The 70,436-nt window shown below is 38.9% G+C and overlaps 2 protein-coding genes across 4 annotated transcripts in view; both read left to right on the forward strand.

The window, feature by feature from the left end:
- The window catches only part of LOC143867504 (germin-like protein 8-2), a 2,833-nt gene extending 1,272 nt beyond the window's left edge, over positions 1–1,561 (forward strand). Inside the window, exons 2-3 of one of the 3 annotated variants that reach the window (XR_013243528.1) lie at positions 188–298; positions 919–1,036. Coding sequence is in view for 1 of the 3 variants with exons in the window: in XM_077376107.1 (XP_077232222.1) it covers positions 576–693; positions 919–1,475 (675 nt within the window). In the remaining 2 variants the exon portion in view is untranslated. Of the gene's footprint in view, positions 1–187; positions 694–918 lie in introns of all 3 variants that reach the window. The other 2 variants (XM_077376107.1, XR_013243529.1) reach the window with 2 other exon arrangements.
- A 43,087-nt stretch (positions 1,562–44,648) lies between these two features.
- LOC143867492 (germin-like protein 8-2) lies at positions 44,649–45,584 on the forward strand. Its single transcript, XM_077376095.1, has 2 exons — positions 44,649–44,766; positions 44,992–45,584. Exons 1-2 carry the CDS (start codon positions 44,649–44,651, stop codon positions 45,546–45,548), a joined length of 675 nt encoding a protein of 224 aa, XP_077232210.1. The 3' UTR covers positions 45,549–45,584.
- The last annotated feature ends 24,852 nt before the right edge of the window (positions 45,585–70,436 follow it).

Below are 70,436 nucleotides of genomic sequence, written 5' to 3' on the forward strand. Positions count from 1 at the left end.
TGTATTTTTCTTATGTAGCTAATGTAGAAATGATTTTCCCGCTTCTTATCAATTTCTGCATAGACTAAAGTTTTATGGCATGTTACTTCTTTTCCGCACCATCATGTTTTCATTTTTCCTATTAGCTGGCTTGGATTTGGAAAACCGGCTGGGCTGTTAGCTCATTATGTGGTTTAACAATTTTCAGATACCGAGGAGCGGCAGTAGACTTGCTGAGTTCAGGCACTTGGATTGGAGCTTAGGAAATTTCTTGCTTTCTTTCATTATTCGAGTTAGAGACTTTTGTTACTTTATTAAGGTGATTGTCGTCTAATAAGAATTGTTTGGATTTAGACTTATGGACCTAATCTATATTTGTATTTCATTTGAGCTTTAATTGAGACTAAAATTTCCGCTTTTATTAGTCGCTCTAAATATTGAGAATAGTTGGTTGTGAAGAAGCCTTGCATGCTTGTGGGGGTGACCCTATGGGCGTGCGGCGGCTGTCACGTGCGCCTTACCTCGAATTCTGGGTTCGGGGCGTGACACACACCGTCAAAACACTTGCACCCAATACTCTTCTTTAGATTGATAAAATGGAGAAGGCTACTCCCCTCCTTGTACTTGTACTCCTTTCCTTGGCATCTTCTCTTACCTTTGCCGCTGATCCCAGTCCTCTACAGGACTTTTGTGTTGCTGACAATATGTCTCCAGGTACAAATGCTTTTTTTTTATTTCTCAATTTAACTTCCATTAGTATCATGATAATCACGTGTTTGTGCAAACTCAATTCCATTTTTGGTAGGTATTGTGGGGTTTGGCTAGATGACTTGAGAAATATTGTTATTGCATTTACTCTGCGTGTGGACACCGGCCCTACGTGCATGGGTTATGTTTTTTTTTATTGGCTGATCTTTTTTTGATGTTTTTCCTTCTCAGTGTTAGTCAATGGCGTGGTTTGCAAGGACCCAATGCTCGCTCAAGCAAGCGATTTCTTCTTCCCAGGGCTTGACATGCCACGCAACACAAATAACCGAGTTGGGTCCAATGTGACCGCAGTGAACGTGGTCCAAATACCAGGACTCAACACTCTTGGCATCTCCATGGCTCGCATAGACTTTGCACCCTATGGACTAAACCCTCCCCACACACACCCAAGGGGCACTGAGATGATTGTAGTTCAAGAGGGCACCCTCCTCGTTGGTTTCGTCACCTCTAACCTTGCAAATGGCGAAAATCGGCTCATATCAAAGGTCCTCAATAAGGGTGATGTGTTTGTGTTTCCAATAGGTCTCATTCACTTCCAATTCAATGTTGGACAGACCAATGCGGTGGCCATTGCCGCTCTGGCAAGTCAGAACCCAGGTGTGATCACCATAGCTAATGCCGTCTTCGGATCAAACCTGCCCATCTCCGATGATGTTCTCGCCAAGGCCTTCCAACTTGACAAGAAAGTAGTTGATTTTCTTCAGGCACAGTTCGGGCCCAAAAACTAGATAACTACCGACAAGGATCCCATGCATTAACTACAATAGTGTATTTGAATAAGCAAACTTGGTGTTTGCATTTCTTAAAATCGTAATAATAATACAGTTTGAGCATGTCAATGGGACAATCAAGCGATTGATTGAATATGCAGTCTTGTTTTTCATGAATTCTCTCTCTCTCTCTCTCTCTCTCTCTCTCTCTCTCTCTCACACACACACACACACACACCCCCAAATCCGAGATCCAGGCCGGGCAAACGACGGTGCCTCATACCTACAACGCGACCCTCACAATCTGGTAAGGTAATTAGAATCATATATCGGAAATAAATCCAGGCATATATCAGAGTAGTAAAGCCAATGTAAAACTAAAACATCGATATCCATCAATACTATTAAAAGATGTATACACGCTCAAGTGCAAATTACTAGTCCTTTGACCAAATAAAACGAGGGTACGCTCCCACTCCAGATCTTTGCACAAGTCCAATTTCAATATCTGAAAATTTTAAACTACGAGTGAGCTAACGCTCAGATAGTAAACAAGCATTACTCTAGCTGGGTCTAGCATGGTAGGGAAACAGAAGGCTGCAACAGAAAGTCAAAGTGAAGCCGAAACTTAGAGTGAGGGATACACTACACATTCTGATGGTTCAACACAAGTAATTTTGAGCCACACAAAATATGCTTAACACAAGGTAAATAATCAGGGATTCATATTACCACAAATGGATAAGAGCCAAAATAGAACATACAAAATTTGCATGTAGAAACCGAAACTGAAATGAGAAGCATGGCCACAATTATAAAAGCCGAAATAGGAGGCAAGGAGCAATGTGAAGTAAAATAGGCATAGAATGAGTAATCAGAGAATCATTTTCCCAAGATACGAACCAAACAAGATCAAATCACATACCTAGACTAAAAATGAAGCTGGAACTGAAATATGCAACAAGAAGCATGGTCGCGTATTTCAAAAGTTCACAGTGGAGATTTTACAAGCAGCATGATCAAACACAAGTAACTGAGATCAAAATATACCAATAGACATAGTCAGGATATTCAAAAGGATTCACTTATCACAAGACATAAACAAGGTCTTCATCATAATATTTTCAAGAAGATCAAAAGTTTGAACCTTCTTCCAAAAATGATTTTAGTAAAGAACTTGAATATTTGAAGAAAGAAAATGAAACCCTCAAGGAAGAAAATGAGGGATTAATTCTTGAATTTTCTTATCAAATTGTTGAATTAAAAAGTGATCATGAAAATTAATAAATACTCAAACAGGGAAAATCAAGAAGAAATTAATGATTTTTTAAACCAAATTCAAGATCTTAAAAGAGAAAATGAAAAGTTGAGAATATGTCTAAATAGGTTTATTAATGGGGATAGAATTGTAGACATTATTCTTAAAAGATCTAGATGCACAACTTACTATAGAACATATTTTGCATCTAGAAGGCATGCTAACCCATCCATAAGATGTCACTATTGTGGATCTTATGGACATTATAAATTTCAATGTGATCATAGAAATCAATATTCTAAATGGGTTAGAAGGAATGGACCCAATAAAACTTGGGTTCTAAAAGCTCCAACATGAATCATTGTTTGAGTTTTTACTCAGATTTAGGGGCTGGAGCTAAAAATTGAAAAATCTTTACAATTTGAAAATGAATGTTGAAAATCATTTTGAGATGATGAGTTAAGCCGAAGGTTGAACTTAAAATGAAAATTCTTGAGTCCTTGGCAATTTCTTTTTGAAAACCCCCTCTTATATTGAATTTCTAAATAAAAAAAGAGGGAGTTGTAGTTTTAAATTCTATTTGACTAAGGCGAACCTAAAACTTATGTATTAATATTTCAAAACCCCTTGATATTTTGATATGCTCTCATCTCTTCTTTATGTGGATGACAAAGGAGGAAAGAAATTTGGTGTTATGTTTTAAAGTTCTAAGTTGGAATATGTGGACCCCGATCCGAGATAGGTAGTGAGGTGAGGGAAACTAGTCCCTACACCATCCTCTGGATCATCCACGTGAATGGAGAGCTCTACCAAGGAACTCTCGAAACGGATGCCACCCTCATAGCATAGCACGAGTGGCGATATAAAAGAAAGAGATATGTCTCGATCCGGAACCGAGATTCGAAACCGAGACATACCTGAAATAAACTCAGAGTCGCCATCCATGGATATGCCATGGAACCCTAAAATCAAATCCTCTGTGCAATGGATAACCAGAAATATATATGGGTTCGTGCCTGGTTACGAATGGGGAAGGTCTGAGAGCACCCCCGATTCGTCCGAGTGCAAGCACTTGGTCTCTTATGCCATTTATTATTAACTCCAAAGAAGTTTGGGTAAAAATCATCTGAAATGGGAACAATCCTCAAGAATCGTCTACCTAAGCATGCATTTCCTGAGGATAAAGATAATAAACACATAAAATAAAATGAAAAATGTGCCACCTAAGCACAGCTAGGTTATGAGTGACAAACCTAAAGGGTGTCTAAGTTCTGATGTACAAACACATGCAAGCCACAGCAAAAGGTATAGGATCAGTACGAGAAAGTAAGAAAACACATCAAAACATATAATAACAACATAATAAATCCTAAGACTCTAAATTATTAGCCCGAGTCCTCGGATGGTCTGGTATTCATCCAAAGAAGCCTACGTATCCCCGCCTCCACGAGAATCAAGGCAACGTAGTTCTTCGCGCCTATTCTAAGCTATGATGCCTAAGACACCTAGCCCTCTATCCTAAACTCGATCTAAAAGACCAGACCAATTATTAAAGTTTATTGTACGATTATTTAAATTCCAGTGAATTGTAGATTTTAGGACACCCTATATGCCCTAACTAAATGCAAGTTAGCCTTAAGCTAATGCAGGTGGTTCCTACGACCTACGTGTAACTAGGCTGTATGCCCTAAGGAAAACAATAGGACTGCTAACGTATCCAAGACCTAGTCATCAGTCGGCGATGTGAATCGCCAACTAACCGGACAGAGGCACTCCTAGCTAGGACAAACCCCTAACTCTAAAACAAACACACAACAAGCACACAACAAATCAAAGACGAACTCCTAACTCTAAAACCCTCTATCTAGGACAAACTCCTAACTCTAGAGGAAGATTTTTGTTAAAAACAAGGTTTTAAAGTTGAAGGGTTAAAGCATTTTTTATTTACAAAGTTTGGCTGGACTTGGGATAAAGATCCCAAGCTGCACTACGTACCTCGTAGAAGAGGATCAAGCCAACGTAGTTCGAAACGAACTCTCAAACTATGCTTCTAAAAGAAACACTCAACACTTTAGATTTTTAAAGGTTTTTTATGTTTTTCAAATGTTTTTGATATTTTCTAATATTTTTGAGTTTTAAATTTCTAATGTTTTTTGAATTTTTAAAATATTCAATGTTTTTGGATTTTAAAACTTTTTCCAATGCTTTTGAAGTTTTAAAGTGTTTTTTCACCCTTTTGGTCAAAGACCTAAGGGAAAATACAAAGAAAAACCCTAGGGCCAAACCCTAGAGCTAACAGGGGAAACCCCTAAACCAAGTAAACTAACGCCAAAGGCGAAGGAATGATCTAAGATCACAAGCGAGCACAGCTCTCCGAAGAAGACAAATGAGTTAAAGACTCCCTAACAAGAACAAATGAGTCAAAGACTCCTTAACAAGAACAAACGAGTTAAAGACTCCCTAATAACACCAACTAAGAGATGAAAGCGTCAAAGACGAATGAGTCAACGACTCACTAAAAGAGAATGAAACACGAGTCAAAGACTCCACTAATAACAACACAAAGGAAGCAATCGAGTCAAAGACTCTCTAATAAAAACAACTAGAGGATAAAAGAGTCAAAGACTCTCTAAAAGAAATGGAAACACAATTCAAAGACTCTCTAAGAGAGACGAAAACACGAGTCAAAGACTCCACTGACAACAACTAAAGGATATACGAGTCAAAGACTCTCTAAGAGATAGAAACACGAGTCAAAAGACTCCAAAAACACCGACTAAAGGATGAAAGCGTCAAAGACGAATGAGTCAACGACTCACTAAAAGAGAATGAAACACGAGTCAAAGACTCCACTAATAACAACACAAAGGAAGCAATCGAGTCAAAGACTCTCTAATAAAGGCTGACTCCTATGCGAATGGACTATCGACTAAGGAGAAGCTTACAAGCAAAAGGAATAAGAGACCTTGTGCATATTTGGCAAAGGTAAAACATCCAACCGGGCCGGACAGCTACCTAGCCCTCAGGGTGCAACAAATGTGCAACCCAATACCCATAAGGGTAGGGGTATGAAGCCAAGCCGAGTAGGGTGTTCTTCCAAAACCAAACGGCGCACTCTAATAACACCATCTAAAGGATGAATGAATCAAAGACTCCCTAACAGCGCTACCTAAAGGACGAGTGAGCCAAAGGCTCTCTAATACTACACTTAAAGGAAGAATGAGTCAAAGACTCTCTAATACCGCCACTAAAAAAAAATAAACGATTCAGAGACTTTCTCATACTCTAAAAAAAGGGACAAATAAGACATAACATGTCTTTTAGCTCAAAAGAGAGACAAACCATGGATGCTCCCTAAATGAGGCATTATATGCCTCCAATGGGAAAAGGCGGGCTCTAAGCAACGAGGCTTGCTCCTCGATGGGAGCTGCCTAACGAGACGAAGCGCGTCTCCTTATGAAGGACCTTACTAATGAGACCACAATGGTCCTCTAAACGAAGGAAAGGATCTATCTAAAGGTGTCTAAAAGACTTGGAAAGTCCACCAAGAGAGCAGAAAAGAGCTACTAGGCAATCTCAAATTTCCATTCAATTCTTATATAAACAAATCAAGTACTAAGCAAAGAAAGATTTACAACTAAAGAGTACACAACCTGTAATAATAGCAATCATAGCATGTAGCCTAATGAAGTAAAAACAATATCAAACACTCAAACACTTCAAAGCCAACCACAAACCCCAATACGGGGACTCAGCGAAATCAGATGATGCCAAAGTAATCATCTGATTTCAATACACATATAATATTCCTACAAACCGCCTTGAAATCAGACAGTACTCATGTCGATAATATCGAATAGAGTAGTCATCTGATTTCCTCCTTCCTATTAAACAATTTATTTAAAATAAAATTAATTAGCCCAGACCAGCCGCTGGGTAGCCTAAAAACTTAACTAAATTACAATTACAAAGACTATAAACTTGCAGGACAGTAATTGTGCATTGATGGATAGTAGATATGCATTTTAGCTTAACTAAAATCACGATTATAAAACACAAAGTTGTAGGACAGCAGCTATGCATTATTGGGCAGTAGAGATATGCTTTCTAACTCACCTAAAATAACAATTATATAAAGCATTAGAGACTATAGAACAGCAGCTATGGATTGATGGTATCAGATATGTGCTTTTAGTTCAACTAAAATTACAATTGTAGAGTAATGAAATGATGGGACAACAATTATACTATAGCTGTGAAATGAATAGTCACATTGGGGCAGCACAGTGTATATGTGTCTGTCAAACATGGTTTATCATGTTCTCTAAAACTGATGTTAATTATTGGAATCCAGTGAGAAAATGAATCATTTTAAGCTTAAATCTTGTATATCCTTAACTAGATTACCATGTAAACACCTTGAAACAAATTGTGTCTCAACCTTCATGACATCACCATACATCTGACAGTTAAGATCTGTCCCATCCATTTTGATAAACACCCATTTGAAAATATCCATTCATTCATGCCAAGGTAAATTCTAGTTCAATGTCTCAAGTGTATTGATCTGAAATTTACAATATCCGTACTCTTCACATGTCTTTCATCACATATAAAGTAGATATATGATAAGGAAATTGACCTACAAATCCTAGTAAGAATTGATGTACAAAACTGAGTAAACATGTCCTTAAGAAACTAATTTTTTAAACAATCTCAGATTTCAATTCTTAGAGAAATAACCCAAACAGGAAGAAGTATTCATATCTAGCCTTTTCCAACCTTAAAAAAAAAACTTGTCATTATCATTCAACCTTTAATTTCCTATAAAAATAGCTCAGTTTTCCCTAACCCACGCTCATCACATTGGAGTCAGGAAATAAAATCTGGATTGCTATCAAGAGCTCTTTTAATCCCAAAAAGAATTTTTACAATCCATCCAAAGTTATTTTCAATATAGCATGCCATTGATATCAACAAGACTATCATGAGCTAATAAGATGATGTGAATGCCAAAGTGATGAAAGAATTGTACATATAAATGCAAAATGACAGATTTCAAATCATAGATTGGATCTTATGCCAAAACATAACTGATCTATGGGCTCACATTGTCAAAACAGGGAGCTATATTGGTTGCCACTCTCAAAAATAAGGTGGGAATGGGGGTTGGACTTGTGTAAAAACAAGGTGGGAATGGGGGCTGGACTTGTGTAAAAACAAGGTGGGGCTGTACATGTTAAAACAGAGTGGGGCTGCCATGCCAAAACAGGGTGGTATGTTGGCTGCCACTCTCAAAGTTGTGCGGGTTGAAATTGTTCAAAACAGGGGGCTTACATTGCTAACTGATAAAAGTAGACATACAAGGCTTACATTGCTAAGAAAGTGTTGAAATGTGTTTAGGAATGTGCATAAAACAGGGGGTGAACTGTGCTCAGACATGTGCATAAAGCAGGAGTGCATAACCAATCACAGAACTGCCAAAACAGGGGCTGAAATTATCGACCAAACTTCACCTAAAACAGGGACCAAGTTATTGTTGTAAAAAATTGAGTAACATTTGTACTTAAAACTGGGTAGTTTTGAAGATCAAATATGTAATGAAAATGAACAAGATTTATACAAGAACTGAGCAGATTTGAGGACAGATTTGTGGCCTAAAAACTGTGCAAAGAATGAGCTGATCTTGTACAAAAACTGGACAGATTTGTGGCCTAAAAACTGTGCAAAGAATGAGCTGGCAAATGGTTTTTCTTAAAAAAGACTTACAAATCCTTAAAACTATGCAAGAGAACAAATGGGAAAATCTGGATCATAGTACATTTATTCCACACAAATCCGTATTTGCAGTCCTAACACAAATGGACAGAACCAAAACTAATGTAAATCTGCGGCATGGGCAGCTGCAATTTTACAAGTGAATGGTGGGCTAAATTGTGTTTACCAAACTGAGGTTGAACTGTGCTACAATCGTGAAAAATCATGACAGTAAGATGCATGAGCATATAGGGCAGAAACTGTGCTATAATTGTGACAAAATTGAGAAGATTCATGTGAGAATATACACACTGAAGCACAACCTGATTAACAAACAAGCTGAATGAAGACTATAACAAGTTTTTTAAACTAATCCATCCACAATCACAGGCTTCAAGGTTTTCCATTTAGCCTAATATAGATGAGCCACAGCAGTTTTTATTTCAGAAAAATAAAGAAAAAGCCATATATGTTCAATATTCATTTGTTCATCTAATTGGTTTGAAATACACGAGCAGATGACAACTTTTCTTTTTCCAATAATGATAAAATCACCATTTTAATACCAACTGTCAAATGACCAATGAAATGCGCTACGAAATAATTTCAAGCATATACTGCAGATTCCAAATTGAAATTTCAGCTATATATATATATATATATTTCCAGGATTCATCAATTTACTTCTTCACTTTTATCACATATAACCACCCATAGTATAATAGATTTCAAAAGATAAATTCTGTTCAATCATTCCAATAAAGGAAACAACTTTAACTCAACTGGCAAGGTCATTGCCCCATTCCAATATTTCCACCTTGACTATAAGAAATTAACCTTGAATTGAATAAGCATGCCATCACACATATTCACAAATACATGTGCCCTCACAAGTACATACATTCATATATCCACACACCGACACTCGTACATTCATATATATATTCGACATGTTATGGACAATTGAGCTGAGATGAACACAAAGAGAGTATTGACGAGTGAATATCAACAATGGGATCTTATAAGGGCCAAATTAGAACTGGATATTCAGATATGCTTACCTACTTTCTATACTTTGGAAAAAAACTGAATGAGAAACCACACAATGAGCCATTGACATTCTCAAGCCATATAAAGAATTACAAAGATGATCCGCATGATAAAAAAAAAATATTAATAATAATAATAATAGTACCATCAAGGGGCTAAGGTAGGACAGACGTCTGTCCTCTACAGCAAGCTTAGATAAAATGACAGAATACAATGATTTAAAAGCTTTTCCATATGAAATTGCTACTGGATCCTGGCTATGAAACAATCTAAATTCGGCTGTAAACCAGAAAATATTCTGCATGAAATCATATGCCTAGTGTAGATGCACAGGCTGCTTTCCTCAAAGACACATTGCATGCATTATTTGACCCAACCCATGGCAACAATTACAGAACACATAGCCTATGAGACAACCATTATGCATTGTAATCTAAATCATTCAAAATTAAAGGAATTATTATAGATTTGAGCATATTTGTGAATGAACCATTTAAAGTTAAAAAGGGAAATTAAGATGCACAACTGATGATCTTCCAATTTCATGGATATATTTCAACCGAGCCTCAGATACACTTATCACTTAATATATATTCACTACATAATAAAATAACATATCCTTAGATTCAGATTAAACTAAGAGAAATAACAAATACTCCAAACCACAAGAAAATTCAATTTCAATTTAGAAGATTGCTCAAGAGACTAATTAAAATATCATAAGCATCATGAAAGCCTTTGAAATTTCAGATCATTCCTTAAGTAGAGAAGATTAAGAACCTGTTAATTGAAGATGAAAATGCAAAACTCTGGTTGCCTTGACGGAGAATAAGATCAGATCTTCTTCTTCTTCCTCTATTTCAGATCTGAGATTTAGAAGGAAGCCGAGAGAGATCCTTTCTTTTACACTTCTATTTCTTCTATTTCCTTCAAGAACTACCGAAATTCACTGATTTTATTGATCCATCCAGATGCTAACTTTGATTTCAAGAACACATCCGATCCTCGATCTTGCTATAGAACAATGATCTAGTGGCTACAAACAGATCTGAGAACTATTTGAAAGATAATAACAGATCTAGGGTTTTGGATAAACAGACAAAACTAGGCCAGATTTAGGATCGCAATGGTCAGATCTAGGGTTTCACCACTCAGATCTGGAATTTCGAAGGTAGAAAATAGGGGTTAGGTGAGATGGATGATGACAGATCTTGAAGTGAAACCAGATCTACGAGGTAAATCATCTGATCTAAGCTTGGATGCGGCAACTAATCGGCCAGAGCTTGACTGGAGCTCGGTCGGAGAAGAAAATTAGAAATTACCTGCAACTTTCTCTCGAGCTTCAAGAAGAGAAATCTTCAGATCTGAGATCCATAATACGATCAGAATACAACCTAAGAATGACCAGAGAAGAGAAAAAAAAAATCGACAGAAAAGGGTTATAGCTTGAGATTTAGGGATTTTTAGTGTTTGCAAGGCTTGATCTAGATTCTAAAGAAAATTGAGGGAAATAGATTTAGAAAGGGAGAAATAACGGAGGGGAAGGACGGCCGATCGGAAATTGGCCAGAGCTCCGGTCAAACGAATCGGAGAAGAGAACCAGCAATCTCTCTCTCTCTCTCTCTCTCTCTCTCTCTCTCTCTCTCTCTCTCTCTCTCTCTCTCTGCTTCTGTTTTTCGACGAGAATTTCTCCCCTTCTCAGATCTCAGATCTAAGATCTCAAATCTGAGATCTCTCAGCGTGATCGGAGCTTTGGAGGTGAGGGAAATAGGAAGAAGAAGAAGAAGAAGAAGAAGAAGAAGAAGAAGAAGAAAAAGAAGAAGAAGAAGAAGAAGAAGAAGAAATCGGAGCTTGGCCGGAGGACTGCCGGAGTTGGATCGGAGAAGACAACCGGCCGAAAGGGAAAAACCCAAATCTCTCCTCTCTCGGATTTTCACGAAAATGAACAGTATCCTTCGTTTCTAAATTTTTTTTATATATATATTAAAATATCTGTGTTGATATTCGCACCCCCTTTTGATGAGGCGCGCGAATTAATAATCGTACCCTTCCCGCTTTGTCTTATTAGCCCAAAAGACAATATTCGGCTATTTTTCAAGAAGACACCCCCCTGCGCGGATAATTTGCCCCCCTTCTGCATTTATACAATGACACTGACTCGGTCCACTCGCAGGGCAAACCAACTCGGATTTCGACGAAAATTTACAGGGACCTATGGGGGACCCTAACCTAGCTTAGGGTGCAATTTGAGGCCCTAACTCACTGGTTTGGCGAGGTTTCGCACCAGCAACACAAACTTGGGTCCGGTCAAAATGGGGTGTCTACAGATGCCCCTCTTTGGCAGAGCGTGTGTAACACGCGAATGGCAAAGCTGAACAGACGACACATTTTGACTGACCCGAAAGCAAAGCAAATTTTTGGGTTTTCAGTTTTAAAACGATATTCACAAGGGTAAAACTCTACCAACAATAGGGAGATAGCCTCTCACCGACTCTTAACTCGGCAACTAAAACATCTCAAAGAGATAGTCTCTCCCTAATACTCATGACTCAACTATCTAAACTAGTTAACAAAAAAATGAACGAACGATTGCAAAACACAAACACTTTTTTTTTTTTATCAGGCTAAGCCAAAGTAAACATAACAGTTGCTCAAAGAGCACCAACCAAACAAACAAACAAATCATTTCAATCACTCAAAGAGTTTTCATTTTTTTAGAAACCACAATGCAACTCGTCTAAGACAAGCATAAATCCAAACACTCAAAGAGTTTTTCCTTTTTAGAAACATGCAAAATAAGCTAAAGACCACTGTATTGAAATTCGTCCAAAACAAATTCAAAACTAAACACTCAAAGAGTTTTTTTTTTTTTTTTTTTTTTTTTTTTTATGCGGATCAGTCTAAGACTTGACCAATTATTAGGGTATTCGAATATTTGAGCTAAACTCAAACATCTAATACCGAGGCGAAACTAAGTCTCAAGCCCGGCGGTAGAAATACAGATCATTGCTGAAAATAAATCTGTTTAACTACCCGAGTAACTCTGACTCCTTTCTTTCAAGGTAGCGAATCACTCCGGATCACGCGGTTCTGTTAAACCGTTCCACATAAATCCAAATTCGTATGTCCTGCTAAACAGTCCCATACAAACCTCTTCGCAGATACACATGACTCCTAACACATTAGGAAGCTGCACATTGCGGAACAATGATCAGGCAAGTCACTACGTGACATTGCAATACTAATCATCGGGGTACTAAATACCCGGGAGAAAGAAGAAAAGACCAATCCGTGCAACACAGGATCGGAAATATTTCCTTATTAAAATTTTTCAAAAAGACCAAACCGTGTAACACAGGTTCAGTGATTTCAAACTCTGTTAAAATCTTTCAAAAAGACCAAACCGCGTAACGCAAGTTCGGTAATTTCCATTTCTGTTAAAAATCTCTTTCAAAAAGACCAAACCGTGTAACACAGGTTCAGTAACCTCCCTTATCTAAAACCTCTCAAAAATGACCAAACCGTGTAACACAAGTTCGGTAATAATTTTTTTTTCTTTGTAAATTTTTTTTTTCAAAAACAGATTGAAGGAACAATCAGATAGTGCAACACTAAATCCGATAATTTCTTATTCTATTAAAACACTCTTCAAAACACTTGAAGAAAAGACCAGATCGTGTAACACATATTCTGGTAATTTCTATCTTTATTAAGAAAAACTTCAAGACAGCAGGAAGTTGAGAGACTCACAATGACTGAAAGAAAAGATCAACTCTTAATGATTTCATTGATGAACCAGTCATCTCTTCGCAAAGAGTAACTAGGATGCATGATTTTTATCAAAGACCGGACTCAAGTAACTTGAAACAATTTTTGAAGGTCAAACCTTTTTCAAAGACGCAAAGCATTCTATTGAAGTTTAAAAATCGCTGGAGTAAATTCTAAACTCCTCTGAGACAAAGATTTTTCCAGGAATTTTAACTCCAAAGGAGAATAACTTGACTAAAAAGCTCAATACAAAGAGTGTTCGAACTTCTCTAGTCTCTATTTTATAAAGATATTTATCTCAAGTATCAATGATTACTCGATATCTTTTATGACATAAGTCATAAAAGATGCCCCTAGTATGATTACTTCCATGACAAAATTCATTAGAGAGCAACAAAAAGGGAATGGGCCAAAGGCTTTTATTACTGAAAATTTGAGATTACAACAAATTTTTCTGATAAACACCTGGGTTTACAAGGTTTTTCATAGGTACAAGAAACTTGCTGCGCTCAAAATTTTCTCATCTCTGCCATCTGCTGATATCGAAACTGAGCTGAAAGCTTGTTGACATCTGAACACTGCTCAACTCTACATTATCCACAGGAACCACAAATTCTCTGCCTCTCTGAGCCTCTGAGTCTTTATCACCCCGGCTTTGGGAAGAATACTGACTAAACAGGACTCTGGAAATTGACTTTGACTTGACAACAGACTAACTTTGACAGATAATGACCAAAGACTCTGACGAGTTTTAAACAAGACTCCAAAAGAGACTGAATCTGCTTCTTAAACTGATAAACATTTTTAAAAGAGTCAAAGGTCCATCACTATTAGAGTCTTTTGAATACCATGTTTTAAGATGTTTCAACCTCTTTTCAAGATCTTCGTCATGGTTATATCCCTTCAGATTGTTTAGTTTCAATTTCCTAACTCAAAGAGTAGCAAAAGAAGCTCTGATGGTACTTACTCAGACATTAAAGAAGATCCAAAGAGAAAAATAGAAGCTCAACTGGCTTCCAAAAAGCTCTATCCTTCGTGAAGTCTTGCCATGACCAAATCGCCCTTTTGGGTTTTCGATTTAGCGGACCGCGTGCCTTAATTTTTGCCTGGACTGTCTGCCCTTGCAGATTTTCCATCCAGCAGGCCCAATGCCCTGATTTTTGCCTAAACTGCCCTTTCGGGTTTTCAGCTTAGCGGGTCTAAGACTCCATCATTTTTTTTTCTTTTTCTATTTCTCTACAAACCTGGGCCTAAATACACCAGAAGGACCTTCAGGTAGGCTTAGGTTCGAAAAGGCTAAACCCTAATGTATTTGCATGTTACTGGACCGAATCTGGACCCTCCAGACTTCCTACGTATCCCTGAAGAAATGGGAATCAGATCCGCGTAGTTCGCCCCATTTGGCTTTGCAAAAGAAGTGACCGAACCCGAATTAATCAGGCTACCTACGTACCCTTAAAAAGGGATCAGGTCATAACGTAGTTCAAACTACTTTCTTTTCTTTTTTTTTTTTTTTATATATATAAAAAAAAATGCCCCTAGTTTGGGTTCATCAAAGAAACAAATTGTTTTATAGGCCCAAAGGGTTTGCAAAACGGTTTAAAACATTTAGGCTGCTGACTCAAAGCTCAGGTCGATCAAAGACGGCCTCCTGGTGTATTTAAGCATAATACTTTTTTAACTGATCCAGGTTTGTAGGTTCATTTAATTTTTCTCCATTTTCATTGAAGAGTCTTACGGCTTTTCCAGGCAAGACTTCATCAACGATGTAAGGACCAGACCAGTTTGGCCTGAACTTACCTCTCGGGTCAAACACCGGTGCTCTGTAGGACTTTAAAACAAGATCTCCAGGCTTCAGATCTCGAACACGAACTTTCTTGTTGAAAGCTCTCTCGATTCGCCTCTGATATCCCTGGATATGGTACAAAGCTCTCAACCTCTTCTCGTCTATCATATGCAGCTCATCATGTCTGGCTCTAGCCCAATCAGACTCTGGTAATTCAGCTTCCATCATCACTCTCAAAGAGGGAATCCTTACCTCAACGGGGAGGACTGCTTCCATTCCGTACACCAAAGAATATGGAGTTACACCTGTTGAAGATCTGATCGATGTCCGATAAGCCCATAAGGCATATGGAAGCTTATTCGACCAGTCCTTATAAGTCTCAGTCATCTTGCTAATAATGACTTTAACATTCTTATTTGCCGCCTCTACAGCTCCGTTTGTTTGAGGTCTGTAAGGAGATGACTTGTGATGTCTTATTTTAAATTCTTCACACAGGTGCAACACCTCTTTCTTGAAATGTGACCCATTATCTGAAATCAGCTCGTGAGGCACTCCATATCTGCAAATAATGTTGGCACGGATGAACTTCGCAACTGTATTCGACGTTATGGAAGCATACGAAGCGGCTTCAATCCATTTCGTAAAATAATCAATGGCGACCAGAATGTATTCATGTCCGCTCGAAGACTTCGGATAAACCTTTCCAATTATATCAATTCCCCACACTGAAAACGGCCATGGAGAAGTCATAGAGTGCAACTCCGAAGGAGGAACATGAATAAGATTTGCATAGACTTGACACTTATGGCATTTCTTCACAAATGCGAAGCAGTCTGCTTCCATTGTGGGCCAATAGAATCCAAGTCTCAAAATCTTTCTTGACAACATTTTTCCATTCATATGAGGACCACAAACTCCCTCATGGGTCTGCTCAATAAGCTCTGCGGCTTTGTCTTCATCAACACAGAGAAGCTGTATGCCATCAAATGACCTTCTGTACAGCTCTTCACCACAAATAACGAAGTTGGCAGCCAACTTCTGAAGAGTCTTCCTCTCTTTGCTTGAAGCTTCTGGAGGATGCCCTTTACCAGCAATAAAATTCTTGATATCTATATACCATGGCTTCCCATCTGGACACCTGGCTAAAATCTCTATTGCATTCACATGCGAAGGGGCCCACTGAAGTCTGACAACTAGCGGCTGAACCTCCATTGATATAGAAATGTCTAACATCGAGGCCAAAGTAGCCAAAGCATCAGCAAAATGATTTCTGGTCCTTGACAAGTGAGTGAACGTAATGTTCTTGAATTTTCTGACCAAAGATTCCAAATAAGTGTTATAAGGGATTAATTTATCTTCTCGAGTTTTCCATTGCCCATTAATCTGGCAAATGATCAAGATAGAATCCCCAAACACATCAATATCTTGAATCTCCAAAGCTAAAGCTGCCTCTAATCCGGCGATGCAATCTTCATACTCGGCCATATTGTTCGTACATTCAAACTGTAGCTTGATAGAAACAGGAATATACTCCTTTCGAGGGGATATAAGCACAGCTCCTACTCCTTGTCCTCGACTGTTTACAGCTCCATCAAAATACATAAGCCATTTAGTACCCGAAGCTTCTTCTTCAGTATCCATGATCTCTTCGTCCGGAAATTCTGCCTTCAGAAAAGCATTCTCTTCAACGGGTGCATCGGCCAATTGTTCAGCAACGACACGTCCTTTAATTGATTTCTGAGTGACATAGGTGATGTCAAACTCAGACAGTAACAACAACCATCTTGCGGTTCTTCCTGTAAGGGCCGGCTTTTCAAACAAATATTTTAACGGATCCATCCGCGAAAGCAAAAAGATCTTGCTCGAAAGCAAATAATGTCTAAGCCTCTGGGTAGCCCACACTAATGCTAGACATGTCTTTTCTAACACCGTGTACTTTAACTCGTACTCCAGCATCTTCTTACTGATATAGTAAATGGGCTTCTCCCTTTTAGACTCTGAATCTTGCTGAGCAAGCATGCAACCCATTGCTGTATCTGTGATAGACAAGTACAACAACAACGGCTGGCCCGGAATGACAGGTGATAGAACAGGGGGCAAGGATAGACACTGCTTAACTTTTTCAAAAGCCTCCTGACACTCTTCATTCCATTTCTTCGAGGAATTCTTCTTCAGAAGCTTGAAAATGGGTTCACACGTCATCGTCAGATGTGATATGAACCGTCTCAGATATTGAACTTTGCCAAGGAAACCTCGGATCTGCCTCTCTGTCTTCGGCGGTTGCATTTCTTGAATCGCCTTAATCTTTTGCGGGTCTACTTCGATCCCTCTTTCACTGACCATAAACCCTAAGAGCTTTCCTGATGTAACACCAAAGACGCACTTATTCGGATTTAGGCGAAGCTGATATTTCCTGATTCGCTCAAAGAACTTTCTCAGGGCGACAGTGTGCTCAGGTCGAGTCTTGCCTTTCACAATCATGTCATCGACATATACTTCGACCTCTTTATGGATCATATCATGTAAAAGAGTTGTAGCAGCCCTCTGATATGTAGCACCAGCATTTTTCAGACCAAATGGCATCACCCTGTAGCAATAGGTACCCCACTGAGTAATGAACGCTGTCTTCATCATGTCCTCGGGCGCCATCTTAATCTGATTGTAGCCTGAGAATCCATCCATAAAGGATAGAAGAGCATGACCAGCTGTATTATCAACCAGGAGATCAATGTTTGGAAGAGGGAAGTCATCTTTAGGACTTGCCTTGTTCAAGTCTCGAAAATCGACACACATTCGAACTTTTCCGTCCTTTTTGGGCACCGGTACGATGTTTGCAAGCCATTCTGGGTATTCAACCACTTGAATGAATTTTACTTCTAACAGTTTCTTTACTTCTTCATAAACCTTCAACTCCCATTCAGTTTTGAGTTTTCGGAGTTTTTGCTTCTTTGGCTTAATACCAGGGATTAAGGGTAAGCGATGCTGAACAATTTCTTCACTTAATCCTGGCATGTCATCATATGACCAAGCAAAAACTTCCTTAAACTCTTTGAGCAAGGTGATTAATTCTTCACGTTCTTCAGGAGATAAAATTTTGCCAATTCGAATCTCCCGAATCAAGGTTTCATCACCTATATTCACAGTTTCAATTTCCTCTTCGAGTGGTTTTGCTCGGCGACTCTCATCCTGTTGAATCATGTATTTGATTTCAGGGGGAGTGTCGTCGGCATCCTCATCAGAGGGGGAGTCTTGATTATTATTATTAAGATTATCAGATTCTGAAGCAGAAACATTAGAAATAAAAGTAGAGACAGGAATGTACACAGAAGAATCTTTTATTTCATTGAATGTTGAATCAAGTACATCAAATGATGAATTACCCACATCGGGCTTTACAATAGATTCTTGAAACAAATTTACAGACTCAACGTATAGATTGACATTTGTGTCAATTGACTCTGAACTATGTACTGAAAGAATATCTGATTCAGCATCTGACTCAATTCCATTGGAAGAAGGGGAATCACCATCGACCTCGGAAGACTCGACCTTTATAGTACCTGCATCAAAAGAATTGTTAGAATAAACAGACTCTGAATCAGACTCAAAGACTGACATGGACTTACGGACAACAGACTTTTTTGAAGGGACACGACTGTTTAGGTAAGTAACCTGAGGTATGACCTGAAAGGTCCAGTTAGTCAATGGTTCCTCTGCCAGGGTGATTAAGTGAGTAGGATTCAGAATTACGGCCCTCTGATCAATCACAGCAATAATCTGCGAATCTTCAAGGAACATTGAATTCAGCAGGCTCGGCTCTATATGCTCTGCCCAATCAGCTTCTGACTCAGCTTCTGTCTGCACACCGATCTGCTTGTCCTCTAACTGCAAATCGAAGAAAATTTCAAAACCTGGCAACCTCTGTCCTGAATTCTCATCCAACCAAGTTTCGGCAAAACCACAGAAAGGGACATCAGCACCTTCTTGTCTAAACCGGCCATTCATTGTCAAATTAATTGGCGCCATTGGTAATTCTAACCCTCTTCGGCGACATTCAGCCCATTTTCGCATCAACTGCTTCATTTCTTTAACTTCCTTCTTTGAGGGCTTGTATCCTAGCCCAAATAGACCGTTGAAGGATTCGAACTCAGGAAACTCAGTCAAACCCTGATGGTATTTACCCAGCCCTGCACCTGGCATGTATCCCTGTCGGCGAACCATCCGAACAACATTCGAGTTTGTGCTGGTTAGGAAACAAATTTCCTCATTCATAGCTTCCTTGAAGGTGATGACACTCACCTCTAGTGAGAACCCAGTCAAACTAAGATCCTCAGTCTTCTCCATAGACAGGTCCTGAGTGATCAGCCCTACTTCAAGGTCCGGGTCTCCCTTTACTGTTACTACTCCGTTTTTACGAAGAAATTTCAGTTTTTGGTGAAGAGAGGATGGAACAACCCCGAACTTGTGCAACCAAGGGCGCCCAAGTAACAGCAAAAATGAGGCTTTGATGTCCAAGACCTGGAATTCTATTTCGAAGTCTTCTCCTCCGATTTGTATCTCTGTTACCAGGGTTCCGATCACATCTCGGCGAGTACCATCGTACGCCAGAATACCCTGTTCAGATGGGATGAAGTCTGCGGGACCAAATCCAAGAGTCGTTGCAGTACTCAACGGGCAAACATTCAAAGCAGAGCCGTTGTCAACCAACACCTCCGGTACTCTCTTCTTGTTGCAAACTACTGTGATTTTCAAAGATTTGGTGTGGTCTCGGCCCTCAGAAGGCAGATCATCATCAGTAAAAGACAAGGTCTTAGATACCCTTGTCATGGCAACCAAGCTCACCAATTCATCAGGAGTAGTGTCAACTGAAATCTGTGCTGAATTAAGCTCTTGAAGGACTAATTTTCTGTGCTTAGACGAGGCCATGAGTAAACCCCATACTGAGATATTAGCCTGAGTCTTTTTCAACTGCTTTAACAAGCTCTCTTCTTCTTCATCGGCGCTAACCTTACTGACCTTATTCTGTCTCTGGTTCTCAGCGTTTCGCGCAACCTCTGCAGGATTTTCTACACTCAGCTCTGGAGGTTTGAATACACGCCCACCTCGGGTCATATGACGCATTTCGTCACAAAAGTCATCTAGTAACAACAGTTCATCTTCTTCAAAATCCTCAGCCCGTAGGACATATGGAGCTCTTCTCATATTTCTGACATTGTCAGTCTGAAATACACAAGACTGAGATGATGATGACTCAGCAACTTCGTCATCATCAAAGGAAATCACGTAACGCTCTCTCCTTTCTGCCCCTTCCAGCTCTTTATCATCAAACTTCATGACATAGGTTTTTTCTGTGGTAATGGCACAAATAAGGGTTGATGGATCAAGCAGAGGCTCACTAGCAAAAATTGCATTGATAGTAGGAGGAGGCATGGCATGATGGTTGGGAAGTGGGTTTTGAGTGACGTTTGGTCTCTCCACTGCCAATTCATTTTTGTCAATCAGATTTTGAATGGCATGCTTCAAGGCCAAACAATTTTCAGTCAAATGCCCTGGACCTCTATGATATTCACAATATTGGTCCATCTTCCAGAATGCGGGCAAAGGATTGGGTGGAGGTTTGATATCTGGGAGCCGGATCTTTCTATCTTTCATGAGCCTCTTGAATATCATTATTATGGGATATGGAAGAGGATCAAATTTCCTGTCAAATGTACCTCTCCTGGGTGCTCTGGCAGCTTCTGTAACAACCTTGGCCACAGGCCTGGTATAACTGACAGCATGAACTTCCTTGGGCTGGACCATAGGTCTTTTCCCTTCTCGAATCTCTGTAGAAACTTTTGCTCTCAGACCCTTTGCTATGGCATCTTCCGTCTGAGTACCAGTCTTGATCAGATGATCAAAACTCGGATAATGCTGAGGAGCAAGAAAATGAAAGTACTGAGGAGACAAACTTTTCAGAACCAGCTTTATCTGTTCTGTTTCAGACATTCTCTGGCTCAGCTGAGCGGATTTGCGTCTCCAACGCCTGATAAAGAAAGTAAAGGTCTCTTGAGGACCTTGCTTCAACTGCTTTAGGTCCCTCTTTGTGACCTCAATACCTTCTTCCATCGAGAACTGCTCTATCAATTTCTCAGAAATGTCCTCTAGGGTTCTCACTTCTTCAGGTTTCAGCCTTAGGAACCATTTCTTCGCAATCCCAGTTAAAGAGATCGGAAACAACTGCGCCATCTGTTCACGGCTCAGACCGTACTGTTGGGACAAAATGATAAACCACCTCATGTGGTTACGCGGACACCCGGTTCCATCATATTTGTCATAATCAGGAGCTTTGAAGTTGGGTGGCAGAGATACTGTCGAAGACAGTATCAGTTCAGAGACATCAAACTTCTTAGGCCCCTGGACCTTCATCTGCTCCATATCATGAGCCATCCTGCTAAATTTTTCTGACATTTCTTTCTCAAATTTTTCAAATTTCTCTTTTTCTTTATCAGCCCCCGGAGCACAATACTCTGCAGCATATTGGGCGTCATCTATGTCAACCTCAAAGGGCGAGATATCAGGCCTACGCGCTTCCGGAGATGCAGCGCGAGTATTCTGAAGTACAGGTCTAGAGGTGGAAGTCTTATCACTTATCTGAGTCTTCATGTTTGCCATTTCTTCTTTCATTCCGGCCATGTCCCGAGTAAGGTTTTTCATCATTTCTTGCATACTGAGCAAAAGGTCAGTTGAGTCAGCCATTTGGTTCACTTCAAAGGAACCGGAAGACTCAGGTGAAGGAGGTAAATGTACTGCGGATGACACAGGAGAATCAAAGTGACGAACAAGTCTAGACACTGAAGTAGGTCTAGACCAGGCAGGTTTAGCTTGGGAGTCCTTTTTGGGAGCGATGGTTGCTATCTTTCAGAATCCTAAGTGGAAGTTAACAAACTAGATTAAATGATTGACAAATGAAATAAGATAGTTTGCACCAATAGAGAGAAAAGAAAAACAAACATCCTTTGTATTGATTATATTGACAGGTTACAACGCCAGCAATTGGTTACATGAAAAATGATGAAACCTTGAACTACCGACTGTCTATAACATGTATCAAGTAAAATTTCTTTCTTTAAACTTTCATCTATAATGAAATCAGATTTACAATTTTTGACTCTGATTATATTCAAGTAAAACAAATGAAGATGATAAAGAAATGATAATTCCAAGTTGAAGATCCTCAAGATTCTGTAATCCGAGCTCTCTTGGCCTCAAGCTTTCCGGGTAACTCTCCACGTCGGACCTTAGATGTTAAAGCAAACCTCTCTTTCATGACCTTATTTCTCCAAGCAGCTATGATGGACTGAATGAGATCAGGAGATAATTTTTCACACAAAGGAGGTGTTACAGCTCCAGGGGGACAAGGGCGCCCTGTGATCTGATGAAGAAGACGGATTGGTGCATAAAAGCTTGACTTTTCTAACCCCATAAGATATACAAAGGGATATGGGTAAGTGCTAGTGATAACTCGCAAGCAAGAATGACTCACACAACAAAATTGGGTTTCCTCCACATGCTGCAACCAATTACGCCACTCATCAATGGATTGTGGTCGGTTGGCCATTGGTTGCCAAGATGAGAAATCTTTCAAGGTGTACTTGTTGTGGCTTATCCTCTGGAGGATAGTGAGTTTTTCACAAAGCCATACGTACAAGAGTTTGACACACCCAAAAAAATTGTCATGAACCTCCTGACGAGCAATAAGATCCAGTCCGGAGAAAGATTCTGCGAGTATGGTGGGAACAGGATTCCTCCCTTCATTAATTTGATCCACCACAGCTAACAGGGTCAAAGGAGCATTATAAGAATCACTACGAAGCACGTAACGTGCGAAGACACCAAAGATTAAGGCATTACGCCGACAATTCTGAAAGCGGGAGTCGGTAGGGTTGACATTTGTAGAAAAAAGTTTGATTAAGTCCTGGACTCGCACGCTTGTGTCTGTGAGGCATGACAGAGCATCAACCGTGGAATTTTTAAACAATTTGCAGAAAAGATAATGAGGGTCATCTGGATTCAAAGGTTGGACCCAAAGTCCCTCCAATGGGAGCTCTAATAGGACACACCAATCCTCAAAGATGGGACAAAATTCAAAGGAACCGAATCTAAAGACATGAAGATCAGGATCCCAAAGATTGGCAGCTGCTTGGAGAAATTTCCAGTCTACACCGAGTATGCTCAGATGATTGAAGGTACTGATAAACTTTTCGGCCATACTCCTTTCTGAATGCTCACGAGGAAGAGTTTTAAGAGTCTCCTTTATCCAATTCTTCAACACATTATTGGCCATGATCAAACCTAATTATCCAGACAAGACAAAATTATAAGAAAAAGGAGATACCCATAAACAAATGAAAGGGATAAATTTGCTGATCAATTACAGGAGAAGGATACAATCTGAGACATTTGAATTTTTCATCAAAGATGAGAGATAATCAAGAGATCAGACAATAGACCACGGCCATAAAATGACAAAGTAGGTCGCTAACCGGATCCAAATCTGGCGATGAATATCATCAACTGTGCGATCAAGAGGATCAAAATGATAGACCATGGTCATAGAGACAACGGACAAGCCATCAACCAGATCTAAGACATAACAAGTAGACAGACAAATAAGGATCTAATCCTACTGAATGATGTATACGTGGGAATCCAGATAAGGTAGATCGACTCCAAAGGATAGCAACCATGCTTAACATGTTTTTGAATAAAATCCATCAGCATAACGGCTATACGAGGAGGTCAAGGTCCAAACTAAGTAAACTGACTCTAAAGAGTAGCAGTTATGCTCAAAATGTTCTGTGAAAAATTCGACAGCATAACGGCTAAACAAGAAAGTCAAGAAAAGGTAAACTCACGGTTTTCCTAACTCTAAGAAATAGCGATTATGCTCAAAACATTTTGCGAAAAATTCGGCAGCATAACGACGCTAGACAAAGAAGTCAAGAAAAGGCAAACTCACGGTTTTCCTAACTCTAAGGAAATAGCGGTTATGCTCAAAATATTCTGCGAAAAATTTGGCAGCATAACGACGCTAGACAAGGAAGTCAAGAAAAGGCAAACTCACGGTTTTCCTAACTCTAAGGAAATAGCGGTTATGCTCAAAATATTCTGCGAAAAATTTGGCAGCATAACGACGCTAGACAAGGAAGTCAAGAAAAGGCAAACTCACGGTTTTCCTAACTCTAAGAAATAGCGGTTATGCTCAAAATATTCTGCGAAAAATTCGGCAGCATAACGACGCTAGACAAGGGATCCCCATAACTTAACCAAAGGTATATGAACAATGGTTACCAGAAAAAGGTAATCAACTGATGGACTGAGCAACGGTGAAAATATACTACAACGGGTCAAAACCCTATAATCAACAGATCAGGGACTAAACCTGGCCAAGGTAATGGCAATCAAAAGTCACTGGCTAGATCTAGATCTGAATAACGAAGGGATATAACCAATTGAAATGAATAAGGAACTCTAACTAAGAGGAGAACCCTAATATACATATAATCAGTATATATAAGCATATATATATATACACACAAATCCTAACCAGGGGCACCAGCCCTAATTCTAATCTAGCTGAGTCAAGAAAATCTCGACTTAAGACAGACTGATATTGTATTAGGACCGTGCTGTAGCTATGTAAAATGAGCTACCCTAGTCTACCAATGGGGCAAAGCTCCTAACTCTAGGCTCCACATGTGTAAGCAACACACGTTCGACCCTATATGAATGCAATACAGATGTATATAAACACAGGTACTTCCTAGTTGGATTTCACTAGGCCAGTAAGTATATACATAATATATAAAACAAAGTAAGGCTCCGGACTCAATCTAAAGGGTACTATGCGTATGAAACATACCTAATATGTATAACACAAGTACACCTAGTGTTATACATAGTATGCTTCATTGCTCATCGGCTGCTGTAAACACAAGTACACCTAGTGTTTACGGCTGCAGCACTGGCGCATAGCTTGGAAATAGATTCAACAGTATCATCAGGGTGAAGACATCCCAGTCGGATACGTATTGAATCTATCCCGTGGAGCCAAGAAGGAAAAACAAGGAAAAATAATGAAAGAAAATAACAAATATGATAATGCATGATGTGCAGTGTGTGAATCCCTTGTTTTAATTATGCACCTATCTGGTGCCTCTGGATTCTAACGATAGAATTCCCATTTAAAATGATTTTAACTCAAACTTCTCCAAAGTTAGTAAAAATGGCATTTTTATAGAGTTAGGCAATGTTTCAAAAAATCCCCAGCAGAGTCGCCAGCCTGTGGACCCCGATCCGAGATAGGTAGTGAGGTGAGGGAAACTAGTCCCTACACCATCCTCTGGATCATCCACGTGAATGGAGAGCTCTACCAAGGAACTCTCGAAACGGATGCCACCCTCATAGCATAGCACGAGTGGCGATATAAAAGAAAGAGATATGTCTCGATCCGGAACCGAGATTCGAAACCGAGACATACCTGAAATAAACTCAGAGTCGCCATCCATGGATATGCCATGGAACCCTAAAATCAAATCCTCTGTGCAATGGATAACCAGAAATATATATGGGTTCGTGCCTGGTTACGAATGGGGAAGGTCTGAGAGCACCCCCCGATTCGTCCGAGTGCAAGCACTTGGTCTCTATGCCATTTATTATTAACTCCAAAGAAGTTTGGGTAAAAATCATCTGAAATGGGAACAATCCTCAAGAATCGTCTACCTAAGCATGCATTTCCTGAGGATAAAGATAATAAACACATAAAATAAAATGAAAAATGTACCACCTAAGCACAGCTAGGTTATGAGTGACAAACCTAAAGGGTGTCTAAGTTCTGATGTGCAAACACATGCAAGCCACAGCAAAAGGTATAGGATCAGTACGAGAAAGTAAGAAAACACATCAAAACATATAATAACAACATAATAAATCCTAAGACTCTAAATTATTAGCCCGAGTCCTCGGATGGTCTGGTATTCATCCAAAGAAGCCTACGTATCCCCGCCTCCACGAGAATCAAGGCAACATAGTTCTTCGCGCCTATTCTAAGCTATGATGCCTAAGACACCTAGCCCTCTATCCTAAACTCGATCTAAAAGACCAGACCAATTATTAAAGTTTATTGTACGATTATTTAAATTCCAGTGAATTGTAGATTTTAGGACACCCTATATGCCCTAACTAAATGCAAGTTAGCCTTAAGCTAATGCAGGTGGTTCCTACGACCTACGTGTAACTAGGCTGTATGCCCTAAGGAAAACAATAGGACTGCTAACGTATCCAAGACCTAGTCATCAGTCGGCGATGTGAATCGCCAACTAACCGGACAGAGGCACTCCTAGCTAGGACAAACCCCTAACTCTAAAACAAACACACAACAAGCACACAACAAATCAAAGACGAACTCCTAACTCTAAAACCCTCTATCTAGGACAAACTCCTAACTCTAGAGGAAGATTTTTGTTAAAAACAAGGTTTTAAAGTTGAAGGGTTAAAGCATTTTTTATTTACAAAGTTTGGCTGGACTTGGGATAAAGATCCCAAGCTGCACTACGTACCTCGTAGAAGAGGATCAAGCCAACGTAGTTCGAAACGAACTCTCAAACTATGCTTCTAAAAGAAACACTCAACACTTTAGATTTTTAAAGGTTTTTTATGTTTTTCAAATGTTTTTGATATTTTCTAATATTTTTGAGTTTTAAATTTCTAATGTTTTTTGAATTTTTAAAATATTCAATGTTTTTGGATTTTAAAACTTTTTCCAATGCTTTTGAAGTTTTAAAGTGTTTTTTCACCCTTTTGGTCAAAGACCTAAGGGAAAATACAAAGAAAAACCCTAGGGCCAAACCCTAGAGCTAACAGGGGAAACCCCTAAACCAAGTAAACTAACGCCAAAGGCGAAGGAATGATCTAAGATCACAAGCGAGCACAGCTCTCCGAAGAAGACAAATGAGTTAAAGACTCCCTAACAAGAACAAATGAGTCAAAGACTCCTTAACAAGAACAAACGAGTTAAAGACTCCCTAATAACACCAACTAAGAGATGAAAGCGTCAAAGACGAATGAGTCAACGACTCACTAAAAGAGAATGAAACACGAGTCAAAGACTCCACTAATAACAACACAAAGGAAGCAATCGAGTCAAAGACTCTCTAATAAAAACAACTAGAGGATAAAAGAGTCAAAGACTCTCTAAAAGAAATGGAAACACAATTCAAAGACTCTCTAAGAGAGACGAAAACACGAGTCAAAGACTCCACTGACAACAACTAAAGGATATACGAGTCAAAGACTCTCTAAGAGATAGAAACACGAGTCAAAAGACTCCAAAAACACCGACTAAAGGATGAAAGCGTCAAAGACGAATGAGTCAACGACTCACTAAAAGAGAATGAAACACGAGTCAAAGACTCCACTAATAACAACACAAAGGAAGCAATCGAGTCAAAGACTCTCTAATAAAGGCTGACTCCTATGCGAATGGACTATCGACTAAGGAGAAGCTTACAAGCAAAAGGAATAAGAGACCTTGTGCATATTTGGCAAAGGTAAAACATCCAACCGGGCCGGACAGCTACCTAGCCCTCAGGGTGCAACAAATGTGCAACCCAATACCCATAAGGGTAGGGGTATGAAGCCAAGCCGAGTAGGGTGTTCTTCCAAAACCAAACGGCGCACTCTAATAACACCATCTAAAGGATGAATGAATCAAAGACTCCCTAACAGCGCTACCTAAAGGACGAGTGAGCCAAAGGCTCTCTAATACTACACTTAAAGGAAGAATGAGTCAAAGACTCTCTAATACCGCCACTAAAAAAAAATAAACGATTCAGAGACTTTCTCATACTCTAAAAAAAGGGACAAATAAGACATAACATGTCTTTTAGCTCAAAAGAGAGACAAACCATGGATGCTCCCTAAATGAGGCATTATATGCCTCCAATGGGAAAAGGCGGGCTCTAAGCAACGAGGCTTGCTCCTCGATGGGAGCTGCCTAACGAGATGAAGCGCGTCTCCTTATGAAGGACCTTACTAATGAGACCACAATGGTCCTCTAAACGAAGGAAAAGATCTATCTAAAGGTGTCTAAAAGACTTGGAAAGTCCACCAAGAGAGCAGAAAAGAGCTACTAGGCAATCTCAAATTTCCATTCAATTCTTATATAAACAAATCAAGTACTAAGCAAAGAAAGATTTACAACTAAAGAGTACACAACCTGTAATAATAGCAATCATAGCATGTAGCCTAATGAAGTAAAAACAATATCAAACACTCAAACACTTCAAAGCCAACCACAAACCCCAATACGGGGACTCAGCGAAATCAGATGATGCCAAAGTAATCATCTGATTTCAATACACATATAATATTCCTACAAACCGCCTTGAAATCAGACAGTACTCATGTCGATAATATCGAATAGAGTAGTCATCTGATTTCCTCCTTCCTATTAAACAATTTATTTAAAATAAAATTAATTAGCCCAGACCAGCCGCTGGGTAGCCTAAAAACTTAACTAAATTACAATTACAAAGACTATAAACTTGCAGGACAGTAATTGTGCATTGATGGATAGTAGATATGCATTTTAGCTTAACTAAAATCACGATTATAAAACACAAAGTTGTAGGACAGCAGCTATGCATTATTGGGCAGTAGAGATATGCTTTCTAACTCACCTAAAATAACAATTATATAAAGCATTAGAGACTATAGAACAGCAGCTATGGATTGATGGTATCAGATATGTGCTTTTAGTTCAACTAAAATTACAATTGTAGAGTAATGAAATGATGGGACAACAATTATACTATAGCTGTGAAATGAATAGTCACATTGGGGCAGCACAGTGTATATGTGTCTGTCAAACATGGTTTATCATGTTCTCTAAAACTGATGTTAATTATTGGAATCCAGTGAGAAAATGAATCATTTTAAGCTTAAATCTTGTATATCCTTAACTAGATTACCATGTAAACACCTTGAAACAAATTGTGTCTCAACCTTCATGACATCACCATACATCTGACAGTTAAGATCTGTCCCATCCATTTTGATAAACACCCATTTGAAAATATCCATTCATTCATGCCAAGGTAAATTCTAGTTCAATGTCTCAAGTGTATTGATCTGAAATTTACAATATCCGTACTCTTCACATGTCTTTCATCACATATAAAGTAGATATATGATAAGGAAATTGACCTACAAATCCTAGTAAGAATTGATGTACAAAACTGAGTAAACATGTCCTTAAGAAACTAATTTTTTAAACAATCTCAGATTTCAATTCTTAGAGAAATAACCCAAACAGGAAGAAGTATTCATATCTAGCCTTTTCCAACCTTAAAAAAAAAACTTGTCATTATCATTCAACCTTTAATTTCCTATAAAAATAGCTCAGTTTTCCCTAACCCACGCTCATCACATTGGAGTCAGGAAATAAAATCTGGATTGCTATCAAGAGCTCTTTTAATCCCAAAAAGAATTTTTACAATCCATCCAAAGTTATTTTCAATATAGCATGCCATTGATATCAACAAGACTATCATGAGCTAATAAGATGATGTGAATGCCAAAGTGATGAAAGAATTGTACATATAAATGCAAAATGACAGATTTCAAATCATAGATTGGATCTTATGCCAAAACATAACTGATCTATGGGCTCACATTGTCAAAACAGGGAGCTATATTGGTTGCCACTCTCAAAAATAAGGTGGGAATGGGGGTTGGACTTGTGTAAAAACAAGGTGGGAATGGGGGCTGGACTTGTGTAAAAACAAGGTGGGGCTGTACATGTTAAAACAGAGTGGGGCTGCCATGCCAAAACAGGGTGGTATGTTGGCTGCCACTCTCAAAGTTGTGCGGGTTGAAATTGTTCAAAACAGGGGGCTTACATTGCTAACTGATAAAAGTAGACATACAAGGCTTACATTGCTAAGAAAGTGTTGAAATGTGTTTAGGAATGTGCATAAAACAGGGGGTGAACTGTGCTCAGACATGTGCATAAAGCAGGAGTGCATAACCAATCACAGAACTGCCAAAACAGGGGCTGAAATTATCGACCAAACTTCACCTAAAACAGGGACCAAGTTATTGTTGTAAAAAATTGAGTAACATTTGTACTTAAAACTGGGTAGTTTTGAAGATCAAATATGTAATGAAAATGAACAAGATTTATACAAGAACTGAGCAGATTTGAGGACAGATTTGTGGCCTAAAAACTGTGCAAAGAATGAGCTGATCTTGTACAAAAACTGGACAGATTTGTGGCCTAAAAACTGTGCAAAGAATGAGCTGGCAAATGGTTTTTCTTAAAAAAGACTTACAAATCCTTAAAACTATGCAAGAGAACAAATGGGAAAATCTGGATCATAGTACATTTATTCCACACAAATCCGTATTTGCAGTCCTAACACAAATGGACAGAACCAAAACTAATGTAAATCTGCGGCATGGGCAGCTGCAATTTTACAAGTGAATGGTGGGCTAAATTGTGTTTACCAAACTGAGGTTGAACTGTGCTACAATCGTGAAAAATCATGACAGTAAGATGCATGAGCATATAGGGCAGAAACTATGCTATAATTGTGACAAAATTGAGAAGATTCATGTGAGAATATACACACTGAAGCACAACCTGATTAACAAACAAGCTGAATGAAGACTATAACAAGTTTTTTAAACTAATCCATCCACAATCACAGGCTTCAAGGTTTTCCATTTAGCCTAATATAGATGAGCCACAGCAGTTTTTATTTCAGAAAAATAAAGAAAAAGCCATATATGTTCAATATTCATTTGTTCATCTAATTGGTTTGAAATACACGAGCAGATGACAACTTTTCTTTTTCCAATAATGATAAAATCACCATTTTAATACCAACTGTCAAATGACCAATGAAATGCGCTACGAAATAATTTCAAGCATATACTGCAGATTCCAAATTGAAATTTCAGCTATATATATATATATATATTTCCAGGATTCATCAATTTACTTCTTCACTTTTATCACATATAACCACCCATAGTATAATAGATTTCAAAAGATAAATTCTGTTCAATCATTCCAATAAAGGAAACAACTTTAACTCAACTGGCAAGGTCATTGCCCCATTCCAATATTTCCACCTTGACTATAAGAAATTAACCTTGAATTGAATAAGCATGCCATCACACATATTCACAAATACATGTGCCCTCACAAGTACATACATTCATATATCCACACACCGACACTCGTACATTCATATATATATTCGACATGTTATGGACAATTGAGCTGAGATGAACACAAAGAGAGTATTGACGAGTGAATATCAACAATGGGATCTTATAAGGGCCAAATTAGAACTGGATATTCAGATATGCTTACCTACTTTCTATACTTTGGAAAAAAACTGAATGAGAAACCACACAATGAGCCATTGACATTCTCAAGCCATATAAAGAATTACAAAGATGATCCGCATGATAAAAAAAAAATATTAATAATAATAATAATAGTACCATCAAGGGGCTAAGGTAGGACAGACGTCTGTCCTCTACAGCAAGCTTAGATAAAATGACAGAATACAATGATTTAAAAGCTTTTCCATATGAAATTGCTACTGGATCCTGGCTATGAAACAATCTAAATTCGGCTGTAAACCAGAAAATATTCTGCATGAAATCATATGCCTAGTGTAGATGCACAGGCTGCTTTCCTCAAAGACACATTGCATGCATTATTTGACCCAACCCATGGCAACAATTACAGAACACATAGCCTATGAGACAACCATTATGCATTGTAATCTAAATCATTCAAAATTAAAGGAATTATTATAGATTTGAGCATATTTGTGAATGAACCATTTAAAGTTAAAAAGGGAAATTAAGATGCACAACTGATGATCATCCAATTTCATGGATATATTTCAACCGAGCCTCAGATACACTTATCACTTAATATATATTCACTACATAATAAAATAACATATCCTTAGATTCAGATTAAACTAAGAGAAATAACAAATACTCCAAACCACAAGAAAATTCAATTTCAATTTAGAAGATTGCTCAAGAGACTAATTAAAATATCATAAGCATCATGAAAGCCTTTGAAATTTCAGATCATTCCTTAAGTAGAGAAGATTAAGAACCTGTTAATTGAAGATGAAAATGCAAAACTCTGGTTGCCTTGACGGAGAATAAGATCAGATCTTCTTCTTCTTCCTCTATTTCAGATCTGAGATTTAGAAGGAAGCCGAGAGAGATCCTTTCTTTTACACTTCTATTTCTTCTATTTTCTTCAAGAACTACCGAAATTCACTGATTTTATTGATCCATCCAGATGCTAACTTTGATTTCAAGAACACATCCGATCCTCGATCTTGCTATAGAACAATGATCTAGTGGCTACAAACAGATCTGAGAACTATTTGAAAGATAATAACAGATCTAGGGTTTTGGATAAACAGACAAAACTAGGCCAGATTTAGGATCGCAATGGTCAGATCTAGGGTTTCACCACTCAGATCTGGAATTTCGAAGGTAGAAAATAGGGGTTAGGTGAGATGGATGATGACAGATCTTGAAGTGAAACCAGATCTACGAGGTAAATCATCTGATCTAAGCTTGGATGCGGCAACTAATCGGCCAGAGCTTGACTGGAGCTCGGTCGGAGAAGAAAATTAGAAATTACCTGCAACTTTCTCTCGAGCTTCAAGAAGAGAAATCTTCAGATCTGAGATCCATAATACGATCAGAATACAACCTAAGAATGACCAGAGAAGAGAAAAAAAAAAAATCGACAGAAAAGGGTTATAGCTTGAGATTTAGGGATTTTTAGTGTTTGCAAGGCTTGATCTAGATTCTAAAGAAAATTGAGGGAAATAGATTTAGAAAGGGAGAAATAACGGAGGGGAAGGACGGCCGATCGGAAATTGGCCGGAGCTCCGGTCAAACGAATCGGAGAAGAGAACCAGCAATCTCTCTCTCTCTCTCTCTCTCTCTCTCTCTCTCTCTGCTTCTGTTTTTCGACGAGAATTTCTCCCCTTCTCAGATCTCAGATCTAAGATCTCAAATCTGAGATCTCTCAGCGTGATCGGAGCTTTGGAGGTGAGGGAAATAGGAAGAAGAAGAAGAAGAAGAAGAAGAAAAAGAAGAAGAAGAAGAAGAAGAAGAAGAAATCGGAGCTTGGCCGGAGGACTGCCGGAGTTGGATCGGAGAAGACAACCGGCCGAAAGGGAAAAACCCAAATCTCTCCTCTCTCGGATTTTCACGAAAATGAACAGTATCCTTCGTTTCTGAATTTTTTTTATATATATATTAAAATATCTGTGTTGATATTCGCACCCCCTTTTGATGAGGCGCGCGAATTAATAATCGTACCCTTCCCGCTTTGTCTTATTAGCCCAAAAGACAATATTCGGCTATTTTTCAAGAAGACACCCCCCTGCGCGGATAATTTGCCCCCCTTCTGCATTTATACAATGACACTGACTCGGTCCACTCGCAGGGCAAACCAACTCGGATTTCGACGAAAATTTACAGGGACCTATGGGGGACCCTAACCTAGCTTAGGGTGCAATTTGAGGCCCTAACTCACTGGTTTGGCGAGGTTTCGCACCAGCAACACAAACTTGGGTCCGGTCAAAATGGGGTGTCTACAGAATATCATTTACTTCAAAACATATTTTATTGGAAAATCCCTTGTATGATGTCATCAAAAAAGGGGGGAGATGTAAGCCTAATTGTTCAACCCTTGGCTATCTTCTATTTTATGATGATTCAAAACACAAATGATTATATGTACTAATTGTGTTTGTTATTTAAGTTGAAGGTTCGTCAAGGTTCAAAGTCAAAGCAAGAGGAGATCCATGAAGTTGAAAGGGACTAGAAGACACAATTTGAAGAAGATCAAAAGTCAAGTCTTGTGTCAAATAGAATGTAAAATCCAATCCCACACTTAGGATCCAAACAAGGCATCAAAAGAGGGTTAAAATACCCCAAGTAAGCTAATGGAATGAAGAAAATCAAGCGGACCAAGTTCCCAAGGCAAAACAATAGGAAAATATGAAATGGCCAAAATTCAGGGGGGGGGACGATCGATCGAGACATGGTCGGTCGACCGGTGCCATTCTGATATAAAAAAAAGGAAAAAAATACATTTACACCCCCTCTTGTTTCTGACAACTCTAACCCTGACTTTCAAAACGTGACAAGTACACCCCCTGAGGTTTCAATTTGTGACAAGTACACCCCCTCCTTCAACTGTCCGTCGGTTTAACCTGATAGAAAGACTAAAACTAACCATGGTTAATATTTTGACGCCAGAAACACCCTCATTTGCAGAGGGATTAGGGTTACGCCATTTTCCACTGCTGCCGTCGCCACCTTCGGCCACCGCCGACACCTCCGGCCACCGCCGTCACCTCCACCACAAACAATGAAACCCCACCCATGGCTACATCAAAGCCACATTTCAAGAAAAAAAATAAAACAAAAAAAGCCCTAAAATATTAGGGTTTATGTGCAATTCATGATAATGGTGCGAATGAAGATAAATAAAACTCCTAAATCAAGGGTTTATGTTGATAAATAAACAAGGGTTTGAATCAAACCCTAATTTCAGTTTTTAAGTAACCCTAATTTCAGTTTTTAAGTCTGAAAACCTTAATTTTCAGTTGGGGAAGACGAGGGCATTTTGGTCATTTCTACCTCGCCATCTACTCCGTCACGTTAAAACAACTTCAGGGGGTGTACTTGTCACGTTTTGAAAGTCAGGGTTAGAATTGAATGTGTTAGAAACTAAAGGGGGTGTGTCTGTATTTTTCCCTTAAAAAACATGAGAGAGCCTCTGGCGGTCCACCGTGAGTGACTTCGCAAGTATTTTAAATAGCCTAACGGCTAGTTTAAACTATCCATTACAGAGCCGTTGGGGGTGTCCCAAATGGCTAGTTTTTGGGTTTTTGGCTATAAAAGGGTTCTCAAACCACTTAGACAAAATCAACAAGCTCTAATATACACTTAAAGCATCTCTTGAGTGAAAAGTCACTCCTTGTGCCTCTCTTCGAGAAATCTTATGAGGGATTGGATTCAAGGCTTAAAATTGTATATCTTTATGAGAGCATCTTGTGTAATTGCCTTTGAACAATGCATTCCTTCATTCTTTTAATCTTATATTTGGCAAGTAATCAGAGATGCAGAGCCTTCTCCGAAGGTGAGTGTTGGGAGACATAGATCCGTCTCCGTCGACAAGTGTTGAGGCGCAGAGCAACCTCGTTGTATTGGTTTGATCTTCACCGTTAAGAACAGATTTTAGTGACCATCAACAGTTGTGGTGGAGATGTAGGTCTGGGGTTTTAAACCGAACCCCTACTAAATCTCATTGTACTCCTTCCCTTATCTCCTTTACTTTACTTGTGCATTGATTTTAAGTTCTTTGTGTTTATTGTTAAAATTTTCTTTGATTTAATTTCTTAATCAATCCTTTAAAAGGGCACAATTTTATAAATCTAATTCGCTTCCCCTTTGGGTTGCAATCACCTAGGCCTACACATATTTATTTTCAGATTCCTTGCAAGATTCCATTGCCGCCATGTATTCGGGCTCGGTACAGGATAATGCAACCGTTGGTAGCAAGTTTGACATCAAACTAATAAGACCATTCCTAAACTCGAATACATTACCCATAATAGATCTTCCTTTGTCCATAACATTAGCATAACTTGCATAAAAAAAACCATGCAGCGACTTCGAATCCTTCTCATATGTGATAGCATAATCACTAGTACCTCTTACATAGAAAAGCGCTCATTTGACTGAAACTCGGCAGTGGAATCAATATGCACGGCAGAAACAAGATTGAGCTAAAAACAAAAACTTTTCGATCCACCAACTGAACCAAGATCTTAGTTGCTAGATTAATCAATGTTTATGAATTGAAATTCGGATGGTTAAGGACATTTACCAATTGGTTGACCGATACTGCCAATCTCTGCTTGATCTACTCCCCATTAGGTACCCGACGTTTCTGAAACCCAAGCTGGTCCGGAAGTCGAAGTAGTGGCTTCTCAAACCGTGCGGTTGAAGGAGAAATAGGAGAGAACTTGGAATCCTCTCCCAAACTAAAACCAATAAGGCTTTCAAGTTCTTCTAAAGAACTAGAAACAAAACTAGAAGCGGGAAAAAGAAAGGAGAAAAATGAAATTGGGAGGGGAGATGGGCTGGACGAATTTTGCATATGGGTTTCCAAATTGTGCAAGTAATCCAAATTGTCCACCCATCCCCTCCGTTTATAGAGTTCCCTCTAGCAATTCGTTCCCTTGTATGTGTCCCCTTGATTTTGGAAACTAAATTCAATTAAAACTCTCTGTTTCTTAAACATGTAAAACACATGGATACTCAAAATGATTTTTTCTTATTGAATGTTACCAATAACCAATGGGACTTTTAGAAATAGGAAACCTTCTCCAACTCAAATTCTCTCTTTTCCTTTTTAAATTTCCACCAATAGGAAATTAGAATAAATCAACCAATGGGATCTCTCATAACTGTTATCCAATAGGATTTGAGCATTTAATAAGCACATGTTAATTAAGACATGTACACACCATAATATGGTGTATCTCATCTTTAATACATGTGTGTGCACCCTATGTATGGTGCTCTTCCTCCCTGTATCACATATAGTGGATCCAATCCATATCACACATACGATCAAATCTGAAACCCATATTGTCCAACAATCCATAAGGGTCTAGCGAGTTGTGAGTGTGATCGGCCCAGGGATCCAATGATCATTCTCACAGGGTCCACAATGGGCCCTACTGTGATCTCACGCAATGTAGTCCAACTACGATAGCATTAGGCAAGTGACCCCCACCATGACGTTACCCTGAAGAAGACCATTAGATCAAATTACCCAAATCACATCCAATGTGTAGTCCTTCCTCCAATCCTTCATTTACCGAGTTGGGTCTTGTGGAGGGTGGACATCAATTACCCCATGGGCTCACTCAATGGTATACCTTTCTATCTATCAAGCTTGGGCCCGCAAATGCATTTGCAGCTCCCTTTTGAAACAATCAATGTTTTTGAAAAACTTTGATAAACAATTTATCAAACGGATTGGCCAGTCATTATTTAATGGCCTAGCTGAGATCGAAATTGCAAATGATTTTCCTCTATGGGAGGGGTGGAGGATTCAATGATGGGCATCACTATTGACCCCACGGGTTTACCCCATGACCCAGCACTACCCGCTGGTAACCCCGGACCGGGGACTACTGTTAGATAGACCAAAGCCATAAGGTGCGCCCACAGACTAAAAATATCCCTCAGGTCTAAGGACATATCCAAGGGTCCTGTCTGACAGAATAACCTTATCCAATTCCTTGTCCACAGGTTATTCTACGAAGCCATCCGTTCAGTGTGTGATCCAATCATTTCGCCCATTCCACCTACTTAGAATCAACTACCTCAGTGACCTAGATAGGCCACCCCAATGCGTATATGGAGGCAGGTTCGATTCTAGTTGTGTACAGGTACGAGATGTCCAATCTCAACCCCAACCAAGAACATTCTAGGTCTGCAAAGAACCTGAAGATCATATCTCCCCACCACATAATCTCAATGTGCATGACCTATCCTACGATGCTACCTAAGGATAAAGGTGTGCCTAGAAGCACATTAGGTTAATGGTTTATCTATCTTTTAAGGGTTTCTAACATCTAAAACCTAAGGCTCCATGGGTTGACCAGTCTCATGCTTGGGTTGCATTCATGGAAGAGAATTGTGTCTCCACCCTTAAACAATTGGGCATATAAGTTAATAATATATTGTTGCCAGGCATATTCTCACGATTCACTCCAACAAATACCCAATAGATGTCATGTAACAATAAATAATAGTTGCAACATTACAACAACTGGATTTTGATTAGGGCACACACCCTAACAATGACGGCTTCTGAATGCGCTTTACCCAGATTCCCCATAAACCGGCTTAAAACTCCAACCGCGTAAGTAATTTTTGGCCTAGTATATACCATGGAAAACATCAAGCTCCCGACAAGGGTAGCATATGGGATTCGATCCATTTTCTTCACATCCTCTTCCGATTTTGGGCACTGATTGGAACATAACTTAAAGTAAGCTGCTAATGTGTCTTTATCGGCTTAGACTTGCTCATCCCAAACCATCCAAGCACCTTTTTTATAAACATCTTTTGTGAAAGCAACAAAGTTCCAAGGATAAAAAGAATGGAACTTTGTTGCTTTCACAAAATATGTTTGTAAAAAAGGGGCTTGAAAGGTTTGGGATAAGCAAATCTAAGCCGATAAAGCCATCATCAGCGGCTCACTTTAAGATATGTTCCGATCAATTCCCAAAATCGGAAGAGGAGATGAAGAAAATGGATCGAGTCCCATATGCTAGCATTGTTGGGAGCTTGATGTTTATCGTGATATGAACTAGGCCGAACATTGCTTATGCGGTTGGAGTTTTAATCCGGTTTATGGCGAATCCAGGTAAAGCACATTCGGAGGCCGCCAAATTGGTGCTTCGCTACCTAAGAAGTACTACTGATTATGTTATGATATATGGAAAGGATTCGAATCCGTTGCATGATTTTGTTGATACAAGTTATGCTAATGATATGGACAAAGAAAGATCTACTACGGGTTATATATTTAGGTTTGGGAATGGTCCTATTAATTAGATGTCAAAGCTGCAACCAACGGTTGCATTATCCACTATCGAGGCATTAAGTTAAAACCTATGGATTTATTTTGTGATAACATGAGTATCATTTATTTGGCCAAGAATTCAATTTTTCACAAAGGACCACATATATATCGGTTCAATATCACTACATTTAGGAAGTCATTAAAGATGGGAAGGATCTATTTGTTGAAGGTGTGAACCAAAGAGAATGTGGTGGATATGCTCATAAAGATGGTTCAAGGAGAGAAGTTATATTGAAGTTTATCTTCCCCCAGTCTCAAGAAGGAAGGGTTGGCACGCTGGTGATTGTGCATCAAGGTGGAGATTGTTAAAATGGTGACGCATGAGCACCATTTTTTTATTTCTTTTTTCGAAGTCGGTATCTCTTGGTCTTTTAAATGGGATGTTTTCCTTGCCTCTCTCATATGGTTTTTTAAAGACAAAAGATAAATAGGGTTTAAAAAAGGAGAAGAGTGAGAGATTTGAGAGGAGAAAAGGTTTAGACAAGAAAAGAGGGGTTTCCTCTTGGGGCTTTAGGAGGGCTTTGTGGTAAAGCGAAAACAAGTTTCTTCTTCTTGGTTTTCCAAGGTGTGTTCCTCTTCTTATGGTGTGCCCATCAAATGGATGGTTTGGATCTTCCTATGGTGTGGCACGTACAGTACTTTTTGGCAAGTGGGATTGGAAATTAGGGATCTGCTAGGGACTATCGATCAATTAAATGAATCTGAGAGCAACCACCTTTGTCCTCAGGTTAATAAAATGAATAAGACAAAATCTTAGCCTGTGTGGGTTGTGTGGCTACTCTCACATGCAACAGCCAAGCCGCAACATGCCTGAAGTGATTGTCCCTAGTAAATCTTTAGTTTTAAACCTAACATTTAACAAAGTAAAGTGATTGTCGCCAAAGGATGTGGGGCGGGGATGGGGATTAGATATTCCCCATGGGGAGGGGAGGGGGATTCCCCATGATCCCCGCAGTGGGGAGGGGAAGGGGAGGGGGAAAATTCCCCGCATAGGGCAAGGGGTAGGGGACCCCAACATCCGGCCCCGACCCGCCCTGTTGCCAGCCTTAAGAAAGATCTCTCAAGGAAGAAGATGCTAGTGTGTTTAAATCTGTCAGTGATAACAAACTGATCTTGATCAGTTCTTCTTCATGCATTCAACAAGAAAATAATGGAATGAAGAGAAAAAGGACTATAACACTAGTCTACAATTCCAATTCATTAACAAGGAAAGAAAGAATAAAGGAGAAGAGCCTCTCTCTCTCTCTCTCTCTCAAATCAATGTCATTCTCAGAAATGAAATGAGATTGGCTTCATATAGACAGCCCTTACAACTAACATCAACCAACATAACCCCCAATGGTAAAGAGACTAAAAAAGGACATGTATAATAATCAAATGATTAATAATGATGACTACTAAATATAACAAAATATGGAAGGACAATAGTATAATAACATTACTATTGCAAGTAATGGTGAAGCAGATGCACCAAAGGATGTAGTGCATCACACTTGCCTTCTTAGAAAGAACTCGGCCCTGAGTTCACATAAATTCCACCCGGGAATTAGTCCACCTGGATCAAAGATGAAGATATACACACCCTCGTCCCAAGGAATATAACCTCCCACCTTAATTCTCTTATTGAGTTGTATCTTACCATGTGATGTGCGTGGGCTAGTAGAATACCTATAATCCCCAATTCAATGTCTGCTGAATATGACATATGTGTAGTAGTCCGCTGTTTAAACCAAATATGACATATGTGTAGCAGTCCACTATGTAAACGTATCATATATAGAATTGACAACCATTAGCCCCATCTCCTTCTCTTTGAAATGACAAGTGTAAGGGCCGTCTCTCTCTCTCTCTCTCTCTCTCTCTCTCTCTCTCTCTCTCTCTCTATCAGCATTAAAATCATTAAATGTTAAAAACGAAATAAATGTAAAGTGTAATGATAAAGGGCGGTGAAACTTTGAGAAATTCGGGTGATAGAATTTTTTTTTAATACTTTATAGGTTCTAATAGTTTATATAAAAATAAGCCATGGAAAATATTAATTATAAGGGCCGTGACTACAAGGTTCTAATTCTTCACACGCACACACACGCACACGCACGCACGCACTAGCACACTGGCGCACACGCACATAGGGATTTGCTAGCATTCATCGCAGAAGCCATTTTACGGCTGCGATGTTGTATGTGAGGGCAGCCACCTCGTGAATGAAGACAAACTCTCACATCGCGGATGGTCTGTTGATGGATGCTAGCAAATCCCTACGTACACTCACACACGATATAGTTACTTAACTTTTAAAGAGGCAATTCCTTAATATTCTATTTGTAGATACGATTAATTTAAAATTAACCTATTTACACATTATGCCCCTTCGTATTTGATTGTTTAAGGCGTTCATATATTTGGCCCGATTGCGGATGGACCATTGTTTCAAAAATCTCCATTGTGAGACAATCTTAGAATCTAAATTTATGGCATATAAATGGATGAAAATGAATTATTGTAAGTTTAAAAAAAAAAAAAGATTAGCGGCATTAACTTATCTATTTTAGGAATGTTTTAAAAGATCAAGAATGGTAGGGATTATTATTTAAAAACAAGAATAAGTCGCACCCTTAGCGAATTCATCAGAATGATAATCTCTTCAAAATTTGGGGAGTTTTCTTAAAAAAATTGGACCATTTACAAATCCTAATTATAAGATATATAAGACCATATGTAGATACATAAGACATGAGAGATATAATAGCTTATATTACGAAATTTTATTAGTTTTTTTATAAACACATAAGATATAAGAGATGTACTCTTGGCATTTACACTTATCTGTTCAGATTGTATAATTATCTTCGTCATATGCAAAAGAAAATTTAGGGCAGAATGTGAAATTCTCATCATTTTTATTTGTACCATGAGCTTTATCTTAAATGCGAATGATTTTTTAAATTAAAAGAAATTTTGTGTAGTTGTTTGATTTTTTAACTTTTAATAATTTATGGACAAAGGAAGATCTATTATGGGTTATGCTAATGGGAATGGTCCTATTAGTTGGATGGCAAAGTTGCAACCAACGGTTGCCTTATCCACTATCGAGGCCGAGTACATGGAGACAGCGGAAGCTTGCTAGAAAGTAGTTTGGCTTCAAGGTTTGATGGGTGAGATTGGCATCGAGTCAAAACCCATGGATTATTTTTTTGTGATAACATGTGCATCATTTGTTTGGCCATGAATTCGGTTAATCACAAAAGGACCAAACATATATCGGTACAATATCACTACATTCAGGAAGTCTGATGGAAGGATCTATTTGTTGAAAGTGTGAACCAAGGAGAATGTAGTGGATATGATCGTAACGATGGTTCAAGGAGAAAAGTTAGATCGAAGTTTATCTTCTCTCGGTCTCAAGAAGGAAGACTTGGTATGCCGATGATTATGCATCAATGTGGAGATTGTTAAAATGGTGACGCATGAGCACCAGTTTTTTCATTTTTTGTTTTTTTGGAGCGGGTCTCACTTGGTCTTTTAAGTGGGATGTTTTCCATGCCTCTCTCATATGGTTTTGTAAAGGCAAGAGATAAAAAGGTTTTTAAAAAGGAGGAGAAGAGTGAGAGGTTTGAGAGGAGAAAAGGTTACTACAAGAAATGAGGGGTTTTCTCTTTGGGCTCTAGGAGGGCTTCTCTGGTGAGGCGAAAACATGTTTCTTCTTCCTGGTTACTTAGGGTGTGTTCCTCTTCTTTCATTCTTCATTTCCATTAGTTTTTCCTTGCAACCCTAGCATAATGTTGGAGGTTTTTTTAAGGGGATTTCTCCTCATACTTAGTGTATAGATTTGGGGGTTTTTTGTGATTGTATAGAAGGTTGGAGAGAAGGGTTTTTCGGTGGTTTTTACAAGTGTGGAGGTAACGTTGTGCTATTTGGTTTGAAATAATGGACCTGTGTTACCTTGTCGTTGGATGTAGCCCATTATGGTGAACTGCATATATTGTTTTCTTCTTGTGATTGCTTGTGATTTATTTCTTTTGCTCCTCTTAAAAACTGGGCTGCTGTTGGATCAAATATCAAGGGGGTACCGCCCACATGGGACTTGACCGTCGGGCACCGTATTAAAACTCTTGTTTTATAATATTGTAAAGTAGTAACGGTTTGCTAGAAGAACTCTTAATTTGACAATATATTTTCTGAATTATAGTTTATAATGTAAAAGATATTAACAAGGGAAAAGTGTTTCTACTCGGTCAAAAGTAGATAACGTCGTCTACTACGTCGCATGAAACAAAGTGGGCCCACATTGCTTGGATAATCCAGAGCATTCATTTGTTAGGCCCTGAGATAGATAGGGTGTGCCCTAAAAATCAACTTCAAACGATCATCCTAACCCTTCAATTTGTGGAGGTTAAAAATGGGAGGTTCATAGCCCTCCATATTTAACCTCCACAAATAGAAGGGTTGGGATGATCTTATGGTTTTTATTTTATTTTATTTTATTTTGGCACACCTTAACTATTGCGATCAGGACCCAAACAATGTGGGCCCCACTGTAACTTTGGCCGACGGAGTAGATAACGTATCTACTCGGCCGTGTAGAAACACTTTTCCCTATTAACAATTAGATTGGTATGGTAATTCCATCACAATATTATCCGAAAACATGAAATTGTCAAAACGATTTCCCGAAGGAAATGATATATTAAGACGTTTTTTGATAAATTTGCCATCAGTGGATCAGGATCATCCTATCATAGTTTCAACGTAGATGATGGATGGATTTTTTATGTGAGTGGGGGTCCACCATATCAACAGCTTGAACGACAGAAAATCGACACCAATTATTTCTCAAATCGCATATTTGAAAAACATCCAAATGGTCAAAGGAGTTTAAAATATATTTATTTACCATTTAACCAAGTTTTGGCAACTAATCTTTAATAGCGAAGTAACGAAAATAAATTTTTTTATAGATGCTGTAAGTTTTTTTATAATTACAAGTGAAATTTTATTTTCTACCCCATTCCTCCGCATATCCATCCTTTTGTTTGTGCTTTCTTGGAAATGACTATTTTCAGGGAAAGGCAAACAAAAGGTGGAAATATAGCCATTCTTAAGAAAAGATAAACAAGAGGAGGTGGTAATGCTGAAAAGGGGTCGGGAAAAATCAATTTCCTAATTAGAGTGGTATTGGCCAACCTTAAAAAAAGGTCTGCAAATTAGCAATCAAATGGGTAGGTATAAATAGGGTAGGCATTGTTCGAGACCATGTGGGAGATCACCCAGTTTGATTTCAGCATGTCCTTCGCTCGGCTAATAGGGTAGCGGACCGTTTCGCGAGAGATGGAGTAAATTGGATCTTTGATTTTCTTCCTCCATAATATGTTGTTTCTTATTTTTCTTTGTCTGTACTCATGACCAGTTGGGTGGTGGGGCAAGCCCCACTTATTAATTTAGATCTAAGCATTTAAAAAAAGGGCAGGCATTTTTCAACTCAGATAAGTTACATTATAATTTAGGTACGAAAAGATTGTTTCAACTTTCACAGAAAAAAGAGTCTGACGACTGCTTCTATTCTTTGCGGGGAAAGATCTACTTGGATGAAAAAAATAGATTAGATAGCGTAGTTGTTAAACCATATATTGATTAAGTTGTAACAAGACCATTTCCATGAAATCACATGACACTTAAGCCATGCATCTGTTTCTCTCTCTCTCTCTCTCTGCCTATAAATATGCACCCATTCTAAGCTTCTTCCACACCATCAAAACACTCGCACCCAATACTCCTCTTTAGATTGATAAAATGGAGAAGGCTACTCCCCTCCTTGTACTTGTACTCCTTTCCTTGGCATCTTCTCTTACCTTTGCCGCTGATCCCAGTCCTCTACAGGACTTTTGTGTTGCTGACAATATGTCTCCAGGTACAAATGCTTTTTTTTTATTTCTCAATTTAACTTCCATTAGTATCATGATAATCACGTGTTTGTGCAAACCCAATTCCATTTTTGGTAGGTATTGTGGGGTTTGGCTAGATGACTTGAGAAATATTGTTATTGCATTTACTCTGCGTGTGGACACCGGCCCTACGTGCATGGGTTATGTTTTTTTTTATTGGCTGATCTTTTTTTGATGTTTTTCCTTCTCAGTGTTAGTCAATGGCGTGGTTTGCAAGGACCCAATGCTCGCTCAGGCAAGCGATTTCTTCTTTCCAGGGCTTGACATGCCACGCAACACAAATAACCGAGTTGGGTCCAATGTGACCGCAGTGAACGTGGTCCAAATACCAGGACTCAACACTCTTGGCATCTCCATGGCTCGCATAGACTTTGCACCCTACGGACTAAACCCTCCCCACACACACCCAAGGGGCACTGAGATGATTGTAGTTCAAGAGGGCACCCTCCTCGTTGGTTTCGTCACCTCTAACCTTGCAAATGGCGAAAATTGGCTCATATCAAAGGTCCTCAATAAGGGTGATGTGTTTGTGTTTCCAATAGGTCTCATTCACTTCCAATTCAATGTTGGACAGACCAATGCGGTGGCCATTGCCGCTCTGGCAAGTCAGAACCCAGGTGTGATCACCATAGCTAATGCCGTCTTCGGATCAAACCTGCCCATCTCCGATGATGTTCTCGCCAAGGCCTTCCAACTTGACAAGAAAGTAGTTGATTTTCTTCAGGCACAGTTCGGGCCCAAAAACTAGATGACTACCGACAAGGATCCCATGCATTAACTACCATAGTGTATTGGAATATGCAAACTTGATGTTTGCATTTCTTAAAAGAGTAATAATAATACAGTCTGAGTATGTCACTGGGGAAATCAAGGGATTGATTGACTATACAATCTTGTTTTTCATGAATTCGTCTCTCTCTCTCTCTCTCTCTCTCTCTCTCACACACACACACACACACACCGATCATGAAGTCTGCAACAGGATGATCCTAACCCACTGATGGGAAACATAAAGTCAAAGTGAAGCCCAAACTTAAAGCGAGGGATACACTACACATTCTGATGGTTATCTTTTATAGTTCATCACAAAGAAATTCACATAGGGTTCATCACAAGTGATTTGGAACCACACAAGGACCAATGTGAAGTAAAATAGGCATAGAATGAGTAATCAGAGAATCATTTTGCCAAGATACGAACCAAACAGGATCAAATCACATCCCGAGACTAAAAATGTAGCTGAAACTGAAACATGCAACGAGAAGCATGGTCGCGTATTTCAAAAGTTCACAGTGGAGATTTACAAGCATGATCAAACACAAGTAACTAAGATCAAAATATACGAATGAACAAAGTCGCGATATTCAAAAGGATTCATATATCACGTGACATAAACGATGTCTTCATCATAGTAGACCAAAACTGAAAATTAGCACCTTTAAACAAACGAACGTTTTGCTGAAAACTTGAAGAATTGGTATTGCCTGCCATATTGCCAACTTACCGAACCCGTGCCGGTCTTCTTTCGAAATTGTCCCCAGCCTTTCTGCTCTGATACCACTATGTAGAATTTAAAGAACAAGTAATACAGAAACACAGAAGAGAACAGAACACAAAAGAACTTTATTATATTGCTGAATGTATTTAACACACACGAAATAGCCTTTCAATAAGACTTTGACTTTGTATCTCGCGGCCAATCCATAAAGCATGTTTCCTATCTACTTTTAACCGATACAACACTACTCCAATCCGGTGTCTCTCTCTCTCTCCAACGTGCATGAACTGTTGGTGGGCCCAATAATTAATTTGTTTTAATTTGTGAGGAAGGTAGGTCCCACCATAGGATGATCCAAACCATCCATTCAATGGCCCACAACGTAAATAGGTTGCACCGCGAAATATTATTTCCAAAGCTCTGATCTAAAGAGAAACCTCTATAGATTTGAGGGTTGCGATCATCCTTTGAAAATGATATTTTGAAAATGATATTCTGGAGTGAAACCTATTTAAGTTGTGGGCCATCGAATAGATGGTTTGGATCATCCTATGGTTCAGGTCTTACAGTAACATTAAGGCCCAATTGTAGGTAGGGGTGGTTATTCGGTTTTAACCGAACCGAATAGACCGAAATTTGGTAACCGAAATAATTTCAGTTACCAAATTTCGGTAACCGAAACCGAACCGAATAAAAATTCGGTTATTCAGTTATAACCGAATAACCGAATTGTAGGAGAAATAGAGGGGAAAAATTAAAATCTCGGTTTGGATCGGAGGGCTAGGATCATCCGATCAGAATGATTTTTTGAGCACAACCTAATTAAGTTGGGATCAATCAAATGGACGGTTTTAATGGACGATCAATCAAAAAAAACCAAAACCGAACCGAACCGACCAATTCGGTTCGGGTATTCGGTTTTAACCGAATAATGCTCACCCCTAACTGTAGGCCCCACTTATATTTTTCAAAATGAACTGTACGGTCCACACAATAGGAGGATCCAAGCCGTTCATTTGATGGGCCACAACGTAAATAGGTTGTTCCCCCAAAATCATTTCCACGGGATGATCTCAAACCTCCGATCTATAATATTTTGGGGTGCAACCTATTTATGTTGTGGGCCATCAAATGGATGGTTTGGATCATCCTATGGTGGGGCCTACCTTGCTTGATGTAGTGTTGTACAGCTGTAGAGTAGAGTGGGGTGATTTTATCCTGGAAGGGGAGAGAAAAAGGAAATGACTGCTTCGTCGGTAAAAAGTAGATGGGAATCGTACTTTATAGTTAGTGGGCTGTCAAGAGGGAAACTAGCCTCCAAGGGGGCCGTCAAGGGCGAAAATATCAGCGCCCTAAAAATAAATTAACATGCAAAAGGAGTTTTGTATGCTTTCTAGATGACTATACGATGGACTTGAATTAGGTGGGCCCCACAAGTTTTTAATTACTTCATCTAACAATCTCGCAAGGGGGTTTTCCACATCACAAGTTCACAACTACCTCGTCACCTAGTTTAGTGAAATGACGTATACTCAGCTCAACAAATCAATAATTAGTGGGAACAGAAACTTTGAAAATGTATAAAACTGGACGTGGCATGGAACTGCATTGTTCTCTGTCGTTGGAGGATACACATCCTTGGATAAGCAATTCTTTGGATTGGCCTCCTTTCATATATAATTTCAAGACGAAAATGCTAAAATGAATGGTGCCCTTGCAAAAAACCATCTGCATGGGCGCTCCTATTGGGACTTCTGATCAAGGTGGATTTCTTTTTCCATTAATTTAATATCTGTCCGTGCCATTTTCATATTTTTCTGTGCTCTTTCAAATGATTTTTGTTGGGATGGACCAATGTGGAGCGACCTTTAGCTGGTTTTTGCAAGGCAGCCATTCCCATTATCATTTCTCTAATTTATATATGGAATAAACCCCTTGGATTAGCTACATATAGAGTATGCCTTTCCCGCTCAATAAGTGGTGCCCTTTTCAAGATAAATAGGGCATTAATTAAAGGGAAAAATACAGGATACATCCCCTCAACTAGGGCGAAATTCCACTTCTAACCCCGTGGTATCGAAGGTACCAAAGGCAACCCCTCAACTTTCTGACATTTTTAAGTAGATCCCCTACTTTTCACCCTATAGTTCAAAATCCATCAAAGACACCCCCTAACAATTTATTCGTTCCTGTACACCCCGTCATATAACAAGCATTATTGAAAACTAAGGGGGTGTCTTTGGTACCTTTGATACCACGGGGTTAGAAGTGGAATTTTACCATATTTGAGGGGGTGTATCTGTAATTTTCCCTTAATTAAATTATCCAACCTAATGAAAGTCCAGTTGGGAAAAAAGATGTATTAGGTAGTAGTAGATATACTATTGGAGCCATATTGGTACAAATATATAGATAAGGGCGTCTTAGTTGCCCCCAAAATTTATGATATTAAGTTATTGAAAAAATCGTTTTTAAATTCTTTAAGACGTTTTTTGAAAAATTTGCCATCAGTGGGTTAGGATCATCCTACCATAGTTTTAGCGTAGATGATGGATGGCCTTTCGGTGTGAGTGGGGGTCCACCAGATCAACAGCTTCAACGATAGAAAATCGACGCCATTTTTTTTTCTCAAATTGCATATTTGAAAAACAACCAAATGGTAAAAGGAGTTTAAAATATGTTTATTATTTTATTTACAATCTAACTAAGATTTCGCAAAGAATCTTTAATAACGAAGTAACTAAAATAAAAATTTTTAGAGATGCCATAGGTTTTTTTTTACAATTACAAGTGAAATTTTAATTTCTACCTCATTCCTCAGCATATCCATCCTTTTGTTTGTGCTTTCTTGGAAATGACTATTTTCAGAGAAAGGCAAACAAAAGGTGGAAATGTAGCCATTCTTAAGAAAAGATTAACAAAAGGAGAAGGAAATGCTGAAGAGGGGTCGGGAAAAATCAATTTCCTAATTAGAGTGGTATTGGCCAACCTTAAAAAAAGGTCTGCAGATTAGCAATGAAATGGGTAAGTATTTTGGGAATATATACATGGTATAAATAGGGTAGGAGAAGGATATAATAAGCAGCACTGAATTTTTCATCCATGATCAAAGATGATCAGTAGATCAGAAAGAAGACCACGGCCACAAAATGACAGAAGTAGGTCATAGGCCGGGTCTAAATCTTGAAGATGGATCGATAGGATTGATCGAATTAGATAAGAAAATCCACTGAATAAGAAGGCCCTAATCTAATGATCAATAGATAGATATATATACATATATATATCCTAACCAGGGGCACCAACCCTAGTCTAATCTAGAGGAGTCAATGAAGTCTTGACTCAAAACAGACATGTGAGTGTACTAGATAACGCGGCGGGCAATCACGGTGTGACTTGCCCTTTCGACACTACATGGGTAGGCAAACTTTTATCCTAGGCTCACATATGCTGGTCGCATATGTTCGTCCTATATGAGTACATATATATAATGTCCTAACAAGGGTTTCCTAATTTTGGTTCTAAAGGGAGCAGCTAATATATATACATAATATAATGAAATAAAAGTAGGGCCCCGGCATTTCTGCAGGGTGCTATGCTTATGACCACACCCTTGATGTATAATGCCAGCACACCCAGCATTATACAGAGTATGTTCATTGCTCATCGGCTGCTGTAGAACACCAGCACACCCAGTGTCTACGGCTGCAGCTCTGGCGCATAGCTTGGAAATAGATACAACAGCACCAGCAGGGTAATGACATCCCATCTGGCACGCATTGTATCTATCCCGTGGAGCCAATAATAATAAAAAATCAATAAAAGAAAATAAAAATATGATGATGTATGCTGTGTAGTGTGTGAATCCCTTGTTTTAAACACCTATTTGGTGCCCCTGGATTCTAAGCGATTAAGTTCCCATTTAAAATGATTTTAGCTCAAATGCCTTCAAAATTAAATAAAAAAATGGCATTTTAATAGAGTTAGGCAATATCTTGAAAGAATCAATCCCCAGCAGAGTCGCCAGCCTGTGGACCCCGATCCGAGAGAGGGTGCAGTGAGGGACGTGCCCCCACGCGCTAACAGTCTCTATGGATCATCCACGTGAATGGAGAGCTCTACCAAGGAACTCTCGAAAGAAAATGCCTCTCACAGCATGAGTGGCGATACAAAGGTGAGATACCTCTCGATTCGGGGACTAGCCCAGATTCGAGGCGTACCTTAAACAAAGAAGAGTCGCCATCCAAGGAAAAAGGCAAATGGGCCCTGGATCCCATACTATGCTCTGTTGCAACGGATAACCAGAGATATAAAATAAGGTTCGTGCCTGGTTACGAATTCGGAAGGTCTAAAGAGCACCTCATCCGCCCAAGTGCAAACACCTGGTCTCTTATGCCATTTACTTAATAATTTTGAAGAGTTTTGGACGAGAATCATATGAAATGGGAACACAAATCTCCGAGAAGACGTCTATCTAATCATGCATGTCTCGGAGGAATAATAAACACACATAAAAGAAATAAAATTGTCACCTGAGAATAACTAGGTTATAAGTGACATGCCTAATGGGTGTCTAAGTTCTGATGAACAAACACATGCATGACACACCAAAAAAGTATAAGGTCTGCGCAATGAAGTAAGAAAACACTGCAAAATATAGAAAATGACTCGATACCATACAACCCTAAAACTCTAATCTATACCTAGGCCCGAGTCTTTAGATGATCTGATGTTCATCCAAAGAAGCCTACGTATCCCCGCCTCCACGAGAATCAAGGCAACGTAGTTCTTCGCACCTATTCTAAGCTATGATGCCTAAGACATCTAGACCTCTATCCTAGACTCGATCTAAAAGACCGGACTAGTTCTTAAAGCTTCTTGTGTGATTATTTAAATTCCAATGGATTGTAGATTTTAGGACACCCTATATGCCCTAACTAAATGCAGATTAGCCCTAAGCTAATGCAGGTGGTTCCTATAATCTATGTGTAGCTAGGCTGTATATCCTGAAGAAAACAATAGGATCTATCGCATCTTAGACCTAGTCATCAATTGGCGATGTGGATCGCCAACTGACCGGACGGAGGCGTAAAACTCCTAGGTAGGACTCACTCCTAACTCTAACACAAACAAATAAAACACACAACAAACAAACAAATGAACGAGGGAGCAACTCCCGACTCAAAAACTCTCTAACTAGGACAAGCTCCTAACTCTAGAGGAAGATCCTTTCGAAGAAAACAATATTTTGAAAGATTTTTGTAATTTTGAAAGATTTAAAATGCTTATTTTTAAAGGTTTGGCTGGACTTGGGATGTGGATCCCAAGCTGCACTACGTACCCTGTTGAAAGGGATCAAGCCAACGTAGTTCGGAACAGATTTCCTAACTACCCTCCTATGACTCAAGATTTTTGAGATTTTTGGTTTTCCAGATGTTTTTGATATTTTGGTTATTTTATAGTGTTTTTTGAGTTTTTGACACAAGAGGATTGAATCCTATCATCATAAAGGGAGGATAGACTCCTGACATCCCGCAAAGGTTGGACAGCATCCTATGCTTTGCGGGGGAAAAGAACAGAACACAACTCTGCAAGGGTTGGACAGTATCCTATACCTTGCAAGAGTGGATAGAAAAACACACGATTTGATGAAGGGTTGGATAGAATCCTAACCCCTATGATGATAGGACTGACTCTCGAAAGAAAGACAGACTCTCTAGCTAAGGACAGACTCCTAGGCTAAGGACTGACTCTGAAAATAGGATTCTAAGAAGGAGGTGCTAATGAGACAAAGCCTGTCTCCTAAAAGAAAATGAGATAAAGAAAGGTGCTAGTGAGACTATCAAGCTAAGAAAAAGCTCACAAGTAATAAGGAAAGACCTTGTGCATATTTGGCAAAGGTAAAACACCCAGCCGGGCCGGACAGCTACCTAGCCCTAGGATGCAACAAATGTGCAACCCAATACCCATAAGGGTAAGGGGTATGTTGCCAAGCCGAGTAGGATGTTCTCCCAAAACCAAATGATGCACAAAGAGGAGGTTTAGCAAGAAAATGAGACTAGGTAAATCTCTTAGACACAGAGGTAGGATAGAGAAAATACTAACAAGGAAAAAGAAACCTTGTGCATATTTGGCAAAGGTAAAACACCCAGCCGGGCCGGACAGCTACCTAGCCCTAGGGTGCAACAAATGTGCAACCCAATACCCATAAGGTAAGGGGTATGATGCCAAGCCGAGTAGGATGTTCTCCCAAAACCAAATGATGCACAAAAAGGAGGGTTTAAGACCTATGAGACTAGAGGTAGTCTTCTAGAGGTTAACTCAGGTTGATTCATTAATGAGACAATGCCTGTCTCCAAAGATTTGGATCTAAAAGACTAGGCAAGTCTTTTGAGAAAATAGAATGCTATTTGGACTGTGCAAGTCCCCTAGAGATGGGCTTGGGCTAGCGCCTTCATCGCCCTTTCAACGAGAGGGAACTCTAATATCAAAGAATTTTAACAAAATCTATAAGACTGTGTTAGTCTATCAAAAAGAGAAGAAAAAACTACCAGATAATCGCAAATTTTATTCTAAGAATAAATCAAGTGCTAAGCAAAGAAGAATATACAATCTAATAGCAATCATAAAATGATAAATAACATTAATTAGTCCAGACCAGCCGCTGGATAGCCTAATAAAGTAAAAACAACATCAAACACTTCAAAACCATCCACAAACCCCAATACGGGGACTCCAATGAAATCAGATGATGCCAAAGTAATCATCTGATATCAAATACACATGATAATATTTCTAATCCCGCCTTGAGATCAGACAGTACTCATGTCGATGATATCGAATAGAGTAGTCATCTGATCTCCTCCTTCCTATTAACAATTCATTTAAATAATAAAGAATGAATATAATAAGCTTTGAGATAATCTCACCTGAACAGTCCATTTATTACCGTCTTCGAACCCTAACTCAAAGTTTAGTATGAAAGAGAAGTAGTAAATTTCCAACAGATTATAGAAACACATTAAATGATATTTTTAATTTGTACAAATTTTAATACATAACAGGGCATCAACTTGTGCAGATTCAAATATAAAAACTGGGAGAGTGAAATATAAGCAGATTTGTGAGAGTGAGAGTTTTGAATTATACAGCCTGGTCTGAGAATATGGTTATCTTGACACAACACTATCCACTGAATTAAAATGAATTAACACTGACTTTACCCTATATAGTGGGACATTATATTGAGTAAAAATGATGAACTTAAAATCTATATAGTTGTACAAACTGACTTAACAAAAATAAAAGAATCAATTAGAATAGTGTGACCACCAGCTTACTTCTAATCTAAAGAAAATGATTTTAACCATATAACATAAACACTAATCTACTCTGTTTTTTATTCTTCTCCATAGAAATATATTCTCATATCAAGATACTCTACCTACAGTATAAGAGTATACATAGCCAATGATAATAAAAACAGGCATTAGTAAATAACATCTTGAAAAAGTATGAACACAGAATCATGCAACAAATAGGGACATATAGCAATTCACACAGACTGAATGGAAAAATCATGATATAGCAAGGCAACTGTCGTGATATAACAAGGCTTAATAGAGGAAATCACTTGCCAAATCATATCAAAACCTGCAAAGGATGGAAAATGGTGAAGTAAAATGAGGACTCAGAGCACATGATCAGTTGAGAATTGTATTCTATCACTCAATCACCAAATAGAACCATTACAGATCATTAACCTTAAAGTTCTATCAACTCCTCTAAAAAAAATGACTAATCCAATACCCACACCCTTATTGATAGCAACCCTATCTGGCCATTTAAAGAATAATCAAAGGGAAGGATGAACTTAACCATTCACAGAATAAACCAAATGAGGCAAAATTCCCAGGTTCCTAGCAGGGGTGAAACAAAGGCTGTAGAAAACTGAAGCTGGAACAAAGAGTTGACTCAAACAGGGGTTGGAATTGTAATTGATTTACAAGAGAAGAGTAAAATGATGCTTACCTCTTCGATAGAATCAGTCTTCCACGGGATGATGAGTACAGTTGAAGGAATTGACCAAATTCTCCGAGAATTGCCGGAATCCGAGAGAATCTACTGATGGCAGATCTGGCCTGAGCTCACCGGAGGGATAAAGCTTGAGAAAAACCAGGGATTCTAGTTTAAAAATCTAGAATATTAAGGCTTCCAAAGTAGATCATATTAGAAACGATTGATTGGAGAAGAGAGATCAAGGATTAGGGTTTAGAACCAGATCTGTTTTCTCTTTTCTAAAACCGAGAATTTCTCTTTCTAAAATCAATTTACAACACTAAGATTCTCTTAAAAAGAAATCTTCAGATCTGATGAGGATCGATCGTAGAAGATGACCGAAGCTTGAGTTCGCCGGAGCTCCGGTGAGTCAACAGATAGAAATGATCGATCGGAGCTCCGTCGGAATCCGGCCGAAGAAGATGACCAAAGGAGCAGAGGCTAACGAACTAGGGTTTCAAATCTAGAAAATAAAGATTCTACGGTTTTTAAGCTCAAAACTATGGATCAGAGTTTAAAAGCTCGAATCCATGACTTAGAGCTAGCTAGGAGGAAGATGAAGTAGTCTGAGAAGGGAATCAAGGCTTATCGGAGCATAGGAGTTGGCCGGAATCCATGGGATTTCACCGGAGAAGAAGAAATTGGGGTTTGAGGATTATATCGGATTTTTTTTCTCTTTCTCTTTGATTTCATTCTCTGCTATTCTTCTAGCAGATTTCTCCTCTCTTCATTTCTTGTTTCGGAGCTCCGATCAGATCCATGGAGAAAATGAGCTTTGGATCGGCCGGAATTTACGCTCGCAGGAGGAGGTGGAATTGCCGGAGAAGAAGACCGGTCGGAGAGTGAAATTCTACCGGAGAAGGAGCTTTAACCGGAGAAGAAGGAGTACGGTGGCTTGCAGGTGGTGAAGTGAAGAAGAAGGAGCCGGCAAGTAGCCGGAGCTTGACCGGAGAGGAGAAGAACGTGATCAGAAAATGAAAATAGCAAGGGTATGGTTGCTCCGCGGAGGATATAAGCACGATCGGAACTCCGGCGAGCTTGCCGGAGAAGAAAATCGGCACTCTCTCTGCAGATCTGGTTTTTCCAGAGAAACCTCCAAAAAAAAAAATGATCTCCTCCCTCCGTCTGTTTTACAGAGATTTTTTTTTTTTATAGAAAATGATGGTGCTGATATCGGCACTACTCCCCTTTGATGGGCGCGCGATTTTGCGCGTCCTATTCGGATAAAAAAAATTACATCATTCCAGAACAAAATTCGCCCCCCTCTCAGGATAAACACACCCCCCTCTTCTGTTTTACATTACGGCTTCGCCTGGGTTCGTTTGCTAGGCAAACGCGCTCGGATTCTGACGAAATTTTGCAGGGATCTTAGTGGGACCCTAAGCTATCTTGGGGTGAAATTTGGGATCCTATAGCATTGGTTGGATAGGGTTTTGCTCAAAATTGGAAGGCTCAAGGTACGGTCAAAATGGGGTGTCTACAGATGCCCCTCTTTGGCAGAGCGTGCTTGTCACGTGAATGTCAAAGCCGAACAGACAAACCATTTTGGCCGACCCGAAAAAGAATCAAATTAAATTTTTATTTTTATTTTTGAAAATGATATTTACAAAGATAATACGGTGAAATAGCCTTTCGCCGGACTCTGACTCTGCAAACGCTGGTGAGATAGCCTCTCTCCAACTCTTAACTCAGTACATATTGACGAGATAGCCTCTCTTGCAAAACATTAAAGGATAGATTTGATTATTAATGATCTTGAAATTTGAAGAAAAAATGAATCTGGATGTCGTGTGAAAACGGTCTTGAATGCCGTGTGGAAACGGACTTGAATGATTTGGATGCGTGTGAAAATGGACTTGAAATACTTGAATGCCGTGTGAAAACGGACTTGAAATGCCATGTAAAAATGGACTTGGAATGATTTGGATGCCGTGTGAAAACGGACTTTGAATGCCTTGAATGCCGTGTGAGAACGGACTTTGAATGCCGTGTGAAAACGGACTCGAATACCTTGAATGCCGTGTGAAAACGGACTTTGAATGCCGTGTGAAAACGGACTTGAATACCTTGAATGCCGTGTGAAAACGGACTTGAATACCTCGAAAACATTTTATTTTTTTTATATCTTTCAAATGGTGAAAGAAATGACCAAACTCCAAATCGCGGAGCCATTGGCGAAAACAGCTTTTAAAATCTTTCAAATGATGAAAGAAATGACCAAACTCCAAATCACGGAGCCATTGGCGAAAACAGCTTTTAAAATCTTTCAAATGGTGAAAGAAATGACCAAACTCCAAATCGCGGAGCCATTGGCGAAAACAGCTTTTAAAATCTTTCAAATGGTGAAAGAAAAGACCAAACTCCAAATTGCGGAGCCATTGGCGAAAACAGCTTTTAAAATCTTTCAAATGGTGAAAGAAATGACCAAACTCCAAATCGCGGAGCCATTGGCAAAAACATCTTTTAAAATCTTTCAAATGGTGAAAGAAATTACCAAACTCCAAATCGCGGAGCCATTGGCGAAAACAGCTTTTACAATCTTTCAAATGGTGAAAGAAATGACCAAACTCCAAATCACGGAGCCATTGGCGAAAACAGCTTTTAAAATCTTTCAAATGGTGAAAGAAATGACCAAACTCCAAATCACGGAGCCATTGGCGAAAACAGCTTTTAACATCTTTCAAATGGTGAAAGAAATGACCAAACTCCAAATCACGGAGCCATTGGCGAAAATATTTTTTTTTTAAAATGAAAGAAAAAATCATTGAAATGATTGAAGAAATGACCAACTTTGATCGATTTCACAAGGTGAATAAGTCATTCTTTGCCAAGAATGATTGAAAATGTATGATCTTTGCTGAAGATAAAACTCAAGAAACTTGAAGAAAATTCCAGGTATTGACCCTTCTTTAACAGGTAAAAAGCATTATGCTGAGGTTTGAAGGTTGGGGAGCAAATTCTAGACTCCACTGAGGAAATTGATTTTTCTTGGGAAATTGACTCTTCAGGAGAGTGGACTCGTCTAAGGAGTTTAGAAGTTTAGTTCGAGATATACTCTTACATCTCTTATCTCAACTTACTGAAGACATTGACACTGATTGCCTTTTTTGCTTGATATCTTTTATGACGCAAGTCATAAAAGATGCCCCTAGTGTATTGTACTTCCATAACAAGAGTCCCAAGGAAAGTAAAACCAGGATAGGTAGGAAAATTTGGGTTTGTATAGGTTCCTTCTTTGGAATAAAGATGGGATAATGGCTAAGCTCAAAGACTTCTCCTTTCATTGACCACTATTTGAGGTTCGCTCTTTCCACCACCTTCTGCTTGAAATTTGACATCTTCAACATTTCTGAACAAGATATTTCTCGCTTTTCTCTGGTACTTAAACCAGGGTCTATTCATTTTTATCACTTCAGAAAGTATACACCCATTCTTCCAGTGTCAGATGACTTGGACCTTGAAGGAAAACAAATATGAATGAGGAACAGACTTCCAAGACTCTATCAAAGAAAATGTACATTATTCAAGGGACTTGACTCACTTTTGATTCACCCTTAGACCTTATGTGTATTTTTAAATGGTAAGGCTAGCCGCTCTCAGAATAATTTCAAAAACCATGTCAAGAGGCATTAATTTCCTCCATCGGTATTTCCGTCATGGTTATTACCCCCTTTGGATTGCTCAGTTTTAATGCTCCTAGTTTAAAAAGGGTGTCAAAGTAAGTCTCACTGACACTACTTGGATTCCAAGATCCTGCCCTGTGCAGTGATTGCTTCTTCATCTCTTCGAATCTCCTCTGGTGGGAACTCATGATTATTGCATTCCTGGTTTCTGGTGTAGCAAACCATTTGCCTCAGCTTTTACCTGGAATTCTCACACTATTCAAACGTCAGAGTTCTCCATAATCGAGGAAACTCCTTCCATGCTTATCAGCCCACTTTTTATGGGAAGTCTTTGCCTTTGACTGGATTGTCTCTTCAATTTTCAACCCATCAGATCGTTACCCTCACTTTCGCAGAAGCCAACCTTTTTGGTTATCAACTTAGCAAACAAACGCATGACTCTAGGCCGCCCTTTCGGGTTTTCAACCTAGTGGGTCTTCAAACTCTCGTTCTTTTCATTTCTTTCTGTTTTTGTTTTTCAATTGCCTTGAACCTTTGCTCGTTTCACCAGAAGAACTTTATAGGTAGGCTCGGGTTCAAAAAGGGTTAGATATCAAAAGTTCAAACGATTTGGACCGAATCTGGTCTTGTCAGACTACCTACGTACCCCAAAAATGGAGGATCAGATCCGCGTAGTTCGCTTTGGGGTTTACAAAGAATGGTTTAGCTTTTTAGCTTCAAAATTTTGAAAGGGGGATGACTTAGCTTTTATCCCCAAGGATTTGACCGAACCTGAGTTGATCAGGTTGCCTACGTACCCCCGAAGAGTTGGGGATTAGGTCATGACGTAGTTCAGGTGCATAAAATGCCCCTGGTTTATAATGTGGTTGAAAGAATTGTTTGGTTTTAAAATGTTGGCTCAAAGGGCTCACAAAAGGATTTTTAAACATTAGGATTTTGGCTATAAAGGCTCAAACGTCCAAGGATGGCCTCCTGGTGTTTTGATGTACAAGCTTTTTAATGTTTAAGGTTCAAGACTTTGAAAAAAAAAAAATTTATTATTTTTTTTTTTTTTCGAGAGTCTGGCGGTATTTGCAAGGAAGACTTCAACCACAATACTCCACTTTCGAATCTTGAAGATCTTGAATTGGTACTCAAAATTCTACAACTCTTACGAGTCTCCAAATGCCGAAAACAATTCTCATATTCAATCTATCTCATCGACTCCATCATTTGGATCTTTAATTTTTCTAAGGAGTTGTCTTAGGGACACATTCCCTTCTCCTTCTTATCTTTTTCTCATGCCTTTCTTTCTTTTGAATATTCTCTTTCTTTTGGACATAAAAACTGTCCTTACTATCTGAATACAATGACTTGAAATCCCACCAAGATGTACAACACAAATGCTCTTCTTGGGGATCAAGTCTATGGCTTTCTTTTCTGAAAGTCATCTCTCAATGTCTTCATCAGCTTCACTTAATGCTTGATGTTCATCCCTCTCAAATTCTTACTTTTCGACTGAGTGTCTAAAGCGGAATGAGTCTTGCTTTTCACAACAACAAGGCGTTCACCTGGTTTATCCTTATAGGATCAAGGAAGACTACCTCAAACCCCTATAAACAGGTTTATCAATTCCTGGCTCTCCTCGGAAGATAAAGTTTTGCCAATCCATCTTTCCCGAGTTTCGGATTTCAATACCACTATCAACAGCTTTGATTTCTTCTTTGAGTGGCTACGCTCGACGCTCTTCCTCTCGTTTGATCATGTTTCAGATCTCGAGGGGAATTTCGTCTACATTCTCATTCGAGAAGGGTGTCTTTAGTTTTAGTTTAAACATTAGATCTAAGAGTGAATCATAGAACATCAAAGATACAAAATGAACAACTTTATTGAATTGAAGACTCTGAAGTACATCAGTAACTTCTTTTTTTTTTTTCGACACGCCTCAATGAGCTCTACATCGAACTTGACAAAGGATGGAAGCAACAAACTGTGAATGAACACGACTGACAAACATGACACACACATTTCTTTCTTTTGTTTGACATTGACAAAATAAGACTTACCAACTTTGAGAGAAGAAAGTTGGTGTACACTCAACGAAAGACAAACTTAACAAAACAGGACACTTCTTCGATGGTAAATGAACTGGCATTGAAAGGTTATGGGTGGCACTCCTTCCTCCATGATGATGACAACTACTGAGTCCGATCTCGGAGTAAGAATCTCGGAAAGGGTAATCCTACAAAATCCGGATGACCTGGCTTGTATTGATCTCCACCCTTTGATCTCCCTGAAGTCTCCTTAGTCATGACAGAACTTTCCGGAATCTCAAACACTAACTCTTTTCCTTTCACAGCTAGTTTGCCACTCGGTATCGGAGTATGAGCAATAACAGTTGGCTTTGCAGACAGCTGAACAGGATCATCATCTTCGATTCTCAGAATATATGGAACATGCTTCGGTTCACTTGACCCTGGAAAGTGGGAGGTAGAAATAATTGGTTTTGCAAGAGGCTGAATGAATCCACCATCCTCATCCGACTTCAAAACATACGCATCCTGTCTCAGAGGTCTCTGATAAGTACTGAGCTCAGGTAGAATATGGGAATCCTCATCTATCAAGTCTTGGATCTTGTGCTTCAGTGCGACACAATAATTGGTACTATGGCTAAGACATTGGTGGTACAAACAATAGCACTTACCATCACTCTGCTTCTCTGAGTTTTTCAACAGATTTGAACACGGCGGTAAGGTTAACTTTCCCATTCTAACCAACTTCTTGAGCGCTGCTGCTTGTGTACAAGGTAATTTTGAAAATTTTCTTTTCAACTCCTTGGCTGGTTTTTCTTTTTGAACAAAAGGTCTCTTTAAAGGTTGAAGGGAGGTTCTACTATAATTCATTTCCTTTTCAGCAATAAAGGATTTCATTCCATCTGGTTTCTCCTTGGATGACCTTTGCTCATAATGGATGACTTCCTCTACATTTTCATAAGAGAACCGATCAAGAAACCTGTCCACTAAATCTTTCAAACTTGTGATATCCCTCAAGTTTAAAGTGAAAAACCATTTCTTAGCTTCACCAGTTAAAGAGAGTGAAAACAACTTGGCTATCTGCTCTGGAGATGGGCCTTTCATTTCTAATACAGGAATATATGACCTTAAATGACTCCTCGGGCATCCCATCCCGTCATACATGTCAAACTTAGGAACTTCAAACTCAGGAGGGAGGATAACATCTGGAAAAAGGACATAGTCATTAAGGTCAAACTTCTTTTTGTTCTGAACCCTCTTATTTTCACCATCGCAATCCGATATCCCAAGCTCTTCTAGTAATGATTTTCCTTTGTCTAACTTGGTCTTATGTTCACAAAATTTCTCCTTGATATGTGGTCTATTATCAACATTATGCACTGATGACTTCTCAGACTGGTCCAGGCTTGTAATCAGATGAGAGTTTAAAATAGGCAGATTCTCAGAAATCATGGGTGCCTTCTCCTTTTCTTGAGCCTTCAAACGGGTCAACTCTTCTTTCATATTTGCTACCTGTAGGACGAGAGTCTTCATCATGTCCATTATCTCCATTTGTGTTTCCTCAGATTCAGCCATTTAGTACGAACCGCGTGGAACAGGTGAGGGTTGAATAGAAATAGGTACTGCAAATGAGTGAAGTCAACAAGATCAAACTCCCGCCATGGAATTGACAAACACTAGAGTTCAATATGGGGTAATCAAATGAAAAATCTCATATGCAAGTTGAGACAAAAGATGATACGAATATATCCTCTCATGGATAAAATCCGACAGCATAACATCTATGCAAAGAGATATGGTAAGATCAACACATAGAGTTTGTCAACAAGTCTAAAAGGATACCGACCAAACCCAAGGTATTTGGAGAAAATTCGGCGGCATAACAGCTACATAGGGAGGGTCTAAAGCTGATAATCACAAAGGGTATGCCAAATGGGTTAAGATAAAGTAAGGCTCTCAGCAAGAACACACACTCGAATGAATGTTAGTAAGATAAACTCGCAATCAAACAAGTGGAATATAATCAGATCAGAATCAATCATAGGAGAAGGATATAATAAGCAGCACTGAATTTTTCATCCATGATCAAAGATGATCAGTAGATCAGAAAGAAGACCACGGCCACAAAATGACAGAAGTAGGTCATAGGCCGGGTCTAAATCTTGAAGATGGATCGATAGGATTGATCGAATTAGATAAGAAAATCCACTGAATAAGAAGGCCCTAATCTAATGATCAATAGATAGATATATATACATATATATATCCTAACCAGGGGCACCAACCCTAGTCTAATCTAGAGGAGTCAATGAAGTCTTGACTCAAAACAGACATGTGAGTGTACTAGATAACGCGGCGGGCAATCACGGTGTGACTTGCCCTTTCGACACTACATGGGTAGGCAAACTTTTATCCTAGGCTCACATATGCTGGTCGCATATGTTCGTCCTATATGAGTACATATATATAATGTCCTAACAAGGGTTTCCTAATTTTGGTTCTAAAGGGAGCAGCTAATATATATACATAATATAATGAAATAAAAGTAGGGCCCCGGCATTTCTGCAGGGTACTATGCTTATGACCACACCCTTGATGTATAATGCCAGCACACCCAGCATTATACAGAGTATGTTCATTGCTCATCGGCTGCTGTAGAACACCAGCACACCCAGTGTCTACGGCTGCAGCTCTGGCGCATAGCTTGGAAATAGATACAACAGCACCAGCAGGGTAATGACATCCCATCTGGCACGCATTGTATCTATCCCGTGGAGCCAATAATAATAAAAAATCAATAAAAGAAAATAAAAATATGATGATGTATGCTGTGTAGTGTGTGAATCCCTTGTTTTAAACACCTATTTGGTGCCCCTGGATTCTAAGCGATTAAGTTCCCATTTAAAATGATTTTAGCTCAAATGCCTTCAAAATTAAATAAAAAAATGGCATTTTAACAGAGTTAGGCAATATCTTGAAAGAATCAATCCCCAGCAGAGTCGCCAGCCTGTGGACCCCGATCCGAGAGAGGGTGCAGTGAGGGACGTGCCCCCACGCGCTAACAGTCTCTATGGATCATCCACGTGAATGGAGAGCTCTACCAAGGAACTCTCGAAAGAAAATGCCTCTCACAGCATGAGTGGCGATACAAAGGTGAGATACCTCTCGATTCGGGGACTAGCCCAGATTCGAGGCGTACCTTAAACAAAGAAGAGTCGCCATCCAAGGAAAAAGGCAAATGGGCCCTGGATCCCATACTATGCTCTGTTGCAACGGATAACCAGAGATATAAAATAAGGTTCGTGCCTGGTTACGAATACGGAAGGTCTAAAGAGCACCTCATCCGCCCAAGTGCAAACACCTGGTCTCTTATGCCATTTACTTAATAATTTTGAAGAGTTTTGGACGAGAATCATATGAAATGGGAACACAAATCTCCGAGAAGACGTCTATCTAATCATGCATGTCTCGGAGGAATAATAAACACACATAAAAGAAATAAAAGTGTCACCTGAGAATAACTAGGTTATAAGTGACATGCCTAATGGGTGTCTAAGTTCTGATGAACAAACACATGCATGACACACCAAAAAAGTATAAGGTCTGCGCAATGAAGTAAGAAAACACTGCAAAATATAGAAAATGACTCGATACCATACAACCCTAAAACTCTAATCTATACCTAGGCCCGAGTCTTTAGATGATCTGATGTTCATCCAAAGAAGCCTACGTATCCCCGCCTCCACGAGAATCAAGGCAACGTAGTTCTTCGCACCTATTCTAAGCTATGATGCCTAAGACATCTAGACCTCTATCCTAGACTCGATCTAAAAGACCGGACTAGTTCTTAAAGCTTCTTGTGTGATTATTTAAATTCCAATGGATTGTAGATTTTAGGACACCCTATATGCCCTAACTAAATGCAGGTTAGCCCTAAGCTAATGCAGGTGGTTCCTATAATCTATGTGTAGCTAGGCTGTATATCCTGAAGAAAACAGTAGGATCTATCGCATCTTAGACCTAGTCATCAATTGGCGATGTGGATCGCCAACTGACCGGACGGAGGCGTAAAACTCCTAGGTAGGACTCACTCCTAACTCTAACACAAACAAATAAAACACACAACAAACAAACAAATGAACGAGGGAGCAACTCCCGACTCAAAAACTCTCTAACTAGGACAAGCTCCTAACTCTAGAGGAAGATCCTTTCGAAGAAAACAATATTTTGAAAGATTTTTGTAATTTTGAAAGATTTAAAATGCTTATTTTTAAAGGTTTGGCTGGACTTGGGATGTGGATCCCAAGCTGCACTACGTACCCTGTTGAAAGGGATCAAGCCAACGTAGTTCGGAACAGATTTCCTAACTACCCTCCTATGACTCAAGATTTTTGAGATTTTTGGTTTTCCAGATGTTTTTGATATTTTGGTTATTTTATAGTGTTTTTTGAGTTTTTGACACAAGAGGATTGAATCCTATCATCATAAAGGGAGGATAGACTCCTGACATCCCGCAAAGGTTGGACAGCATCCTATGCTTTGCGGGGGAAAAGAACAGAACACAACTCTGCAAGGGTTGGACAGTATCCTATACCTTGCAAGAGTGGATAGAAAAACACACGATTTGATGAAGGGTTGGATAGAATCCTAACCCCTATGATGATAGGACTGACTCTCGAAAGAAAGACAGACTCTCTAGCTAAGGACAGACTCCTAGGCTAAGGACTGACTCTGAAAATAGGATTCTAAGAAGGAGGTGCTAATGAGACAAAGCCTGTCTCCTAAAAGAAAATGAGATAAAGAAAGGTGCTAGTGAGACTATCAAGCTAAGATAAAGCTCACAAGTAATAAGGAAAGACCTTGTGCATATTTGGCAAAGGTAAAACACCCAGCCGGGCCGGACAGCTACCTAGCCCTAGGATGCAACAAATGTGCAACCCAATACCCATAAGGGTAAGGGGTATGTTGCCAAGCCGAGTAGGATGTTCTCCCAAAACCAAATGATGCACAAAGAGGAGGTTTAGCAAGAAAATGAGACTAGGTAAATCTCTTAGACACAGAGGTAGGATAGAGAAAATACTAACAAGGAAAAAGAGACCTTGTGCATATTTGGCAAAGGTAAAACACCCAGCCGGGCCGGACAGCTACCTAGCCCTAGGGTGCAACAAATGTGCAACCCAATACCCATAAGGTAAGGGGTATGATGCCAAGCCGAGTAGGATGTTCTCCCAAAACCAAATGATGCACAAAAAGGAGGGTTTAAGACCTATGAGACTAGAGGTAGTCTCTAGAGGTTAACTCAGGTTGATTCATTAATGAGACAATGCCTGTCTCCAAAGATTTGGATCTAAAAGACTAGGCAAGTCTTTTGCGAAAATAGAATGCTATTTGGACTGTGCAAGTCCCCTAGAGATGGGCTTGGGCTAGCGCCTTCATCGCCCTTTCAACGAGAGGGAACTCTAATATCAAAGAATTTTAACAAAATCTATAAGACTGTGTTAGTCTATCAAAAAGAGAAGAAAAAACTACCAGATAATCGCAAATTTTATTCTAAGAATAAATCAAGTGCTAAGCAAAGAAGAATATACAATCTAATAGCAATCATAAAATGATAAATAACATTAATTAGTCCAGACCAGCCGCTGGATAGCCTAATAAAGTAAAAACAACATCAAACACTTCAAAACCATCCACAAACCCCAATACGGGGACTCCAATGAAATCAGATGATGCCAAAGTAATCATCTGATATCAAATACACATGATAATATTTCTAATCCCGCCTTGAGATCAGACAGTACTCATGTCGATGATATCGAATAGAGTAGTCATCTGATCTCCTCCTTCCTATTAACAATTCATTTAAATAATAAAGAATGAATATAATAAGCTTTGAGATAATCTCACCTGAACAGTCCATTTATTACCGTCTTCGAACCCTAACTCAAAGTTTAGTATGAAAGAGAAGTAGTAAATTTCCAACAGATTATAGAAACACATTAAATGATATTTTTAATTTGTACAAATTTTAATACATAACAGGGCATCAACTTGTGCAGATTCAAATATAAAAACTGGGAGAGTGAAATATAAGCAGATTTGTGAGAGTGAGAGTTTTGAATTATACAGCCTGGTCTGAGAATATGGTTATCTTGACACAACACTATCCACTGAATTAAAATGAATTAACACTGACTTTACCCTATATAGTGGGACATTATATTGAGTAAAAATGATGAACTTAAAATCTATATAGTTGTACAAACTGACTTAACAAAAATAAAAGAATCAATTAGAATAGTGTGACCACCAGCTTACTTCTAATCTAAAGAAAATGATTTTAACCATATAACATAAACACTAATCTACTCTGTTTTTTATTCTTCTCCATAGAAATATATTCTCATATCAAGATACTCTACCTACAGTATAAGAGTATACATAGCCAATGATAATAAAAACAGGCATTAGTAAATAACATCTTGAAAAAGTATGAACACAGAATCATGCAACAAATAGGGACATATAGCAATTCACACAGACTGAATGGAAAAATCATGATATAGCAAGGCAACTGTCGTGATATAACAAGGCTTAATAGAGGAAATCACTTGCCAAATCATATCAAAACCTGCAAAGGATGGAAAATGGTGAAGTAAAATGAGGACTCAGAGCACATGATCAGTTGAGAATTGTATTCTATCACTCAATCACCAAATAGAACCATTACAGATCATTAACCTTAAAGTTCTATCAACTCCTCTAAAAAAAATGACTAATCCAATACCCACACCCTTATTGATAGCAACCCTATCTGGCCATTTAAAGAATAATCAAAGGGAAGGATGAACTTAACCATTCACAGAATAAACCAAATGAGGCAAAATTCCCAGGTTCCTAGCAGGGGTGAAACAAAGGCTGTAGAAAACTGAAGCTGGAACAAAGAGTTGACTCAAACAGGGGTTGGAATTGTAATTGATTTACAAGAGAAGAGTAAAATGATGCTTACCTCTTCGATAGAATCAGTCTTCCACGGGATGATGAGTACAGTTGAAGGAATTGACCAAATTCTCCGAGAATTGCCGGAATCCGAGAGAATCTACTGATGGCAGATCTGGCCTGAGCTCACCGGAGGGATAAAGCTTGAGAAAAACCAGGGATTCTAGTTTAAAAATCTAGAATATTAAGGCTTCCAAAGTAGATCATATTAGAAACGATTGATTGGAGAAGAGAGATCAAGGATTAGGGTTTAGAACCAGATCTGTTTTCTCTTTTCTAAAACCGAGAATTTCTCTTTCTAAAATCAATTTACAACACTAAGATTCTCTTAAAAAGAAATCTTCAGATCTGATGAGGATCGATCGTAGAAGATGACCGAAGCTTGAGTTCGCCGGAGCTCCGGTGAGTCAACAGATAGAAATGATCGATCGGAGCTCCGTCGGAATCCGGCCGAAGAAGATGACCAAAGGAGCAGAGGCTAACGAACTAGGGTTTCAAATCTAGAAAATAAAGATTCTACGGTTTTTAAGCTCAAAACTATGGATCAGAGTTTAAAAGCTCGAATCCATGACTTAGAGCTAGCTAGGAGGAAGATGAAGTAGTCTGAGAAGGGAATCAAGGCTTATCGGAGCATAGGAGTTGGCCGGAATCCATGGGATTTCACCGGAGAAGAAGAAATTGGGGTTTGAGGATTATATCGGATTTTTTTTCTCTTTCTCTTTGATTTCATTCTCTGCTATTCTTCTAGCAGATTTCTCCTCTCTTCATTTCTTGTTTCGGAGCTCCGATCAGATCCATGGAGAAAATGAGCTTTGGATCGGCCGGAATTTACGCTCGCAGGAGGAGGTGGAATTGCCGGAGAAGAAGACCGGTCGGAGAGTGAAATTCTACCGGAGAAGGAGCTTTAACCGGAGAAGAAGGAGTACGGTGGCTTGCAGGTGGTGAAGTGAAGAAGAAGGAACCGGCAAGTAGCCGGAGCTTGACCGGAGAGGAGAAGAACGTGATCAGAAAATGAAAATAGCAAGGGTATGGTTGCTCCGCGGAGGATATAAGCACGATCGGAACTCCGGCGAGCTTGCCGGAGAAGAAAATCGGCACTCTCTCTGCAGATCTGGTTTTTCCAGAGAAACCTCCAAAAAAAAAATGATCTCCTCCCTCCGTCTGTTTTACAGAGATTTTTTTTTTTTATAGAAAATGATGGTGCTGATATCGGCACTACTCCCCTTTGATGGGCGCGCGATTTTGCGCGTCCTATTCGGATAAAAAAAATTACATCATTCCAGAACAAAATTCGCCCCCCTCTCAGGATAAACACACCCCCCTCTTCTGTTTTACATTACGGCTTCGCCTGGGTTCGTTTGCTAGGCAAACGCGCTCGGATTCTGACGAAATTTTGCAGGGATCTTAGTGGGACCCTAAGCTATCTTGGGGTGAAATTTGGGATCCTATAGCATTGGTTGGATAGGGTTTTGCTCAAAATTGGAAGGCTCAAGGTACGGTCAAAATGGGGTGTCTACAGAGGGATACACTACACATTCTGATGGTTCAACACAAGTAATTTTGAGCCACACAAAATATGCTTAACACAAGGTAAATAATCAGGGATTCATATTACCACAAATGGATAAGAGCCAAAATAGAACATACAAAATTTGCATGTAGAAACCGAAACTGAAATGAGAAGCATGGCCACAATTATAAAAGCCGAAATAGGAGGCAAGGAGCAATGTGAAGTAAAATAGGCATAGAATGAGTAATCAGAGAATCATTTTCCCAAGATACGAACCAAACAAGATCAAATCACATACCTAGACTAAAAATGAAGCTGGAACTGAAATATGCAACAAGAAGCATGGTCGCGTATTTCAAAAGTTCACAGTGGAGATTTTACAAGCAGCATGATCAAACACAAGTAACTGAGATCAAAATATACCAATAGACATAGTCAGGATATTCAAAAGGATTCACTTATCACAAGACATAAACAAGGTCTTCATCATAATATTTTGAAGAAGATCAAAAGTTTGAACCTTCTTCCAAAAATGATTTTAGTAAAGAACTTGAATATTTGAAGAAAGAAAATGAAACCCTCAAGGAAGAAAATGAGGGATTAATTCTTGAATTTTCTTATCAAATTGTTGAATTAAAAAGTGATCATGAAAATTAATAAATACTCAAACAGGGAAAATCAAGAAGAAATTAATGATTTTTTAAACCAAATTCAAGATCTTAAAAGAGAAAATGAAAAGTTGAGAATATGTCTAAATAGGTTTATTAATGGGGATAGAATTGTAGACATTATTCTTAAAAGATCTAGATGCACAACTTACTATAGAACATATTTTGCATCTAGAAGGCATGCTAACCCATCCATAAGATGTCACTATTGTGGATCTTATGGACATTATAAATTTCAATGTGAGCATAGAAATCAATATTCTAAATGGGTTAGAAGGAATGGACCCAATAAAACTTGGGTTCTAAAAGCTCCAACATGAATCATTGTTTGAGTTTTTACTCAGATTTAGGGGCTGGAGCTAAAAATTGAAAAATCTTTACAATTTGAAAATGAATGTTGAAAATCATTTTGAGATGATGAGTTAAGCCGAAGGTTGAACTTAAAATGAAAATTCTTGAGTCCTTGGCAATTTCTTTTTGAAAACCCCCTCTTATATTGAATTTCTAAATAAAAAAAGAGGGAGTTGTAGTTTTAAATTCTATTTGACTAAGGCGAACCTAAAACTTATGTATTAATATTTCAAAACCCCTTGATATTTTGATATGCTCTCATCTCTTCTTTATGTGGATGACAAAGGAGGAAAGAAATTTGGTGTTATGTTTTAAAGTTCTAAGTTGGAATATCATTTACTTCAAAACATATTTTATTGGAAAATCCCTTGTATGATGTCATCAAAAAAGGGGGGAGATGTAAGCCTAATTGTTCAACCCTTGGCTATCTTCTATTTTATGATGATTCAAAACACAAATGATTATATGTACTAATTGTGTTTGTTATTTAAGTTGAAGGTTCGTCAAGGTTCAAAGTCAAAGCAAGAGGAGATCCATGAAGTTGAAAGGGACTAGAAGACACAATTTGAAGAAGATCAAAAGTCAAGTCTTGTGTCAAATAGAATGTAAAATCCAATCCCACACTTAGGATCCAAACAAGGCATCAAAAGAGGGTTAAAATACCCCAAGTAAGCTAATGGAATGAAGAAAATCAAGCGGACCAAGTTCCCAAGGCAAAACAATAGAAAAATATGAAATGGCCAAAATTCAGGGGGGGGGACGATCGATCGAGACATGGTCGGTCGACCGGTGCCATTCTGATATAAAAAAAAGGAAAAAAATACATTTACACCCCCTCTTGTTTCTGACAACTCTAACCCTGACTTTCAAAACGTGACAAGTACACCCCCTGAGGTTTCAATTTGTGACAAGTACAC

This window comes from Tasmannia lanceolata, unplaced genomic scaffold, assembly GCF_043159265.1.
Source record: "Tasmannia lanceolata isolate RefF3 unplaced genomic scaffold, GAP_Taslan_0.1 ptg000257l, whole genome shotgun sequence".
Classification (NCBI taxonomy): domain Eukaryota; kingdom Viridiplantae; phylum Streptophyta; class Magnoliopsida; order Canellales; family Winteraceae; genus Tasmannia; species Tasmannia lanceolata.

Bases quoted from the DNA above. Each gene is read 5' to 3' on its own strand.
- LOC143867492 (XM_077376095.1), top strand. From the start codon at position 44,649: ATGGAGAAGGCTACTCCCCTCCTTGTACTTGTACTCCTTTCCTTGGCA. The intron at 44,767-44,991 runs GTACAAATGCTT...TTTCCTTCTCAG, and splicing joins TGCTGACAATATGTCTCCAG to TGTTAGTCAATGGCGTGGTT.